General features: G+C 44.3%; 2 protein-coding genes across 2 annotated transcripts; both read right to left on the bottom strand.

The window, feature by feature from the left end:
- Positions 1–18,116: 18,116 nt before the first annotated feature.
- On the bottom strand, positions 18,117–36,321 carry LOC307244742 (uncharacterized protein; the record flags this gene model as incomplete). The annotated part of the gene is made up of 11 exons (XM_080020044.1): positions 18,117–19,145; positions 22,833–23,023; positions 23,344–23,528; positions 23,659–23,802; positions 24,505–24,594; positions 25,068–25,199; positions 25,309–25,414; positions 25,495–25,576; positions 26,166–26,268; positions 27,412–30,543; positions 36,043–36,321. 10 exons carry the CDS (start codon positions 36,319–36,321, stop codon positions 22,855–22,857), a joined length of 4,422 nt encoding a protein of 1,473 aa, XP_079876170.1. The 3' UTR covers positions 18,117–19,145; positions 22,833–22,854.
- A 3,165-nt stretch (positions 36,322–39,486) lies between these two features.
- Positions 39,487–65,407, bottom strand: vps41 (VPS41 subunit of HOPS complex). Its single transcript, XM_080020502.1, has 28 exons — positions 65,231–65,407; positions 62,855–62,893; positions 58,610–58,717; positions 56,230–56,307; positions 55,438–55,512; positions 54,367–54,429; positions 53,853–53,918; positions 52,081–52,200; positions 50,959–51,105; positions 50,262–50,328; positions 50,022–50,119; positions 49,071–49,200; positions 48,449–48,564; positions 47,589–47,707; positions 47,145–47,226; positions 46,916–47,008; positions 46,643–46,770; positions 45,999–46,143; positions 45,718–45,759; positions 44,323–44,373; positions 44,091–44,228; positions 43,940–43,994; positions 43,720–43,860; positions 43,342–43,478; positions 41,310–41,409; positions 40,834–40,878; positions 40,656–40,735; positions 39,487–39,794 (listed from the first exon to the last, which is right to left on the bottom strand). Exons 1-28 carry the CDS (start codon positions 65,249–65,251, stop codon positions 39,714–39,716), a joined length of 2,565 nt encoding a protein of 854 aa, XP_079876628.1. The 5' UTR covers positions 65,252–65,407; the 3' UTR covers positions 39,487–39,713.
- Positions 65,408–72,089: the final 6,682 nt, after the last annotated feature.

The raw sequence follows: 72,089 nt of genomic DNA, 5'->3' as shown, positions 1-72,089 counted from the left end.
GATAAATATAGCAGCCGTCTGGCCGGAGAAGCGGGACTTTTATTTTGAAAGGAGCAGAAATGAAAACAGCCTAAATGTATTAACGGTCATCGGGTGAATGGAGCTGCGGCTAATTGAGTAACGCCGCCGGTGAGTGAGTAAGTGGGAGTGAGGAGTGATTTACGGCGGGAGCAGGAAACGCTGGGATGTCACCGGGCAGATTAAAGGCTCGGCAAGGCCCCGCACGGCGCTCAAAATGGACGGGGTGCGGACCCCCGAGTGCAGGGCAGGGGAGCCGTACGGGGGTGGTGTTCGGACGAGTCCAAGGGCCTGTGACTGACAGGGGCCCTAAAAAAATTATTAGAACATTCGGGTGGGGCCCAACATGGTATCTTTTCATAGGGCCCAAAATCCCTGGCGGCGCCCCTGGCTCTGGGTGTGTGTGTGTGAGTGACTGTGTGAGTGAGTGAGTGTGTGTATGTGAGTGGGAGTGTGTGTGTGTGTGTGTGTGTATGTGAGTGGGAGTGTGTGTGTGTGTGTGTGTGTGTGTGTGTGTGTGTGTGTGTGTGTGTGAGAGTGTGTGTGTGTCTATGTGTGTGTATGTGAGCGTGTGTATGTGAGTGGGAGTGTGTGTGTGTGTGTGTCTGTCTGTGAGTGTGTGTGTGTGTGTGTGAGAGTGTGTATGTGTGTGTGTGTGTGTGTGTCTGTCTGTGAGTGTGTGTGTGTATGTATGTGAGTGAGCGTGTGTGTGTGTGTGTCTGTGTGTGTGAGTTTGAGCGTGTGTGTGTGTGTGTGTGTGTGTCTGTATGTGTGTGTGTCTATGTGTGTGTGTGTGTGTGTGAGCGAGTGTGTGTGTGTCTATGTGTGTGTATGTGAGCGTGTGTGTGTGTGTGTGGGTGTGTGTGTCTGCGTGTGTGTGGGTGTGTGGGTGTTGGCAGTGAGGGATCGTCCGGTGACCTCAGAGTCGCTGATTCAAAAAGTGGGAATTCCAGTGGAAGTGCGGGCGGTGCAGGCGGTGCAGCTTGGAAAGAGGGCGTCGACGTCACCAGGATGGAATCCGGAACAGAAAGTCACATTTTAGTCGAACGCGGCACATTCAGGCGTCCCCACAGGACGAGCTGGAATCTGTGATGGTCGTCCACATATTTAGAACGACTGACGAGGGCAGGAAAAGGTGGTGTGAAAGCCAGAGGTGGTGGAAAGTGACGGAGTACAAGTTGTTTTAATTACAAGTATCTTACTAAAGAGAGGCTTTGACTCCACGACATTTCAAGGCAAACATCCACCCTTCTTACTCCACCACATGCTGTTAGAACCAACGCCTCAGCTCCCAGTCTTGATACGGTTGGTGTGCTTCACCCTGGGTCAAATGAGGTGAATGACTGATCAGCTCCGTCAACTCCTGTGACTCCACCCATGATGTTCTTATTATTGTAAATTAGAATCAACATCCGCACGAGCATCATTCGGGCGGAGGAGTCGTACTTGATGACGTGTCACGGACTTGGACCCTGGATAGGACGAGTACTTCTACCTCCGATACTTTCGGGACATTCAAGCACCGGTACTTATAAACTCTGACGGAGGTAGAAATACGGATGCGGTGCTTGAGCGCCGTGGGGGAGGTTGGTACGGCTCCACCGCTGTGCTCCCTCCGAGCCGCAGCAGCTGCTTTGGCTTTTAATTGGAGTGAATGTTAAAACGTGCGCCGGGCGGCGGTGCAGCTGTATCGTTTCAAATTGAAATTCCTGGCAGCTGCCGCGCGTGGAATCCCCGCCGCCGCCGCCGTGCGGGCGCGCAGCGCCGCGGCGGTGGGGCCGTCCCCGCGCGTCCCTCCGTCCGTCCGTCCGTCCCCTCCGTCCCTGCGTCACCGACCTTCCCCCGGTGCAGGAACAACCTTGAGTCGGTGGAGCCGCCGCGCGCTGCCGGAATTGAGGGAATATATGGCGACCGGAGAGAGGTGTTTGATGGGAGCGCGAGCCGACAGATCGCTGGGAGCAGCTGCGTCGAGGACACGGGGCCAGATTTAGCAGCGGAGTCAGGGGCCAAAACACATCTCACATTTTTTCCCATTAACAGCATGCGTTCGAATCTAACTCGGCGCCAATTAGATGCAGTATGGGCGCTGCGGGGGTTTAAAATAGCGCGCGGCGGGCGGCAGCGCTCCGGGCGGAACCGTGCGAGCGGGAGAGCGGGAGCGGCGGCCGGGGCCCCGGGGTCTGGCCGCCACCAGCGGCGTGGCGGGGGTTATGGGATGGATGGAAACTCGGAGGCGGTGCCGCTCTGAGCTGCTTCCCCTGAACGTGGTCGGTGTTTGGTCAAGACACAGATGTCAAAGACAACGTGCGAAGAACAGGTAATACCACCACGCAATACCCAGTCACGTCATGATAGATAGAGGTGGAGCTAGAGGTGGAGTTAGAGGTGGAGTACAGGAGAGTTACAATAGAGCTAGAGGAGGGGTAGAGGGGGAATAGAGGTGGAGGTGGAATAGAGTAGAGGTGGAGACCCCCATGTCCCTCTCTTCTTCCTCTTGACAGTAAATGTTTTTTTCCAGTTGCTGGATGTGACGTCGGTCTGTGATGTCATCGCTGATTCCCTCGCCTCCTTAAAAAACGTCGCCACCACCACCACACCACCGGGGAGGAAAAACACGCGCGTTGCCTCTTCCCCTGGGTGGTGCAGGGACCCCACCCAGCTGCCCCCCCCACCCGCCGTGGGTGTGGAAGGAGGGGGGCCGTGCGGGGCCCCGGTTCTACCTGTTTACTCTGAGCGCTTCCTCCGCCTCCCCTCCGCCCGGCTTCCTTTTAAGGATTTTTCACATTTTTGTTGGTGGTTGTTTTGGGAACAGGCAAACGGGAGCCACCACGGCATTCCTCCACCCGACTGCTGCTGCCTGGTCCCACTCAGCAGGAATTCCCTCTCCCTCTCTCCCTCTCTCTCTCTCTCATCTGTTTCCTGTAGATTTACCCTCTGGGTCCACATGCCAGTGGGGGGTTGAAGTGGCTTCTAGGTTCTTACGACCTCCAGGCGACTTGGGCCCCGGGCCCCTGGCCCCTGGCATGGGGGGGGGATTCAGATCTGGATGGGATTCAGATCTGGACCCCTGGGTTTTGGACCCCTCCTGGGTTTGGGTTTTGGAGCCCTCCTGGGTGGTGCTTGAAGTGCGTTCTGGGCTCCTCGTCCCGATGAAAGGCCAATGACATTCCACGGAGACAGGAGGGTGGAGCATCTTGCAGAACGCCTCAGATTCAAGGCATCCAGGCCGCAAAGCCACCCCCAAACATGGTGTATACTTCATTAATCCCTCTGAGGGAACTTTGTATGTATGTATGTGACAAATAATCTCTTGAACTTGTCAAGATAAAACTTTATTGTCTTAGTGTCCGTTCACACAACAATCGTCAACAACATAAAAACAACGTCAGTATGAGCAGCAGCATCAAAACAACATGATGCTCAATGAGCAACATCTGAGAAAACACTGTCACCTGTTCCTTGTCATGGACACATATACACACATATACACACATATATACATATATATATATATATACACATATATATATATATATATATACACATATATATATATATATATATATATATATATATACACACACATATATATATATATATATATATACACACATATATATATATATATATATATATATATATACACACATATATATATATATATACACACACACACATATATATATATATATATATACACACACACACATATATATATATATATATATATATATATATACACACACACACGACACACACACATAAATATATATATACACGACACACACACACACACACACACATATATATATATATATACACACACACACACACACACACACACATATATATACAGAATATATATATATTTTCACACACACATATATACACACATACTACATCCACAATGTCATTACATTACATTGATCAGACGCTTTTATCCAAAGCGACTTACAATTGTTCAAACACCGACGGACGCAGCCATCAGGAGCAATTAGGGGTTAAGTGTCTTGCTCAAGGACACTACAGCATGCTAGCAGGAGGAGCCTGGGATCAAACCAGCAACCTTTAGATGACTAGACCACCAGCTCTACCTCCTGAGCTACCATCCCCACACGGACAAGTTCTCTGTATTCCAGCCCTCCCAGTATCTAGGAGCTGTGGGCTGCAACAAAAACCTCCAAACCTGCCCGATGCCTTGCTCGGGGGCACGGGCAGGGGAGTCCAACCCTCGTGTGCGTCTCTTTTGGGTCGGGGGTAGGGGCGTGGGGGTGGAGGAGGGACCCCCAGGTGAACGTGGGGAGACCACACCAACCCAAAACCTTCTGGCTGCGTGGTGCCAGCGCTGAGCAGGGAGCCACCGTGCCACTCACACCGGCCCTCCTCCACGCCGACCCGGGGGGAGGGCGGGGCTCCGCGGACCTGACGCCATCAACCAATCGGCTCCAAAGCTGTCTCACCCGCACGCTCAGGACGTCCTCCCAGAAGGTCGCCGGCTCGGGCTTCCTCCTGTCTGTCTGTCTGTCTGTCTCTCTCTCGCCAGGTTCCCCCTAAACCTCCTCTCATGCGGGCGGCAACATGAGTTCTCGTCTGTTCTGCGCTTGTTCAATGTTCTTTCCCTTTCATCCAAACCGTCTGCAACCGTTGATCCACTTCTCCCTTCTTGCCGCCGTCCAGGCTGCCGGGCCCCGGCGCCGCGGCCCTGAGCGTCCCGGGTGGACTTGAAGCCGCGCAACGCTCGACCACTGTTTCCTGTCACCGGTTGTCCTCATTCAAACTGGTTGGATGAGTTGCTTCGTCGCAGGCGCCGGGGACCGACCGCGCGCGAGTGACAACGCCGATTAAAGAGGCTGCACCTGCTCCCACCTCCTAAAAGACCATGTTATCCAGGTTATTTTAGGATTCATATGTGGAATATGCAAAGATCAAGTGCTCTTTTAGGTTTTCTTTTGTTCATCTGCAAGCCCAAGAAATATATGGATGTCAAAGGACGTCTTAATTTTAACAATTTTCAGCAAGAAATGGCGCATTATTGAAAGAAATGCAAGGTTGCCAATGTTCTCCACCAACAAAAAGTAACTAAGACAAGTTGAGGTGGTCGGCAACTTACAGTATATACCATAATACTAAATATCTACAATCACATCAGCTTCCCTGTTAAATCTGTTGCAGTAAATTCGGGGCGTTTCTGTTTTTGAAAAGGAGATTTAACTCAATGATTATTGTTTCAGTGGTTGAGTCTCTGCAGTAAAGCATTGGAAACGTGGAATAAATGATGGAAAGCCACATTTAAATTTGTATTTGAAAATGAAAAACATATCCTTTTAAAGTTAAATCTTCGTTCAAGGTGAACGTGTTGTTTTTATAAAATAAATAAATAAGCTTTCAGTAAGAATGAAGAGCACTAATAAATAATTGCGGTATAAGTAAGATATTTGCTTTGAAAATTAGAGAATTTGAAGTGGAAAGTTGCCCGAAATGAAACGACTCAACTACAAATACCTTAATTTTGTACTTTAGTAAAAGCGCTTTCAGAGTATTGCCTGCGGATGGAAATCCTCTTCATCCTTATTATCTAAAGAAGCGCTCCATGGGATTAGAGTCCAGTTCCCCACATCCCATCTGCTGGGACACGCCCAACTGCAGCCACAGGGCTCACCGTCCCATCAAATCAAACAAAACAACTCATCTGCAGAAACAGCTGGAGGAGTCAAACTACATCGCCAATCAACTTTGAATCAGTCCCGATTCCTCTGCTCGTACCCCGGAAAAGAGGGAATTAGCTCACCTGAAAGAATGACCCAGGATGCCTGGTGTCTGCAAACCTCCGAATCAATTACTATGAAAATGTTAAAACTATGAACCATGAAATTATCAGAATTTAGTTCGAAAACAATATAATTGAAACACACGTTTGGATCATTTTATTGTTTTATATATATATATATATATATATATAAATAAAAACAAAACAATTTCAAATACATCACGAGAGATGTTTCATTTCAGATTATGGTTAAAATAGATCAAGAACAGATTCATTTCCTGCATGACGTTGATTTTTGCGCAGTAAAAATAAGACGCAGCCCCTCCAAGGCCCGGACACCCATTCACCGCGCTGCACGTCGGGAACACCTTCCTCAAGAGGCCGCACACGCACACGCCGGGTTGTGGGGAGGATTAGTGTCGAGCAAAGATTAACCAAATTAAGCACGAAGGAGCCTCCTGAAATAACCTGTTGCCGTGCGGTCAGCGGCGGCCACCACATAGAGCACCGTAACACTTCCTATGGACGCTTTGGAAACGCGCGGATGCCCAAAGGTTTCAGCAAGGTGAGTCCATTTGGAAAGCATCTTAGATCTATTCGCTGTTGAGTTTACTTTTCGTTTTTCTGCCCGTTCGGTGCAGCCCGGTTAACCGCGAGAGCCGAGTGACCTCAGAACCGTATAACGGTCAGCCGGTCATCATGACTTTGGCCGAGGTACGAGAAAAATGTATTTGTTTTCAGAAGCTGGGACAAGTGAAAAAAAAACAAAAAAAAAAAAACAGCTAACTCCCCAAAGGCCTCAAGATAAATTCTATTTGAAGAAGTAATGTTGAATGAAGACTAAACACCACGTTTGGAAATTGAAAAACGGAAAATTTAAACGGAAAAGACGATTTTATACCAGGTTCAATGGTTTGCAGGGCGTGGTCTTGGTTTTTCTAGTTGAGATTTGGAAGAAGAGTGGCACCCAACAGAGAAAGGATTCACCATTGCAGTGAATCTCCAGCAGTTTGCTGCTTCCAGAACAACAATCTACAGAGAAACGATCTGGGATATTTTTAAACTCATGCACAGTAATATAATCGATCGGGATTTTTCATTTTGAATTTCAAAATACCAATGATATGCAATATATATATTATACTACTATACTATAAACTATACTAAAATATAGTAAACTATACTATAAAATACTGTATATATATATTCTATTTTTTAATCCAAGTAGAATTTACATTCATTAAACATTGATTTCACATCTTCCGTCGCTAAAGGAAGACATGAGATGGCGTCAGGGGTATTTATCCGAGCTGCTGGTGCTGGTAATATTGTGTTCGGTTGCTAAACCCCGAGCAATTAGGTAATAGACTGTGAGAGTCACGCAGGGGCCGTCCTGGAGGCGCTTTGACCTGATTGTAGTGTGGGATTCCAAAGTAAACAGCATATGTTCACAAGACGTCGCTAACTACCAGTCGTCAACATCTAACCCAACGATCCAAAACATGTTTCATCTATGAAGCAGCGGCAGGAAGATGTGACGTGTAAAGTTTAAGAATAAAGCTTTAATGTCGCAAGTGAAATGATCCGTTTTGTGGACTCTGGATTGGTGCATTAAAGGGTTAAATAATAATAATTCTATCAATAAAAAAGGATGTCAAGTTCAGAATCTATGTTTGATCAAAACATATGTCCTGACTTCATGTTGGAATGATAACGGTGGGAATTAACCTTCATATCCATTTCAGCATTTCCCCCCTAACAATATGTTGAAACTGCATAATCAATATGTGGAGCTGAGATATGGATGAACAAGGTGCTGGAAAGCACAGGACCGTCAGCGTTCTTGCTGTAGCCATCTCCTCGATTTAAATCAAAAATCGTCATGAATGTGCTTTTTCAGCTGATCGGCTATGATGTCTGACTGGGGCCCTCGGAGGGCCCTCCCCGGCCAGTCCTCGGGAAGTGGCCACACGTTGGCCACCTCCCGCCAACTCCACGTCATCGACCTCTCCCCGTCCAAGAGGGTCTGCTTCTACAAGAGCGGGGACCCCCAGTTCAATGGGCTGCGCATGGTCGTCAACAGCCGCACCTTCAAGACCTTCGACGCCCTCCTGGACAGCCTGTCCAAGAAGGTTCCTCTGCCGTTCGGGGTGAGGAACATCACCACCCCCCGGGGCGTCCACACTGTCCACACCCTGGATCAACTGGAGGACGGTAAATCCTACATCTGCTCCGACAGCCGCAAGGTAAAGCCCATCAATCTGGCGCTGGCCAGGAAGAAGCCGCCGCCGTGGTACCACGCCAGGCCGGGCACCGCCCGCCGCCGGACCGTGCAGCGGGCCAGGACGTACCCGGGCGTGGCCAAGCGGCTCATCGTGTTCCGCAACGGGGACCCGAACCTGAGGCACACACTGAAGCTCCAGAAGAGGAACGTGCCCACGTTCAAATCTCTGCTGGACTTCATCTCAGAGGTGATGCGGTTCCGCGTGATGAAGCTGCACACTCCGGGCGGAGGACGGGTGAGTGCTCCGCCGTCTCTCGTCAAGCTCGTTGTTTCAGTGAAGTGATGAACCGTGTGTCAGAGGCTCTACTCCCAGGTCCTTAACCATATCAGGCCCACAGCTGTTTCTAACCTTAGACCCAAACTTAAGCCACTCTAACTGAATACTGAAATAAGCTTTTCAAACCTTATAGGTAAGCATCCATCTCTCACCTTGAACCTGAACTTCACCATACCTAAACTGATATCTCAATATTTATATTTCTAACCTCGTACAATAACTCAACCATATCTAAACTAGTACCTAAACAATTTCTGAGGAAGGGCCGATGTTGGCTGCATAACAGACCTTCAGATTATGAAACACCCATTTCTTGCTTTTTGTTTCCTTAATCAAAACAGGCCACACCCTTAACAAAGCCTCACATGCCACCCCATCCCCCCCAACCTATTCAAGCCGACACATAAAGGCTCAATCCGTTTTCCAAGGGAGGGTCCCCGCGCCAAACAAGAACAAAGCCCTCGTAGAAACACATTTTCCTCATTTCAAAGGGAAAATGTGACAATTTGGTCCAAAATGTCCCTATTTCCTATAATTAACCTGGGTTTGTTTGGCTTGTGCTTTGGGAATATTAAAAAAAAAAAATCACATCTTTAAAAAGACGGTTTGAGACAGGCAAGAAAGGCTCTTTAGAAATTATCAGAATCATGAACAAATTTTGATTACGTGTGTCATTTATTCAAATTTAATCTTAAAAAATGTGAGCATGTCTAAATTTGTGGCCGTCGCATTTTCCGGCACCAGTATCGACCTATAATAGATTTAGAACCTGGACCGTAAATAACTAACGAGAGAATGAGGGAGCGATAAGCTTCTTTGACAACGTGTCCTAATACCTAGAAGGGCATTCTGGGATGCCACGCAGCTGCAAGAGAGGGATCAACTGTAAACTGAGAGCACTTTGTTACTGATGCACAATTTGATAAGTAATTCTTACAAATGGTATTTATGTTTGCTCTCCAGTTTCCAGCTGCCTCAACCATCTTCTCAAAAGCATTTCGTTTTCCCAAGGCTGCAATCCGGCTTTGGTTCATGAGTGATAGATGCCCGTCTACTTAGATGGCCACGAGACCCATCATTTCAATGTATTCTCCACAACAATATTTCACCCTTTAAGTCATTTACATAAAACGCCTCATCTAGTGCTCACCGGGTTTGTTAGGTAACTCTTAGCTTTAACGTGTCCAGGGAATTTTTCTCAAATATCTTCTAAATGTCAAATATCTCTCGGTGTTGCCTGCAGGTGGACAGCCTGCCGGCCCTGATACTCTGCTCGGGGACTGTTGTGGCAGCAGGAAAGGAGCCGTTCAAGCCTCTCAACTACAATGCACAGTCCCCTGCTCCAACATGGCTGCCCACCCACCGAAGGGGGCCAAGACGACCAAAGCCAGTGCTCGGTAAGTCCATTGCAAATTACTTGCAAGGTGCTCAGTTAGGGAAATTACTTAAGAGTTGAGGTGACAGAATGACAGAATCTATAACTACCAGGATATGTAGTACTATGTACATTGTATAAAAATGCACAACTTGAGGGTGAACGACAATACACTTTAATGTGCACTGTATGTTGTATGCAGCGCTACTGTCTGCTCAGTAATCCACCTTGCTCTGTTAACTCATAGGATGAGAAGTAGAATAGTGCTGAGGTGATAATATGGCCATAATACCATAGCTGACCTACATATCCTCTGGCAGTCAGCTAACTGCCTTATGGACTGGGGATTCAGATCTGTTTCAGAGTATGGTGTTGTTTCCTATTCCTGTTCTGTTGTTTATTCATATTTTCTTTCTTTCTCTTTTCTTTTTTCATTTCATGCTTCTTGGATATTGTCTGCAACCTGCGTACCCCTTTTGGACACACACATTACCCTCATCTAAATTGACTATTTGGCACTGTCTGACTGACTCCGAAGGTCAAAGGAAGTCCACGTCCAGCAATTCTAAGTCAAGGAATTTCTCCCAGTCCTCAGAGAGATACTTTATGAACCAGATACAAAACTCAATCATGGAAAGTTTGTGTGACTTTCCCAGTAACTCAACAGAATCTGTGGAGCTGGAGCCAGGTCACATGCTAGAGTCGGTAGCGGAGACAGAAGCCGATACCTTCCTTGAGAATGGGACCGAGAGGCGGGGCAGCTGCCTGCCAGAAGATGACGATATTGAGAAGTCCTTTAGGGTGAACCAGGATGGCAGCATGACAGTGGAGATGAAGGTGCGGTTGACCATTAAGGAAGAGGAAACCATCCATTGGACAACCACGCTGACTAGGTCCAGCGTGGCCAATCAGCTCAACCTGACCTGTTTGCCAGAGTCCGAGTGTCAGCTCGAGCAGGAGAGCGACTCCCCGCAAACTGACCCACTAGAACATCAGAGAACCGCCGTTTCCTTTGACACCGTCAGTGGGAACAAGCCAAAGGATGACGATGATGATTATGAACCGCCTTCGCTGGACAACAGAGTGACTAGTGAGGATGGGTACGCAGAGGAAGATGTGAAAGGAATTATTGATGCTGTTTCCCCAAGGAGGGCTCCAACTCCAGGCCCAAAGGGGTGTAGTAAGAAGCAGGCGTCCACGGAGCGCATAATATCTATGACAGCAGAGGAAATTCAGGAAGGCCAGTTCAGCTCCTACTCCTGTACAGAGCAGGCAGAAAACGGAGCCATGACAGAGCAGTACTGCATGTTTAAGAAGAGCAGCACAAGGCCAGTTCCCAAACCCAGGAGATTGGGCTCTGTGGAGATCAACTACAGAAACAGAGAACTGCCCACGTTCAAATCGGCAGGGATGTCAGATATCCTACAGATTGAAAACAGCACGGATGAGGTCACAGAGACTGTCTTGAACATCTACGAACAGCAAACCTGCCAGGAACGTTTCCATGGCAACAGTCACTTTTGCACGCAAGGAGTTTCCATGTACGGTGTTCATTTTGCTCGACCGGCTACCTCAGAGCTGGCACAAAACATCACCTTGGGCAAAATTTTTGAAAGTGTTGAAAGACCTTGCACAGCTGCAGAGTCCATCAGCATCTGGAGGGCTGATAGCATGTCACTGCCCGCCGATGGCACCCTGCCATCACTTAGGACTGGTGCAGACTATACACCTCCACCCATGAACAAAGTGACAAATGCCCAGAAGCTTTTCACTAAACCCACAACAGGAAAAGATTCTTCTCAGGTATTGTCAGATTCAGGTAAAGAAAAATACCAGCAAGGTATTATAAGCAAAGTTGATAAGATGTCATCAATTCCCAAAGCAAGTAAGAAACGTGTCCGGCGGATTAAGTCACCCGGGAAGGGACGGAAACAAAGTGCTGCAAAATCGGAAGAACGGAGAAGAGTCAAAACATTTTCCAGCGCTGGCTTCTTAAAGAAGATTTATGGTGGAAAACCAAGATCTGTAAAAGGTATGAAGAAACAACAAACAGAGAAGCAACTGGGGGGGTCAACAACAGAGAGCTCAGAAACTCCAGACGTCATCACGGCATGTCCCATCAAAGACACAAACATATTGTCACCGGTGAAGGATAATAACAGCGATATACCTTTTGAAAACAACATGTCGGCTGTTTCGCCTCCTAAAGGCCAACCAAGGGGGGTACTAAGGCATCAGAAATCAATGCACAAGAGTCAGACCATGAAGGAATCTTGTGATATTAGTGAGAGCATGCCACTCCCTGCATTCAACTCTTCCAGCTCTGTGATTAATGAGTATGTTGAGCTCTGGTTGGAGAACACTCATTCTCTCCCCGCAATCTACCCGGATGAAGAAACTCAAAAAGCAGAAGTTATGAATCAGGTGGGATCAGACAGTTGTAAATACACAGATAGAGATGTAAATTCTGATCGAATCGGTGTAAAAGTGGAGACAGATCATATAGAAAAGACAGAGAAACAAGAAATCTCAGAGCCCAAGAGTTTACCTCAGCACAAATCATTACAAACAGCCCCCCCCCCGGAAAAAAATATAATTGCTCAGCAAATTGTTCCAAATGACACTGACAACCCTGTGGATGAGAAAGAGATATCAGACACTCAACACTATATACAGGATGCGCCCTCTAGACACCCACCTGAAGATAGGCTATCATCCAATAGTCCTATCTCTGACCAGGGCCCACCCGCCACTGATAAGCCTTTGGAAAAGAGTGTATCAGTTCAGACCAGCGTCCCTTCTACTTTAAGCGAAGTACCATTATCAAGAAATCCATCTGTAAAAAGGGCAAAGTTGGTCAGCAATATCTCCTTCGAAAGGAAAATGTCCCTGAGGAAGGCCTCTCTGGAGAAATCTGCCTTAACTAGAGATGCGTCTTCAGAGACAACCACAGCACCCACTCCACACAAAACTGCCCCCAGAGATGAACTGGAATCCAGCAGTACCTCGTATTGTATTTCTGCATCCCCTCCAAGTTTATCATCTAAGGAGAGAACTTTGCCTTCTAGCCCCTCGTCGAGTGACACTCAAGTGTTGGCTAATTTCTCAATTAAAGGAACGGACACAAATAAAAGACAGTCCCCTATTCCCACCCCAACAGGGGGATTATCCCCTGAACCACAAATAAAAAAAGAAAAATTTATCAGTTATTCCTCTCTGGAGAAAAAACTTTCAACAAGGAAAACGTCTTGTGAGAAGTCGGTGCTTCCAAACGATTCTCCAGCAAAGGGAAAAAAGCTATCCAGCAGTCCCTCTCTACGAAGGAGACCACTAGAAGGAAACCACTCAGTGTCATCACATGACCCCTCTACTAAAGCCACTAAAATACTAAATACAAGTCCCTCTGCTGAAAGACAGTCATTGCAGCATAAATCAGGTTTACAAAAAAGTCATTCTCAGTCATCAGAGGATCTGTCACCACCTACTAGACCCAAGTCCAAACAAACGTTCCACCAGCTCTCCTTAGAAGACGGATCCAAGCCTGAAAGCCAGACATTAAGAAGTACAGAGAGATCCCAAAGTAAAAGTCAGCTAAACGCTCTGTCAAAGAAATCAACATCTGGACTTGCAAAACCTGAGGAATCCCATGTAGGTAGTGTTCCAATGACTGCAAAGATATCAAATACAGAGCAAGAGAATTTATCCGACGATCAGAAAGCAGTTTATAGTGACCACTCAAACAACAGCGAGTGTAAAGATGAGCAGGGTAGCTTAGAAGAGACATCTGAGGCTGAATGTGCAACAAGTCAATACAAAGGAAAGCAGTTATTAGAAACCCAGCGTCACAGTGCAGTACCGCAGGGCTGTGCTACACAAAGCAAAGACAATCAAGTGAAGGAAGAGGAGCAGGATCGCCGTGATGAAGACCAACTGAACACAGAACAACCACACATCACATATATGGATGTAAAACTAAAAAGGGAGAGTGCTCTTGAGGGGAACAGGTGTAGCTCAGGCGAACAACAACCAGACGTTGAGTGCAAGGAACCTCCGGTAAACAGTGAAGATAGTATGTTTAGCCCTGGTGATGAGTCCAGCTCAGATGAAGATGGAAAGATCAAACTCAGCACAGATAAATATGTAGATGAAAATGTGAGCCGTGACAGAAACATATCCAAGTCGGCAGTTGATAAGCAGCCTGAGGTAGAGGGAGAACAATCAGAGGTACAAAGTAAGCAGTTGAAACAGATGTGGAACAAAAACTTGTCTGACTACAAAAGTCTTTCAAGCTCAGAGGAGGCAGAGTGGCCAAGCACCAACGACACTGTTCGGTTAAACGCCAGCGGCAACAAAAGTATATCTCGTCCGGAAAGAGAAGAGCAGTGCAGTTCAGAGGAAGACCGACGAGAAACACTGCATAAGGTCCAACCGTCAAGCAGCACAGAGACCCTGTCTGACCCTGTTTGCCACACTGTGGAGGGGGACGACCGGCAATGGATCCCTAGCTGTGGGAGCTTAAATTCCAGCAGGGAAGAAAGTGTATCCAGCCCAGATGCAGAGGTGCAGAGCAGTGCAGAGGAAGACCAGCCAGCAGAGGATATTACGAAGCTGCGGGAAGAGAGCCACAAAGGTCCCTCTTCTCGCCCTGAAAGTCCAACTCATTCAGAGAAGCAACAGAGGAGGCAACCGAGCATCAGCGACTGCCGAGGACTAAAGGTGAGCAGTGAGGAAAGCACATCCAGCCCGGATGTGGAAGAGCAGTCCAGCTCAGAGGAAGAAGTGCCAGAGGTTGAATGTAAGGAGCTGCAGGTTATCATTGAGGAAAGTTTCTCAGGCCCTCAGGAAGCCCGGTATAGAGTGGAGGAGGAGAACAACGGTGAAACTGAGCAACAGGCGACTAGGGAGCGGAGAGAAAATACACCCAAGGAACATGAGGTTAGCTCACAGAATGATGAACCCAGTACAGATGACTTAGGCTGCATAGATCGACTGATTTGTGGTAATACTGCACAAATGAACAGTCAGAATATTCTGTGGAGTACACCAAGTCATTTGACGTACAACAAAGACTTCAGCGCGTTAAAAAAGCACGACAGTGTCCTGAAACAGTCTGATGTGGACAGGCACAGAAGCTGTGAGGAACACACTGAGGAGGAATTAAGCTCTGGGGAAAAGGATTCCAGCTCAGAGGGAGCACGCCAACCTGGCAATACGGATGGCTACGCAGAGGAATTCTATCAAGAGGATCAGGAGGGGAACAGGCAGGAGAAACTCCCCAATGAAGATACTAATACTAAAGAGGCCACTGAAGAACTATGCTGCCAACTTGAAGAAATGAAAGCACAGTCTGTGTCAGAGAGAATACGTCTTTTGGAAAAGCAGGTTACTGATGTTCAACAGAAAAGCGACAGGCCGGAAAGAACCAGTGTCCAAGTACATATAAAAAACAACACACCGCCTGAGACAGAGGTTGAGGTGGTAACGCCTGAACCAAAAGCATCCGGGAGCAGATCAGCTCCTCAGTCCTCGCTGTCCTTTAGCTACGATTCCAGCAGTGTTATATCCAGACAGCCTGAGGGCAACATAGTGAGGTCAATAAAGGAAATGTTTCTGGCCAAAAGTGTCCCAGATGTTCAGGAACAAAGAGGAAACAGCTCAACGATGTCCGACAGCAGAGCGGAGATTTGGGACAGCGGTGGACGTCAATCCCAGGAGTCGAACAAGTTGCTGGGTAGCGAGACCGATTCATCCAGGACGTCCATCGCCAAAGGCTTTGTGAGAAGGACGATTGAGAGGCTCTACGGGAAGAAAGATGAAAGTGAAAAACCCACATCTGCTCCAAAACAAAAAAAGAAAGAAGGCTCTGGCGTCCTCTCTCCCGTTGACCTAGCTCGGTCCAAGATCGCGTCGGATTTGCCTTACTTCAACTCCAGCAATACACTGGACACACTGAGCGAAGCCACACGCTGCATTGCTTTCAATGCACAGGTCAGACCAGACGACAGCGCGCCCATCGACACTGGGGGGTGGCTCCTCGGGGGGAACGCCGCCACCATCCGCAAGTCCATCTCAGACCCAGTCGGGATTAGCAAATCATTCGAAAGATCCCCACCAAATACGGAAACACGCAAGGATACAGAAGAGAATGCCCCATACTCCTTTTTCAGCACCAAATCTGAACAGGGAGACAAATTGGTTGCAACAAAGTGCACCTACTTTTCCCTGCCCCACGCCAGTGACTCGGAACAATGTCCAGACGACCCGTGCGCGGTAAGCATGGGCAGCGCAAGCGGTGAAAGCGGCGCAGAAACGAAGGAAGCTGAGGCGCCCAAAGTGAAAGCACAGATGAACGGCATACTGCCCAGTTTCAGTGGCAGGGAATTAAAGATGTCAGATAACAAAGTGCACCCACTGATGGAGGGTCCCCCGGGTGGTAAGGCGGTGGTGGTGCAGCCTAGTAAAGGTCAAGGTGTGGTTCAGCGACAAACCGAAGATTTCGATGTGCTGGATGTATTGTACACATTTTGTGGTGAGCACTGTCCCATCCTGTGATAAACTACTGTACACCAACTACTGTATTCCAACAAAGAAATTCTGTTTCTATTACTATTCCCCCTTTTCTTTCTTAAAGATAAGTCTACATTGTTGGGCGACAGTATGATGTTCTCATTCTTATTGGTGCCTACATTTCATTGTTGCCATAGTTTTGACCTCAGACACAACAATATTTGAATAAATATGAATTCACTGATGGATTTGATACCATTTTGCAACCCGTTTAATCTTTACACTTTACAATATATGCTCAAAGAATTTGATGCCAGTCATTAGTGCATATGCTCACAACTTATTGTAAAAGTTTAATTTTTTTATACAAGTGCATGTGTACAGAAAAAACATTGGCTGTATTGTGTGACACCCCCTCCCAGAGCAGCTGTATCTCTCTTCTGTAGGTGGTGTGTGTTCAAAGAGCAACCAACCACAACATTACTGTAATCTTGTTTTAAACTCTTAAAACAGATCCAATCCTCACATAGGAAACAAGGCCAACCCCCCTCAGTCAGCAGATCTCCTCACGAACCGTTTGACCCGGGGTGGAGGTGAAAATACGGTCATGTTTCCTTCCTTAAGGCGCAGAGCAACTCAACTGATTTTCAAGCATTATAACTTAACATTATGTGCAGCTTATAGTGGTTATTAAGAACAATTAAAACAATTATTTTCTAATTTGGTTGTGTGCTGTGTTAATACATCATAATTAATGAGCCATAGATAGTAGAAATTGTGGTTGATTATTAGTGATTTTCCTTAACGTTTGGCAGCTGTGACAACTTTGTCGATTTCGTGTTTTGACAATAAAGGTGTGTATTTCAATATATTGTCTTACTGTTTCCTTTCTAAATGCAACTGATTTTATTGCTGTAAACGAAGGAAATCATCCAGGGAATTTTTCTAGATGGAATGTTAAGTTGAAACTTTGAAAATAAATGAGTAATTTGAAGCAAATGAGATGACGCTGATTCTAATCTTGACAATCCTTGGTGCAAGGGGCCCAAATTAACCTCGGTGATGGAAAAAAATACCTGTTGAAACACTGTTGCTTTTCTTTTTGCCAATTAGTTTCGCAGCTTTCGAGAAGGAAAGGGGAGCTGTTGTTTCAAACTCTGTGTGAGGAAATCCCGATGTTGTTCTAAGGTTGTTATGTTTGTTTTTTCTCAAGTTGCCATCAGGTTGCACAGTGTTGTGACAGGAGACCCCTGGAATGTACCCAGAGCACGGAACAGAGAACACGGCTGCTGCTTTGTCCTTCAACTGGCCACTAGGTGGAGGGGTCACCGTGGGAAAGTACCACGAAGCTTGAGCGAAGAGTTCATGACATGGTGTTACATTGTCAAGCAAGGGTCTTCAACCGGTGGCCTGCAACCCCCTAGTGGTCTGTAGAGCTACTGCAATGGGTGTTCAATTGCTAAAAAATACAACTTTTTTGAAAATATAACACTTCATTTTCAAATTAAACAGCAATCTTCTTTGGGAAGATATTAGTTCAAACAGAACCACAGGGTATATTATACAATAAGGACAATTTACTAGTTTCACATGCAACACTTTATAACAATGCAATAATTTATGAAAGCTTCCAAGTAAATGCAAAAGGACAAAGCATTTGTGTATTGATTAGGCCAATTATTACTTCATAAGCTTGCAGATTTCCCATTATTTGTATGCTGGCTTTAGTCAAGACGACTAACTTAAGAATGAAACTAAAATAACTCGCAATGTGATTTTTCCTTATTGTTGAAACTATTCAGGGGACCCACAGCCTTGACCAAAAACTGTTTAGGGGTTCATGGGCTAGAATGCTAGCCACTCCAATACTCCTGCTATGGAGAATTTAAGTGGTGGACAGGCTTATGCAGTTATCAAAGAAAGTATACTTTATCACTTTGTGTCTCCTTAAAACCCGCACCCCGTATATTTGATGTTCAACAGTTAGTACCAGCTACAGAACTCAAAGAGAACCAAACTTTTGTCATTAGAGATCAGGCATAAGGGTTTGTTTAAAAGGGGAAGAAATTGAGCAAGAGCCTTTTTTTTTTTTTTTTTTTTTAACTGTTTATTACTTAAATAAATATTTACATAACAGCTTTGTATAAATCAAATGTTTTCTTACGCAACACATCTTTCTAAAAGCCGGTGCTTTAACAGGAAGAGAGAAGCCAAGCCGTAACAGATGAAATGGGCGTACAGGGAGGGTCAGTAATAGAAAAGGTTGATCTGAGCCCCGCGTGGCGATGTTCCCGTTCCCGTCATGAGTGTTATGGAGTGGACAACATTAAACTGCTCAAACGTCATTTAACACCTGAGCTTGAGGACCTCGCCCATCTCTTCCGTCATTAAAAACGTGTGATAGAAGCATGTAGAATTTTACTTAATAAAAGGCATATACTGTACATTTATATTTACGCAGTTACTCAGGAACAAGATGATAACGCTACACTAAGTTTAACATAACTCAATACAAAGTATTGAAGAAATAATCAGTCAAGGAAACAATAAGCGTGAAAATGATTAAAAAAATAATTATTCCTCGTCTCACGAGTCATTCAGGCACAAAACGAAGGCAGGGCAGGGCAGACGGCAGCCTTTCAGTAAATACGCTACAGCTTCCCGCCAGGACACTGCAGAATATGGCTCGGTTCGAGGCGTGTATTCAGAGAACACGGATAATGCCCAAAATCTGCCGTCATCCCCCCCCAGCACTGCTTCGCTCACACTGGGAACTCTCCGGACAGTTAGGCCCAGCCATGTCGTCATCTGGCTGGAAACACCATGGAACCCAGTTTATCCGAACCTCACTGATCCAAACTTATTTTTTTCCCCCATTTTCCATCAGCGACGTCGGTCGGTAACCAGGCAACGGCTGCTGAAAAGTGCATAAGATTGTTTGTTGTCGACACTGTAGAAGAAAAATAAAAATAACACTTCATGGCTCCCTACAGATGCAGCTTAGAGAACTGTGACACATGAGGGCTTAAGTTAAAAGTAAGAAGTAGGATTCGATCTGGATGTTCCATCACCTTGCACGGTCCTTTTTCACCAAGCCGAGGAATATTTGCCCCAACTGCAATGGCAAATACGCAGCTGTGGTGTGGGCGTGGTTTGATTTAAGCAGCCATACCTGTTTTGGGTCTAGTTAATCAGCGATGATTAATGATGATTAATGATGGCTGTACACCTGTCGCTCATCAGATCAATCAACGAACACAGGCTAAATCACATTGCTTAACCAATATCTGAACTGGCTCACGGGTGTCGTCCCTACCGGCAAAGATGTGGACAATGAACGGCAGCGGTGCGCAAAAGTCCGGCCGAACCCACGCACGTCACGGATGCGGTGAAATGAATGAGTGGCTTGGCACCCACGTCGGTCAAAGAAAAGGTAGCCGACCTGAAACACTTTCTAAAGTGGGGGTAACGGATTTGCTCAGTGGGAGTCCGGCTATTCAAAATCAGAATTGTCCATCTCCTGGACATGCTTAAAGACTGCAACCGTGACCTGGCACAGAATGTGGTCAGCCATCTCCAAAACCTCCAGAGGAGAAAGTGAGGACATCTCATTCCGAAAGCAAACCTCAGCAGGTTGGGCGAGAATGGCAAGCGCCTGCTCCCACGAGCATTCTACAAAATAAAACAGTGACTCAGGAGGCACTGCACAGGGCTTCTCAGTGTTGTCCTCCTTGGATGGTTTGGCCACGGGACTGGAGTTGTCCTCAACATGCTGCACACAGACATTGAAGGGGGAAGACTTCCCCGAGATTATGGAGGTGGAGCCATTGGATGTCTGGAAGAGGGCCAGAGGAGTATTCCCCACTACCCGGCCGCGCTCCACACAAAGGGGTGAAAGTCACACCATGGACTAAATGGGCCCTAGGACCATTACCTATAGTGCTGATTACACCGGGGAAGGTGGTGGCCCTCAGGAAGTGGCACCTTGCGCCAGCTTCCAAAAGAAGGTTGGACACCGGAGAGGGGGCAGATGATCCAGGACAGAAAAGACCCGAGCGCTGCGGTTTTCCTCATCAGAGGAAGACAATTTCCAGCCTACGGAAGAGTCAAGGGGCTCCTCCTGCGGCGCCACAATCTCTAGGGGCCAGAGGTTCCCCATGCGCCGCCGCCATCACGCCTGCATAGCCGGAGGTCCCGGAGAATCGCCCCAGAGAGACATGCACCGCCTGAGGCACCCTGACCCCTGATCCGTATATACTTGAGCTGGATGTGATTATTGTTGATTATAGTTGTTGCAGTGTTTTGTAGTAGTTTTATAAAAAAAAAAAAATTAAATGTATGTGCCTTTAAATTGTTAACTGTTTATTAAATTGTAAATAACAAAAATATTTTTAATTCAAAAAAAGTTAAAAGCAGCAATCAGCTTATTGGATGTTTCAGTCTTTGTTTCTAACGAAATTCCTTCTGGGGATTAACTCAAGTTTTATTTCATCTTATTTAACAATTATAGATCACACTGTGAGTAATTAACAGGGTTAAAAGGGATACTCCAGTTTTCTGTGATTCAGATCCCTATGTTTCCAAAACAGAGAAAGTGATGGGCTGCTTGCTAACTGTGTTAGCGCAATGCAAGGCTGCAGAGGGGATCAGCTAGCCTAGCTCCTGTGAAATTTCCCCCAAAATGGAGTATACCTTTAAATAAACAGCTTGGATTAATTTAGCGACAGGAATTTAGAAAAAGTTTTGTGAACAGCAGTTGTTCCGGCGACGTCCGGATAAACAAGGTTCTCGTGTCCTTTAAAAAAAAAAAAAATAGTCGAAAATAGTCGAAATAGTCCAACAGAGGACATGTAGACAGCAGTCCACCACTCCAAAACGAGGGCTCTTCTGAGAGAACGGAGATGAAGCAGAAAAAAAAAAAATCCTCACAGTAAAGGTGACGTGCGCCATAAACGACATCTTCATTTAAAACCATAACTATAACAGAAATATGACATAACTCCCTCGCTTTATTAAATGTTCTCTTGCTCCGAAATTGAAATAAGCTAAGACAAACCAAACAGAGAACACACACTGTATTCTATTGCTGTCCAGTCATGCATGTAAACTCCTGCACTTCCATTAAAGTGTTCCCTTAGAAAATGTGTGAAGAAAATAGTCTTGTTTTTGTTTATTGTTTTTTTTGTTTGTTTTTTTTAAACGGTGGAGGGATTAAAGGGTGAATTCAGAACCATTTCCAACTTGTAAATTTTACGACCTGAGATTAAAAACTTGGGAATGCACCGATACAGCTTCTACTGCCGAGTACAGGGCCAATACTTGATGGCTAGGTAAAACATACAATGGACTGTCCGATATGACTCAAGTGAAATGATTAAAATTTCTGAGTTTATTTAAAAATGTTAATACTGATACTTCGTTTGGAAGTTATGTAACCGTTTACAAATTAATTTAACCTGGTTAAATTCATTTGAACTTGTTCCGTGAAATACTGTAATACACTGGAAAGATGGCAGCAATTGTCATCATGTATAAAATGTCAATATATCGATAGAGAGTTGCACTGTGAGCCGAATCCAATCGTGACCCTTTGTATTGGAATAGAATTGAGATCCTGTCCAATGCTAATTTAAAATTGATTTGATGGCCGACCGTCGTTAAACTGATCATTAACCGTTATCCGACAATATCAAAATATGAGGGCACTGTCCCGAGGAGAGAAAAAAAAAAAAAAAAAAAAAAAAAAGACAAGTCTTTTTATTGTTTACAAATGATAATTATAAATAAGAAGAATCATAAATAGATTTTTATAATCTATCACATGTTTAATTAAATATTTAATAATGGAACACGTGCAAGAGCAATCCCTCAAATGTTTAACAGACTTTCCCTCCCAGTGACGAGTGGAGCAACTGAAAAGTTTAGTTTCTCCAGAAGAACATAGGACGGAGGACAGCCAATGATGATAACTAAACAATAATTATTGTATTTATATTTCACTATAAACACATTCATATTATTATCGTATTATTATTATAATTTGCGTTGATGACGGTATTCAACCCCGCGGTGACGTCACATGACTGCTGTAATGCGGTCATCGTCACAGCTTTAACTGTTTAACTGACAGCACATTTTAGTATTTTTACAGCTTTTTGTGCGTTATCTCCGGGAGCGTTGCAATGACATTTCACTGCACATATGTATGAACGTATGTATATTTATGAGACAAACCTCTTGAATCTTGACAGTATTAATCGCTCACAATTGTTATTGTGGATCAACGGTTAAACGGTTGATTATTAACATCCCTACTTTCGACCTTAAGTTTAGGGGTGATAAGGACGTAGTGACTGGTATAATACATCTTTCTGCATTAAAAACATTTAACACACATGTCAAAAAGACAGAAAATCCCGTTTGATGATGCTCTCTAAGACGGCCGGGCATCAGACACAACGTCAGACACCAGTATCGGTGCATCCCCATTGAAGAAACAACACTTTCACCGTTGGTGGAGTAATGCACGGTAGTATACACCTGTGCGAGGGCAGAAGTATTTGTGTTCTAACTGGGGAGGGCGGGTCCGCTCCGGCACGGTTACCTTCTCGGCTCCGGAGGACTCGTCACACTCCGGCGGTATCGGTTTGGGGGGCTTGCGTTGCGCTAACAAAGTTATAAACCAAGAACTGCGAGGTGCCAAAGTAGTGCGTGGCGAAGAGCTTCCCGTCGGGGGTGGGGTCCGAGAAGGCGATCTCGTCCTTGCTCAGGTAGGAACCGTAGATGAAGTTGTTCCTGAGGGGGGAGCACAGGAGGAACTCGCATTAGAAATTAATTTCACAAGATTAAATCATTTTCTGTTCCCACTGTTCACTCAAACCAAAAAAATAAACTCAAAAATTAGACCTATATCGACCACATCTGTTTTTTTAAGGTGTTTTTGATCAAGTGAACTCTTTGTTTTTCAATTATTTGAGTTAAATGTTAATTAAATAATATGTACAAACTTATAAATACAAACAAATAAAATTTTAAGCCGGGTCATTGTTGACACAGCATATGCAATCGAGGGTTAAAAAGGTTCTATTTGGTTCGTGATGACACATTCGACGCACCTGAGGCACTCAATCATGCGGGAAGCGATGCCCTGCCGCCGCATCATGCTGAACACCCAGATGCGACTGATACCGCAGAGGGCGGGTTCGGGCGTGGTGGAGCAGCACCACGCCCTCTGACGCTCAAACATCACCTTCTCCCCCTCAGAGCCCTCTGGGACGGGCTCCTCGATCACCCGGTAGCCCTGCCGACACAGAATCCAGGTTAACACGTTGACGTGTGACTGATGAGGACCAGTGGTCAGGACTGCAGGGAGGACGCCAAATGTTAAAAACACAGCAGACACATGATTCCCATTGTGTGTTAAGTCCCACCTCTTGAATGTGCTCCGCTATGAGACATCCAGCCACCTTCTTGTCGTTGGAGATGAAGAGGAAGGTCTTGGTCTGAGAGGGACACTTGGTTTCCACCTGCTGGAATCCCAGATCGTTGTCCACCATCTCTCGAATCTCCTCAACCTGCCAGGAAGAGCGTCAGCGCAGGGTCAGCGGGGAGGATTGCTCCCCAGCGCTAACTATTTAACACTTAAGCCCCTTTCCCACATGGAATCTGTAACATTGCTGGATAAACAATATCCAGAAAAGTCAATAGGTAGTCATTCCCACACGGGCCCCCTTTATGGATAAGTTTTCTAAGTCTTTTCCCACTTAGATGACTGTTCTGGATACAGTGCTACAATGCTAACGCAAGAGGTGTCTCACATCACGTGAGACTAGACAACACAATTGCTCTTTGGACCAGCACATCGCTCCCGTCTCCACACCCCGCGGTTAGCCAAAGTTATTAAATCAGTGTGATTATTTTCAACCAGTCCTACACTCCCTGCCTCTGGAGAATGAACATTCTCCACCCGTTCTCCACCTGTTCTCCCTCCCCCTCCCCAGCTTTTACCAAACATCGCCACCGGCTCCCATTCCAACACGATGCAGATACTGAACATTGCTGGTAGAGTTATGGCTTTCAGTGCAGGTGGGGAAGGGGCTTTAATCACCAAATTAAAGCTAAGGCCTGGATAAACCGACTGACACCTTGTTTATTTATATTCCTTACGTTATATTTATTTTGTGTTGTATCAGTACATACGATGTGAGGCACAGAAGCCAAAGAACAAGCAGCCTGGCATGCCAGTGGCTTGTCCACCCGTGAACAACCGGACGTACCTTCTTGAGCGCGTACTTTGGATCGTCTGGCAGCACAAGAATGATTTTCCCGTCAGGATACTCTCCCAGAATCCTCTCCTTCTTCCACCCCTTGTGAAAATGAAACAAAAGGTGTTTAAATGCAGGCTTTTACATGAGAATGCATCGATACTGATACAGGCATTGACTATAGAGTCCAATACTGTGTATGTCTGGACAATGGCTTCCTGTTTGTATGTCTTTTAGGAATCAGTGACCAACTCTTAATGAGGAGCATCATAACCTTTTTTTTTTTTTATATATTTGTTTTAATAAATCTTGATCATGTATTATATACATTATAAATTACTTATTATTATATTATATATTCTAACATATATTAGTTATTATATCATATATGCAATTTAATCACTCCTCTGAAATAAGGAACTAAAGCAATTACAGGTATTTTCTGTCATTCTGTTTTAACTTTCCTGTTTTTATTTCACTGAATGTAAAGCACTTGAGCTGCAAAAGCTGTAAAAGGTACAACACAAATACAGTTGATAATTATTATCATTATGACAATAACAGAGGATTCTCACCACATATTTGACAGCGCTGATGAACTGGTTGTGGAAGAGCAGGTGCTGGGACTCGTCCTCTGGGTTTGCTGCAGAGTAGAGCATCCCGCAGATGCTGCAGGCCACAGCTCCAAAGTGCTTCTGCCCCGCGTCCTACAGGAAGGAGGAGGGTGGAGGAGGAACACCACCAGAATGTCACGTCAACCACGATTCAAAACGCTCAAGCTCAATAACCTGAGAGGAATCAAGTCCAAAAACTCACAATGATAGTTTGGCTGCCATCTTTGTCGGCCTCCTTTAGTTTCTTAACTTCTCTTTGCAGACAAACATCTGAGAGAGGGTTGCCATTTCCTTTAGGCTTGGACTGTCTGCCAAGACAGAAAAAAAGACATGATCAGCCATTACCTGAAGAAATAGTGAACGGAATGATTGAAGTGGCGGGTCTTACTCTTCGGATGGTTTTGCCAAAGTTCTCTCAGTAGGCTCAGCTGAGTCCGTCACATGTTGAGCTGAAGACTTCACATCAGTGACTGAAAATAAGACAGATTAATTTTAAACCTGTAGCTTCTGTAGAAGGTAACTGTCAGGGAAGTGACTTAAGTTATTAATCAACCTTTGAGGCAAAACGTAAACCAAACTCAGAGAATTCAAGTGGAGTTTCCTGCCCTCCACTTATTTTCATGTGTTTCCTACTTGTATGAAACAATTTTTTTTATTTTATTTTTTTAAAACCAACTGAGTTAAGGGACTGTCCTGTTCTGTTCCATCCCGCTACAAACAAAAACCCTGTGTCCCCACTGCCCCGTGCCGCGCCACACCGTCGCCCGTTGCTTTCCGTTGCTTTCCGTTGCTATCGGACTAAATTCAGTAAAAAAAGTTTTTGTGTAAATACTTTACTCGTAAATAATAAATCCTGCACTTCTGGAAGGGGGGGGGGGGACCATTTCCCGACAAGACTTTGATATGACGCTGTTTATTTATTTATGTTATCGTTTATAATAATTTATTTTTCATTAATACATTTTATTTGACATATCGGTCGACCACTAACTGTGATTTCAATTTGATATCAATTTTAAGGAGTAGGAGAAAAGTACGCAAAGTAAAGCATGCAGGTACCTGGAGGCTTTTCTTCAGAGTGCTGGGCTCCCACTGGACCACTCAGCTTCTCCGCTGAGGGGAGCGAGGATTCTGCAGGTGCAGAGACCACTTCAGTAGAGTCCTGGACAAGTAGTGAGAGAGGGACAGGGAGAGAGAGAGCGAGAGAGAGAAATCAAATTGAAGTAGGTCACAGCATTTCTTGCATTATCAAAACCAAAAACTAACAAGCACTTTGTTACTTTACGTGAGCACTTTTTTTTTTTTTTTTTTAATGGTACATTCAGTTACATTACATTTCAAGGCAAATATCTCTACTTTTACTGTACTACAAACTTTATAACACATATGTTGCTTTCGTTTTTTTTGTTTAATTCAAATCAGGATAAAAAAAAAAAACATTGACAATTGATAATATACACCTAATATACACCTGATTGGTGTATATTATCAAAAACAATCTGTGACTGTATCATCTATCAAACCGCTGGTTTAGAATTGCTCATCACTGATTCATTAGGTCCATATCCTTGTAAATGACACCACCTTTATTATTTTGTAGATCGTAATCAGGATATGCATAAGCATCTCACCTGCAGAAAAAAAGGTAGTGTTTTATGTTTTCATAGTATTTTAGCCTCTGTTATATCAGGGCACAGGGTATGACAAAAAATGTACTTTTAATACTTTTAAGTATTACAAGTTTTTAAAGTATTTAATAGCAAGTACGTTAAGTGTATTTTATTTTTTTTTTTTACTTTGTTTTTACTACATTTGTACTTTTAAATATAAATGTCAATGTTGGTGTTACTTTCCCCTTCAAAGCGGAATTTAGTGTCAGGGAATGTATTCTTCTATTACTTTTAAGTTAAAGTTCTTTGTTCTTCTTGCACCACACACCAGTGATAAAATGTTAAATAAAGATAAAATAGATAAAGATACAATTTCCCTTAATGTTGAATTATTACATGGAATGCATATACAGGTACTTCTCACATAACAACCTACGACCAGCTCTCTGACCAGTCTGTATTGTACGCTGCGTACAATAGCACGGCGTCTCAGCATCAAGCATCTCATCTCCGTTCTCAGTCTGTTCCCGCAGTCTGTCTGTATTCACTACACTAGCGTTCCCAATTGCCACGCCCCCTTACCATGAAATAACACGGGTCCTCGCTTATCGACCAATTCGCTTAACGACCTGGTGCTAGAAATGGAACTCGGTTGTTAAGTGAGGAGTACATGTCCAAGTAAAGTTGACTCTAACCTGGTGGTGAGTTACCTCAATTTTGAGAGTTTCAGATGAAGCAGAGTGTTGGTTTTCCTGAGGTGCTGAAGGGACTTTTGGTCGCGGAGCAGCAGATTTCTTCTCGGCTGTGGTCTGCACTGAAACCTGTGGCTGATCTACAGTTGGACAGCCAGGATTCGGCTGAGGTATAGGTACAGCAGCAGGCTTTGATTGAGGCGTTGTGGAACTACTCGGCCTCGCCTCAGTTGTAGAAGTTCCAGTCGCCTTTGGGAGACCCGGCGTAGGAGCGACAGTGTCCGGATGAGGTGTGGTTGAAACCTGACTCATCAACGCTGCTTTGGCTGAAACGACAGCCTTCGGTGGAGCTGCGTTACTGACCGTGGCCTTTGGCTTTGTAGCGTTTGCAACAGCGGGCTTTGAGTGCGATGTGCTCGTAACGAGAGACTTCGACTGTGAGGTGGCTGAAACAGGCTTTGAATGATCTGTAGCTACTGAAGTGGGCTTTGATTGACCTGAGATTTGTCCAGGAGGCATCGTCTGAGCTTTATGTTTAATCTGGCTGGTGAGCTGTGAAGTAACAGTGGGTTTCGACTGAGGCAAAGGTTTAGTTTGGGTTGCAGGATTCAATTGGGGTGCAATTTTAGCTTGAGTTTTAGGTATAGACTGAGGAGTAGGCTTAGCTTGAGTTGAGGGTTTGGACTGAATTCTGGGTCCTGTCTGCTGTGTGGGCCTTGGCTGAGGCATTGGCTTTGTTGTAACTACCGGTAATGGGTCATCATCCAGTTCAAAGTCATCAAACGAATACTTAGGCCGAGGCCTGTACGGTTTGTACTCCACCTCAGGCTTTGGCTTCTTGGTTTTCAGTCCGTTGGGCATGGGAGGAGGTACGGCTGGCAGGGTCTTTTTGGCTGACGATCGGGTCACTTTCGGAGCAGGCCCCTGAGTGGGGGTTACTTTAGCAGCTGCAGCCTTGCGGGTTTCTACCTTAGGAGTTTTATCTTCATTAATCTTAGCCTTAGGAGTCTCAGCGTTTGATGTTACAGGCTGAGAGAGCTCCGTCTGAGGGGTCTCAGTCTTGGACAGCTCTGGTTTGGGAGTCACAGACTTTGACAGCTCTGGTTTGGGAGTCACAGACGTGGAGAGATCTGGTTTGGGAGTCACAGCTGTGGCCGCTGCAGTTTTGCTGTATGAGGCAAAGATGGACTGACTGGCTACAGGGGGAGGCTGTGTAGGCATGGGGGCAGGTAAAAATGGATTGGACATTGAAAGGGGAGAGCTAAAATCTATGTCTGAGAACATCATCTGATTCGCTTGATCAGACTTGAGCTTCTTCACACGGGTCCAAGACATTTTCTCCCTCTGGAGTTCTACCTGCCTCAGTCTCTGATAACGCGTCAGCTTCTTTTTTTCGTGCACCTTGAGTGGCACTGTGATCTGGCTGACGAAGAAACGTCTCTTTGGGGGCTCTGGTGCTGGCTTGACTTCAGCTGAACCCGCCGCAGCTAGCTTAGCTGCGGAGGCCTCATCGGCGGGATTTGCTGATGGGGAAGACGCTTCGGGTCCTGCAGGTGTTGGAATGGTCACAGCGCCGTGCGTGTTGCACGGCAGGTTCGGATTCTCCTTCTTACGGGCTTCCATCTTGGCCGCAGCTGCCAGTTTCTCTTCCTCAATCCTCTTTAACAGCATGCTGTCGGTGGCGATATCCTCAGCGATTTCCTCACATAGTGCCAGGAGATTCAGCTGCTGCCGGTTAGCTGCCCTCTTCGATGCTGCAGCTTTCTGCTCAGCCAGCGCTGCCAGGCGGGCCTTGGTTCTGGCCTGTGTATTCATTTCTTGTTTTTTTGGTTTTTCAACAGCAACTGGATCCTTTTTATCATCTGCAGCCTGGACGATGGGTGTGCTGTTGTGCGTTGTGCTTGCAGTGTTTTTCATGGTTTTCTCATGACTTGTCTCCGCGGTCTGTTCGGCAAGAGCAGTGTCTGTTGCTGGCTGGGACTTCTCTATTATTTCAATATCACTGCATGCCTCCTCTTCATTTTCACCCATCTCTTCAACCACAATCTCATGACCAACATCCATGTCAACAACAATCTGCACCTCTCCAGCATCCAAGCAGCCCATAGCATTCTCATCAACATAACTTGCATCTCCAGCAGCTTGTGAAGGTTCGCAAGCTGGAGGTTTCCCAGTCTCGTTCTCTGCGGCACCATTGTCCTTTGTGTCGGATAAAGGCTCCTCACAATGATCCGAGTTGGGATTTACTTGAATGGTTTCTTCCGGTGCTGTAGGTGTTGCATCCACCGCAAGGGTGGCCGCCTGACCGCCACTCCCTTCCTCAGTTGAAGAGGTCAATGTAACCTCTTCCTTCTCCTCGCCTTGCTGTACATCTACCTCGGAATAGAAGCCCCGTGTGTTGCCATTGAAGTTTAAAATGTGCTCAGCCTCCTCACCACCAACGACCAACGACTCTTCTGAATTCTGCCCTGACAGTGAAGTTGGCAGGCCAGACTGTGCCGCTGCTTGGGTCACAATGTCAATGTGGTTATTGCCCTCTGAGACGTTGATTGACTCCAAAATAACATATTCAGAAGAGCTGTCAGGCATGTCTTCTGTTGTGGTTGTCATAGTGATGTGTACAACTTGATTAAGTCCTTCATCCTCCTGCATTTGCACAGAACATTTTGGGGCATCGTCAGACTGTGCAAAGTGGATTTCTTTAGTTCCTTCTCCGACATCTTGTGACTTCTGGTCATCAGTTTTTAAGATGTCGTCGCTGGAGCCAATCACTGTAACTTGTTCTGAGTCCACAGCCTCCTGTTCCATCGGTGAAGAGACAGAGCTATCGGCCACAGTGGTCTTAAGCGTTTCCATATCCATGCCTGCTCGGCTATCTGGGATGCAGCTCAGCTTCCTTTCATCCATAATCTCTTCTGACTGTTGAGTCCGACTAAAACGCATATTTAGCTCAGCAGTAGAGATGAGTGGTGGATCTTGTTTTGCACCTTGCGTCTCTTTGCTCTGAATGCCTGGTAACTTATTGTCCGGCTGCTCCGATTCTGTGTGGACCCCTTCGTCTATGGTGCTCTCTGGGCTACTAATGGCCTCGTAAACTACCTGGCTTTCGTTCACAATGACTTCAGAATGATCAACCTGCTTCATAATTAAGTCAGGTGGGTTTAGGGACGAGGACTCAACGACTCCTTCTTGGCCACAAACAAACCCAATTACTTCATTACTGCTATTTCCTTCTGATGGAGCTGAAGGGTCACCTGCTGAATTGTTAACATCATTGCCAGAGGTAAACATGATGCAGTCTTGGATTTCATGAAGCACTTGAGACACTACCACCTGTTTAGGGAAAGGCTCAGTTTTCTCCTCGTTGAGTACAGTTGCAGCCAATTTCCTTACGACACCCACAGAGATATTAGGCTCTGGCACAACCAAATTTTCATTTCCCTTAAGTTCAGAATTATAAATCAAAATGTGTGCCTTAACATCCTGCACTGTGGCCATAGACTGTTCACTCGGTTCCTTGTCAGCTTGGCTTTCCATTACCTTGGCAGGTACGGGGGTAGACAAACTTTCAGGGGAGGCTGTTGTCTGCATTTCTACATCCCTATCATAAACCTCGCTTTCATTTTCCATGGTTTCAGCTTTTGCAACCAGATTGTTTTTAACCTCTACAGCAACGTCCATGGTGTGTGTGCTGATGTCGTGGTTTCTTCGTTCCCTTGGATGCTCTTTGTTTACTGGGTCATACGTGTGCTCTGTTGTTCTTGTGCTCTGCATGTCCTTGTCAAGCTCACCTTCGGGTACAGTGGCACATTCAGAGATAACTTTGTCTTCATTTTCACTACTTACTGACCTCTTAATCAGTTGATGTTTTGGCACTTCCACAGATTTTTCAGTATTGCTGTTGGCCTGAAGCGCCTTCTGTTTATGCACACACATCACCTGTGTTGTTGTCTGAGTCTCCATAACCGTGTCTATTTGACCCTCCTGGACATTGCCACATTCAGAGATGACCTTAAGTTGACCTTCGACCCTTTGAGAATTTGGAATCAATGAATATTGCAGCACTGGATCAGACATCTGCTGAAATGCTGTTGTGGTCTGCATTTCTGTGTCTAGCTTGGTGTTCTGGACAACACAACACTCAGACATATCCTTGTCTTTAATTTCATTCCCTTCAGAATTTGTAGCCCGTATTTGAAACTCTGCAGGTTCAACATGCGTGTCCAAACTGCTATCAACATGGTTCTCTTGGTTCCATGCATCCTCTGTTTGGAATGGGTCAGACGTCACATGATGTGCTGTGCAATCCATCTTAACATTTGGTCCAGTCTCCGGTTCAGCGACGCATTCAGTGATTACTTCATCTTCTTTTCCCTTACTGTCAGAATTAATAACCATTAAGTGTTGTGAGACTTTAGAGACATACATCCTGTCATCCTTCATTTTCTTAGCTCCCCGGTGTTCAACGTCCTTTTCGTGTACAGCATCAATTCTCTGCTCAGACATTACAGAATTCAGGTTTGTGCCAAGCTCATTCTGATGCTCTGTGACACATTTCTCCAAGATAGACTCGTCTCCTTGTTCTTTATTGTCAGAATGTTTTGGAACTTCATTAGGTACAGATCTGTGTGTATGGTCATGAATTTCCAGAGCTGTACAGCATTCAGTATCTCCTTTAGGTTCAGACACTGACGTCTGACGTGACATCGCTGCTGAATCCAGGACTGTGTCTTGTTTAGTATGTTGTTTGGGGATAACCTTGTCTTCTTTTTGATCACTGTCACAGTTAGTAACTGTTGGAATGAGTGGAATATCAGCAGATCTATCTGCACATTTATTATCAACTTTCTGGGGATATTTGTCTTGTATGCCACCTGTGGGTGCTGGGTCACACATCTCACCCACTGAAAAATCCATTTTTACATCAAGCTGAGTCTCCCCTGTCGTGACAGTTTCAGCGATAACCGCGACAGTTTCCTCATTAGCTCCAGAATTGGCAACCATCACTTGTTCTGGAACTTCCGTAGACGTAGCTCTTCTCTGTGCATCTTGGTGTTCCATGTCCTCTATAGCTACTGTGTCGGGCATCGCCTCTGTTCTGGAATGCATATTCATCTGTGGTTGAGTCTCTTGAACAGTGACATGTTCAGAGTTAACCCTCTCTTCCTTATCTCCAGGATTTGTGGTGGATATGTGTTCTGAAATGTCAATGGGTCTAACTGTTCTGTTGTTACTGGCCACCTGGTTCTCCTGGTGCTGTGTGTTTACTGTGGTTACAGAGTCACATATCTCCTCCGACGCTGTGGGATTAGAGTGTGGTTGAACCTCTTGTTCAGAGCTAACCTCACCTTCCATGTTCACACTGTCCGAATTTGTAAACAACACACATTGTTGAACTTTATCAGATATATCCATACTGGTTTCATTAATTCCCTGGTTCTCCTTGTGTTTGGCTTCAGAGACTGAGGTCTGACGTGACATCGCCGCAGAATCCAGGACTGTGTCTTGTTTAGTATGTTGTTTGGGGATAACCTTGTCTTCTTTTTGATCACTGTCCCGGTTAGTTACTGTTAGAATAAGTGGAATATCAGCAGATCTATCTGCACATTCATCATCAACTTTCTGGGGATATTTGTCTTGTATGCCACCTGTGGGTGCTGGGTCACACATCTCCTCACCCACTGAAAAATCCATTTTTACATCAAGCTGAGTCTCCCCTGTCGTCATAGTTTCAGCGATAACCGCGACAGTTTCTTCATTAATATCAGACTTGGTAACCATCACTTGTTCTTGAACTTCAGTAGATGTAGCTCTGCCAGAGTCCTCAATTCTCTGTGCATCTTGGTGTTCCATGTCCTCTAGTGCTACTGTGTCGGGCATCGCCTCTGTTCTGGAATGCATATTCATCTGTGGTTGAGTCTCTTGAACAGTGACATGTTCTGAGTTAACCCTCTCTTCCTTATCTCCAGGATTTGTGGTGGATATGTGTTCTGAAATGTCAATGGGTCTAACTGTGCTGTCGTTACTGGCCACCTGGTTCTCCTGGTGCTGTGTGTTTACTGTGGTTACAGAGTCACATATCTCCTCCGACGCTGTGGGATTAGAGTGTGGTTGAACCTCTTGTTCAGAGCTAACCTCACCTTCCATGTTCACACTGTCCGAATTTGTAAACAACACACATTGTGGAACTTTATGAGATATTTCTGTACTGGTTTCATTAATTCCCTGGTTCTCCGTGTGTTTAGGTTCAGACACTGACGTCTGACGTGACATCGCTGCAGAATCCAGGACTGTGTCTTGTTTAGTATGTTGTTTGGGGATAACCTTGTCTTCTTTTTGATCACTGTCACAGTAAGTAACTGTTGGAATGAGTGGACTATCAGCAGATCTATCTGCGCATTCATTAGCAACTTTCTGGAGATATTTGTCTTGTATGCCACCTGTGGGTGCTGGGTCACACATCTCACCCACTGAAAAATCAATTTTTACATCAAGCTGAGTCTCCCCTGTCGTGACGGTTTCAGCGATAACCGCGACAGTTTCTTCATTAGTATCAGACTTGGTAACCATCACTTGTTCTTGAACTTCAGTAGACGTAGCTCTGCCAGAGTCCTCAACTCTCTGTGCGTCTTGGTGTTCCATGTCCTCTATAGCTACTGTGTCAGGCATCGCCTCTGTTCTGGAATGCATATTCATCTGTGGTGGATTCTCTTGAACAGTGACATGCTCAGATTTGACCCTCTCTTCCTTATCTCCAGGATTTGTAGTGGATATGTGTTCTGAAATGTCAATGGGTCTAACCTTGCTGTCGTTACTGGCCACCTGGTTCTCCTGGTGTTGTGTGTTTACTGTGGTTACAGAGTCACATATCTCCTCTGACGCTGTGGAGGAGGAGTCTGGTTGAACCTCTTGTTCAGAGCCAACCTCACCTTCCATGTCCAAATTCTTATATGACAGGCGTTGTTTAACTTCATCAGATACATCCATACTGGTTTCATTAATTCCCTGGTTTTCCTTGTGTTCCGTGTCTGGCTTAGACATTGCTAATGTTGCCGTGGATTCCATTTCCATTTCAGTCATAACTTTTTCCTTACTGTCAGAACCTGCAACCGTTAGATGCGTTGGAATGCCCACAGATAAGTCTATCACTGTAGTGTTAACAACTCTCTGGGTCTCCTTTGGTTGCATATCCTCTGTAGTTAGTTGTCGATCACGCTCCCATATTCCTGCAGAATTCACATCTAGTTGCCTCTTTACACATTCAGAGGTAACATTGTCCACTTTTACCTGACAGTCGAAATTTGCAACCATCACAGGTTCTGAAACTTTATTCGACAAATATGTACCACCATCGCTGGTCTTCTGAGTCTCCGGCTGTGGAACGTCCACTGTTTTAGAATCGTATGTAACGTTTACATTTTCTGAAACTTTAACATATAAATCCGTACTGTCATTAACAACTTTCTGGTTCCGATGCTCTGGCTGTATGTGTTGAATTTCCTGGTGCCCTGCGTCCTCTAGATGCAGCTCTGGACGCACTGGGTCTGGCATCTCCTCTGGAATTAATGTCGATTCCAGGTTTGTATTAAGCTGAGTCTCTTGTGCACAGACTGAGATAATTTTTCCTTTTTTCCAATCACTTTCCATGTAGTCTCTTCTTTTTGTTACATCTGAGTGGCAGCTGGACGCGTTGTCATTCGCCTCTCGAATGTCTGGGCCCTGTTTTGCCATGGCAGAGCATTGTGGTGCAGAGGGCTCACCAGAGACAGGATGGACTTCATCCCTTCCACATGCTCCAGACTCACTGCTCAGGCTCACCACTTTCGTGTCTCGTTCACCAGAAGTGATTGATGAATCTCCCACCCCTGGGGCCAAGGGGTTTTTCAAAATTTGTTTGGTTGTTGTCGTCGCCTTCTGTGTATGATGCTCCATCCCTGTGTCTCTTTGCAGATCTGTAACTTGTGTTGTGTCTGCGGCTCCCCGCCTTTCAAGGCGTACTAACTCGGTTCCAGACTGTAAAGCTGGCTCCAACTCTCCCAGGAAAGGGTCCTGCGTTTCCACGACTCGTCTTTCCTCAGCTTCAACTCTGCCTTCACAACAAGGATTCACTTCCCCAGTGAGTCTATGTGTCATTTCTGCTGATGAAGGTGATGATTTATCATCATCCTCTGGCTTGTGGTTGTGCAGCTCAACGACATATCCTAGATGATCGCTGCCTTCACGTGCCTCGGGCTGATCCTCACACGTAACCATGGGTTTCTCGCCCCCCTCAACTGAGTCTAATCTTTGCTTCGATGACGCCAGATTTTCACTCTCCACATGTTCTGGGCACCCTGGCTCTGCCAGCGACTTTGTAAATTCCTTATTGCCATTTTCTTCAGCTGTACGCTCCATTTGTTGCCCCACGTTCACATTTTGTGTTACAGAGTCCGGTGTTGCAGTTAGTGACGGTAGTGGTGGATTATCTGCGTGTTCACTCCTTTCTGGTGCAGCGGCAGACACTTCAAATGCCTTATTCTCACCATCCACACCTTCACACGCATTCTGAATACCTGGAGATGCTGTGACTCTACCATAGTTGTGATCTATCTGTATAGGTAATGGGGGGGAGGCAGACTCCCCCTGGCTAGTCACCTGCTGGTCAGGCAGTAACTCTGTAGCACTGCGCTTGGCTCGGTTTGAGTATTTTCTGATGCAGCGAGACTTGTCTGCGTCGTCCCTCATTTTAAAGAGGTCCACCTTGCTACCATCACTACTAGACTCGTCATCCGATTCTGTGGAAGTTGTTCTAGAGAGGCTGGCTGGTCTCTTCAAGGAAGCTTTGGAGTTGGTGTCCTGCGTGGACACCGTTCCAGAGGAGGCACTTGCGGCTTTTAAGAGCTTGGCTTTTTTAGCAGGCGGATCGGACGGCATGTCGGCCGACTCTTTCTGAGAAGAGGTCTGCTTGGATTCATTGCAAAAAGACTTAGCTGGTTTTTCATCTTCTGGAGCTACAGTTGACTCTTTTTTCTTGGTTCGTGGAGATACCGCCCTCTCCGGTAGATCCTGTGTGTTGTGGCAGCTATTCTCGGCAGCTGGTGCGGGTTCAGATGACGCAGCCACCTCATCGTCATCCAACTTCATCATCTTGGCTTGGGGACTGTGAGAAGACGAGCTTCTCTTTGGGGCTGGCATCCTGCCAAACATAAAAACAATTTGGCATGAAAATATAAACGTGGACTTGACCGGGTACCACCGGTACATATTATCTGTTTAGCGTTATGGAATTGTTCTGACTAGGGATGGGCATTCTTAGTCGACTAATCAATAAGTCAACTCGGGCACTGACATTGACTAGCTGATATCAATAATTACAGACTTGTTTTTTTAATAACGTGGCCGAGAAACTATTCATGATTGTTTCTGCCCGGACCCTAATAGGTGTAGAACACACATCACATTACAACGGCAGTGGACAGCTAGGTGGGTGGAGCGGGGAGATAGAAACTACCTGCAGGTTTACAAAGAAGAAAGTGTTTGGAAATGAGAGAATGACGGCAGTCGTATGGAGTGAGGTGTGGCATTATTTTACCCAAACTGAGAACAAAAGAGTGCACGTTGTGTGGGATGAAGCTGTCTGACCACGGTTCTTCTAGTGTGATACAGAGTCATTTGCAACTTCGGCACCAAAGTATTAAACTGAAAGACAAAGTAGACGATCAACAGAAAGACTGATTATGACTGATTTAAACGCAAATGTGATAACAGCCGAAAATAATCAATCAAGTTTTGTTTGGTCACTGGAGCACTTGGCCTATTTGGAAAAATAAAAGAATAATTATAAATAGCACCTGTTGTCATTATATTTATGTACTGGTCACTTTGTTTCATGGAAGTTATGTGCGATTAATAGTCTATGTTGGGGGGCCGGGGGTGATGATGTCGCAACAAGTCGACTGAAATTCTTGTTACAAAACAAGACCACAAAACAAATGAAAATGCCCATCCTTATTTCTGACATTCAGCAAGTTTTCAGGCTATCTTTTTTCGCCATTGACACGTGGGATCACACTCTAAGCTGTTTAATGCAAAATACATTTTTAGTTATTAATAAATGATGGCTTGGTTTATGTTTTAAGCTGGAATTAGGGTATCGGATTTATGTCTGACATTAACACAAATAAATCTTAGTTAACCCTAGAGAACATGAGAACGTGCACAATTTCCTACTTTGGACAGCGCATGAATTGTTGATACAGAGGTTTATTAATATTATTGATTATTATCGCCAATTGGTCATGACGAGTGCTGCTGTAACCCCACACATTTCCACCGGGAATTAATAAAGTATTTATCTATCTATCCATCTGAACACATATCTATCCATCGATATTGTCTGGAAGCATATGAGTAGATTTCGCAGGGGATACCCTCAATATTTAGAACACGTGCATTTGTCCCCCCATAAAAAAAAAACATTGGTGCCTGAATTTTGTGTTTTCTTTTACAAAAATAAATACATTTCCACCGTAAATTGATGCAGAAAGGGCACACATTGGTGCATAAACAAACCGCCAGAGTGCAGGAAACCAAGTGGTGGATGCCCTAATTTTCCTGGGGTGGGGGGGGGGGGGACCCCGGAACCCCTGCTTAAGGTGCCCCCCCCGGGGCCCCCGATGTCCAAACGAAACCCACGCCCCTGTGCAGGAGCCCTAGTAGCGGTAAACGAGGACGGGCTCCTCGGTAAATCAGCGGCAACACTGTGACGCCGCTGAGTGGCTGGTCAGTTAGCTAGCTTGGCGCGGCTAACGGGCTAGCTGGAAGTCAACAGATCGCCGCTAGCGCCAGCTTCGCCATTACGTCAACCGAGCGGCGGCGGGCCACGGCGCCGTGCGTGGCGGCGGATCCCCGCCGGTTAAAATGTTCGCGGAACGGAAGATTAGAGACGCGCGTCGGTGGAACTCACTTGGATGTTTTCTTCACCGACAGCTCTGCCTGTGTCTGTGTGTGTGTGTGTGTGTGTGTGTGTGTGTTTTCTCTTTTCCCGTGAATAAAAAAATGAACTGTACTTCCGGGGGCAGGCGGCGGAAGTGGCGTCACGACCGTGTCGACGGCAACATTGTTTTTTATTAAATTTGATGTTATTTTATTTAACCTCATTTTAGGGGAACGCGCACTGAGGGTTCAGGAAAAAAAACTGGCAGCAATAAAATTCCAAATCAAATAAGAATAAATAATAAATGATATCCGAAGCCAAGTTGTATCAGGATAAATACTTGACATCAGTGTGTTTACGTCACTAAACTATCATTCTGTCCATTCAAATGAGGTAAACACTAAAAAAGAATAATACACGAATATCTATTGTAATAATATGCTAATCTATTAGATTTACATTTTATTAAGACTGTTCCATCACGGTTTACTATAAGAAATATGTTTTTATATTAAATATTCCATCCATACTTATTTTAATTGGCATTCATGTTTGCATATACGTTCACTTTACAATAATAAACATGAAATAAAACAGACATTTTTAAGTTAAACAAACTGTCATGGGTACGATCATGTGTAAATGTCTATACTATGGCAGTATTGCACAGTATGATACGAGGCCTCACAGGCCAGGTTCTGGACACCAGCAGCATTTGGTTGGACCATAGTGCCAAAGCGGCACTTCACAGATAACCGGTTGCACGGTTATTGATCGATGTGAGCACCCGGGAAAGACCCTGGACTTGCTCCTTGTTTTGGCCCCGATGGCTCCGTGGAGCTTTCGGGGCAGGAGGGCTCAGCAGAGGGGCCGGTTATCTAATGGGCGCTGCCCACACCCTGGCCCTGGAGGTGAAGAGGCCTGCTGGCAGTGATGGAAGAGGAGAATCTGAATGCGACTGGACCATCACTCCCTGAGGCAGTATGTTTTTTTTTTTTTTTTTACATGTATGTTTGATATGTAACACAAAAAAGAGCGTTGAGGCACAAAGTATAGTAATGTTTAGGTAATAAGAAATGATAACGTGTCACAATTTGTCACTCCACATTTTAGTTGCCTGACAGGGCAGCGTTCTTATTGGCAATGACTAACGACCAGATCCATTTCATTTGGCAGCATTTTAATATTCAACTTGAAGACCTTTCATCACTAAGTTAAGTTAACAGAGTAAAGCACAAGCAGAAAGAACATATATTACACTATGCAGCCTTTAGACATAGTACACAGTTCAGCGAGGGAGGGAATGTGATATCCATTGATCCAGGTTCCACACGGTGAAGGCCCAAGTTAAAGCAACAGTAATGACATCAGAAAGCGTGTACGTGGGCGGTCATTTCTTCATCTCCAGGATTCCACTTCCAGGCCCTCGTCTCTTCGCACTGCAAATGTTACAGAACTGGACTCCGGGAATCTGCAGGAGCACAAGAGGAGAAGGTCACATTCCCAGAAAACAACCTTGGTCGGAGTTCAGTCGAGGTTTAGGTCAGAGTGAGAGATGAGGCAACACAGAACATGGGCTACAAGCGCATGAGGCATTTATTTTTTACTTTGTAGAAAACTACAGAGCCTTGTGACTTTCATATCCTATATTTTCTTCTAATAACCACAGGTGCAAATAGATACTCATCTTAAAGATAGTTTTTAAACAGCAGCTCTGCTTTGTTTTCAGTTCAGTACATTGTTGGTTTGCTCTCTCAAAAGTCAAGATGACATTTAAAAAACTATGCTATCTTATTAACAATAATAACTTTATTTTTATAGCACCTTTCATACACAAAATGCAACTCAAAGTACTTTTCATTAATAGAAGGCCATCAAATGGTAATAGTCATAATTAAATAAAAAAAAGCCAGAAAAAAAGTCTGTTTTAGCATCTATTCGTTTTTAATAACTAATAGTTTGAAATCGTAAACAGTACCAGTGCACAGGAGTCAGTACCAGTACACAGCAGAGTCAGTTCTAGTACACAGCAGAGTCAGTACCAGTGCACAGCAGAGTCTATTCCAGTACACAGCAGAGTCAGTACCAGTACATGGCAGAGTCAGTACCAGTGCACAGCAGTCAGTACCAGTACACAGCAGTCAATTCCAGTACCCAGCAGAGTATGTACCACTACACAGCAGAGTCAGTACCAGTGCACAGCAGAGTCAGTTCCAGTACACAACAGAGTCAGTTCCAGTACACAACAGAGTCAGTACCAGTACACAGCAGAGTCAGTACCAGTGCACAGCATGGTACTTCTAGGAAAGGAAAGCCTGGGGTCAGTACGTACTATTCCCGGAGATGGTAAACACTCTTTGTGGAACATGTGTCTGCAGTGGAACACCACCACGCTGAAGGACTTGGCCATGTCTGGAACACAACAACAACAACAACAACAAAATTGTATCAACAATGGTGTAAGGAGTCCGTCATCCTGTGTAACGGTGCAGGTTTCACACAGAACCCACCTGATGGTAAAATGGTTGTATGACAGGATTCACAGATGTTCTCCTCTGCAACAAAACCAACAGGAACAAATTCATTTCACAAGGTGCTGACATCACACTTTTAAGGTCATTGTTCTGGTATTGGAGATGGGAACTTCTACTCTGAAATGCTGAAAACTGCTGCTGCACGCTCTGTTTAACATTTTTTTATTTTACATTTCACAATTTACTTTCAGGATATTGTCTGTTGAATACAGACAGTGCTTGTCATTCAGAAAACATGGACCATGGGAAAAAAGCTGAAATGATGGTGTGCAGACGCCTGTATCCATTTAAAAGTTAGAATCTTCTACATTTTGCCATATTTGCAATCAGTTTTCAAACGTAATGAAGTTGAATATGTTTGAATATCTCCTCCTTGGGTGACTGAGCACCGTACTGACACTAAAAAAATCCCCGTTGGTCATCTCCAGTGTCTGCATCCAAACTACACCCACCGTCCATGCGCACGCCCCTCATCTGCGTCCTGTGCATCTTCTGCAGCAGCGACAGGGAATCGGCCACCAGGATCTTCTTGCAGCCTTCTCTCAGCAAAATCTGACAGAAAACAGCACAGATACAGATACAGATACCAGCAAAGTACTGTTAAGGCAAGGGATCCAGAGTCAACCTGAGATGTGAAAGGTATCTGGTGCTTCACGACCAAATTGTTTGGCTCATCCAAATGGTCCGCAGGGGTCGAAACGGGAGTCAGAATGACGACGTGGGGACGTGGGCTGCTTTCACACATGCACTCTAGACACTGTCCAGATAATGTCCTGACCTGATTATCCGAACAATCCCGAGATCAGACGCGTTTACACCACCTGGAAATAATCTGTTTGGTTTGGACGAGGCGGCTGAGGCTGGGTGGAGCCTGCAGGAGGCAGGACGTGACTCAATGACGCTGCAGAGTTTTACAGCACACCCAAATGGGAGACCATGCTACAGACTTTTTTTGCGTTGATACTCCATGTTTTTGGACGCAATATAAACGAGAGTAGAAAGGAATAATGAAGAAAGCAGAAAGGAGTAGGCAGCAGCTATGCTCCATGCACAAAGATCCACACGATGATAAACAACTGACGCATGATGGAGACGTCATCAACAAGTTCAAGTTCAAGAGATTATTTGTCACATACATATACATACGTTCATACATATATGCAGTGAAATGTCATGACACCCGGTGATTACTCACAATAAGCTCTATAAATACTAAAAAATACCAAAATGTGCGTAATCGACACAAGGTGCTCGCGCAGGCAGCCGCAAGGGGAGGCGCCACAATCGCGATTCTGGGTCCTATAATTATATAATAGAATTAATTGACTGTGTTGTATTAAATATACATTTAAATCCTCCTAAAAGTAATTTTAAATAGCATTACATTATTTAATCTTACAACCAGACAGAGAATGCAGTGCAAGGAAAACATACTTGAAGAAAACACAATCAGCTACAATACTCAGGTATGCTGTGGCCTTTAAACCATGCTCAGTTGGTACTAAGGGACCCAAAGTGTGCCAAGAAAATATCCTCCACACCATTACATCACCAGTGTGAACCCTAACCCTAACCCTCAAGGCAGGATTGATCCATGCTTTCAGTTCTTTACGCTAAATTCTGACCCTACCATCTAAATGTTGCAGCAACGTTTTTCCAATCTTCAATTGTCCATTTTTGGTGAGCCTGTGCAAATTGTAGCCTCAGTTTCCTGTTATTAGCTGACAGGAGTGGCACGCCCACTCGCTCACCTGTGAATGCTCCGGACAATCACCTGCTCTGTTCACACATACCGCTCAATCGGACATTACACAGACTTTGTACACAGGTGCTGGCTGGGTAAAGTCCGGGTCAAATGATTCAGATATTTGTGCGTTCACACACACAGCTCATCCTGGTAATGTCCGGATCATTTCAGGGTTGCAGTGCATGTGTGGAAGCAGCTTTAGAATTCAGTTTAGACCGATCTAGATACATTCCTGCACAGATTGGACCACTGTTATATAGTTATTGATCGCAATTAAAATGTCTTTGCTGATCGAGAAGGAATGATACAATGTTTAGGAAACCAAGATACTGTAAGTGCAGAACATTTGTTTATCTCCATGATCAGTGAATGCCTGGATGTTCACTGGCTCTACCTTAAATAATCAAATTTTACAATGGACTTGTTCAGAGTGGTTCCCAAACCCTTCTCCTGCCAACGACCCAAAAACCCGTTCCCCTCACCTTGCCAAAACACCCATTTTACAGACCAAAAGAAAATATTTGTGTAAAAAAATATATATATAACATAAAAAATAAAAAATAACAGCAAAAGATCAGCTTATTACTACTTATTTCTCAGCCTCAAGTTGGTTTTCCTGGGAGATTTTCTTTGTCTGGGTGGGGGTTTAAGGCCTCCCACACCCCCTCCCACCCTGAACAGCCCTGGCCTAGACCTCCAGTTGGGATCAGACAGTGATGCGGAAATGCAGCTCGGACCTGCAGGTTGTAGTCCTGCAGGATCTTCACCAGAGAGTCTCTCAGGTTCGGGATCTCCATTCCCTCTTTGATGCGATGGATCAGCAGGATGGGATCCACGTGGGTCCCAATGTTGTTCAGGAGGCCTGTGATGAAGGCTAGAGACAGAGGAAGAGAGGGAGAGAGAGAGAGAGAGAGAGAGAGAGAGAGAGAGAGAGAGAGAGAGAGAGAGAGAGAGTTTAAAGGTCCCATGAAATGAAAGATATATTTACTATAGATATACAGTATATATTTAAGATATATTTATACCAAAACGTTTATATTTTTGTGTAAAATAATACTTTTCCCACAGGAACTACTGATTGTGGGAAGGTGTTTGAGGATGAGAGCGGGACGCACGGGGCTTGTCGATTGAGTAGGAGATGAGGTCCTCCCACAGCTCGGCGTCGTCCTGCTCCTTGGCGAACTCGATGGCCTTGTCCACGTCTCCCAGCTCCTCCATGATCATCTGCAGCGCCCGCCGGCAGTTCCCCATGCGGCCTGGGTGGGGGACGCCATGTTGGATCAGTGTCCATTTGTTAGCAGGGATGAAGCGAAGCACCGGCGGTTCAGCACTTACTGAGCAGGAAGACAGTCTCCTCCACAAAGTTCCTCTGCTGGCAGATCTCGAGAGCCTGGAAAGGATGACATCAAGTAGATAAAACAATGAGAAAGTATATAAAAGTACTTAAAAGTACTATGCGCTGTTGTCACGTGCTATGCTGTCGTACCTTTTCCAGCGGGCAGTGCGTGCTGTCTCTGAGGAACGGCAGCAGATTGGGTCGGTCGTACTCGGCGTACAGGCCGATCTGTCTCTCGTGGTACTTCTGGCCCTTGTGGTGGTCTCGCTTGAACAGTTTGTGGAGGTACTGAGGGGAAAGGAGTCAGGACGGGTGAGGAAGCTGGGAGTGTGTTGAGTTTCAGTGAAGAAGCTTTCTGCCCCGTCCCAGCGACTCAACCCACCACGTGCAGCAGCTCCGGTCGGTCTGCGAGTTCTTCCACCACTCTGTCCGTCTGCAGCACAGACAGTGTTGTTACAGTTTTTAATGGGAAACGCTGAACACTGAAGACGGCACCATCCGCTAAATTGGCCGATTATTGACCGTTATCCGATGGTGGATTTACTTTTTTTTTTTTTTTTTTTTTTTAACCTGTGCTGTCAGCATGCTGGGCATACAACACAGAGCATTTTTTTTATGGCTTAAAAAGTTACAGTTAATTAGGTCCAGGAAAACTGGAACTACGTATGGCAGCAAATGAGGGAGGAAAGGAGAGGAACGCAACCAGGAGTGTGCTGGGGTGCATTTGAAGCAGGTGTGGTGGTGTGTGCATGTGTGATGGGACCGCCTGTGTGTGTGTGTGTGTGTGTGTGTGTGTGTGTGTGTGTGTGTGTGTGTGTGTGTGTGTATGTGTGTATAAGATGTCTACCGATGTTGTGTACATGTCTTATCCCCATTGGCATCGCTGTAGAAGGTTGGTATTATGTGACGGCGCCTCCAAGCAGCGGAAGGGGCCCCGAAGCCCCCCTGAACTCCGAAGCCCTGTGGACACCCTACGGCTGCAGGAAACCCCCTAGTACCCTGCCCTGCGGCCACAGAAGCCCCCCGGGCCCCGAGAGAAGCCAGAGGGCCATGGAGAAACCCCCAAGCCCGGCCCCGAGGAGCATGACCCAGTCCCAGGGAGCATGAGGAGACCCCCCACCCCAGGGGCGCACATGTACAACTAACCCCCAGGTGCAGGCACAAGACGCAGCCACTGGCACACAACCCGGACCACAGGCGCAAGGCCCGCGGTCCCAGATCCCGGCCCCACAGCGACAGACCGACACAGCGTCTGAGCCGCCTGCCCTGCGGGCGAGCTGGCAGAACCCCCGTGCCCACCCACGCCCCGCACAAGGGGGGGGCCCGCCCCACCGCAGCTGACCAGACGCCCGGCCCGGCGTGAGTGCCAAGTGCCCATACAAGTAGCAGCGTGTGCCCAGCGCGGGGCACCTCGATGTTGACTGCCCCCCAGCCAACCACGCCCCCACACTGACCCGGCAGCGACCGGCCACCCCGGAAAAACCTCAGTGCTCAATGTGTGCTGTTGGTAATTGCAATTAAAATTGCGCGGTTGTGGGGGGGTGCGAGTCCTTCAGGCAAGTTGAACCCGAATCACTCGCACCCCTCCTGTCCCGCAGACCCTGGCCCAATGGAGTGTTGTTCGGAGTAGGATTGGTGTGCGAGTGTATGTGTTCTAAGCTAATGTGAGTGGGATTAAAATTTCCGACAGTGGATTTTCATGTGGTGTTTAATAAAAGATTCAAAAATCTCTATAAAAAAGAAAACAATCCAGGCACACCAGGAAGACTGTACATACCGATATTTTGTCTTCGTTATCCAGAAGCATGTCGACAGCTTTCTGAAAACACAAATGAATCAAAACAATTATTCAGCCTGAATTTTCATTTTTTTTGCCAATTTATGACATTTTTCTCATAGCGAATGGTTTAACGTGCGAGTTTGATGAAAGTAAAAACTCTGAGAACCAGAACTCTCATGATCTTTGGTAAAATGGCAACAAGTAATCACATCACATCAATGATTTAACGTTTTAATACAAATCAATCAACACTTTAAGAACTTGTAAGTCTGGTTTACATCTTTATCAAAATCCATGAGCAGCACAATCTTGTCCTCGATGGAGGAGAACAGGTTGTGTTTGTGGATCAGCTGGTAGACGTCTCTGTGCCGAAGTCTCAGGTAGATCTCCAACGCTCGGTCGTAGCGCTGGTCGTACGTGTACCTGCCAGAGCATGGACGCAAAATGGATCCATCAACCAATCTGATCACATCCGGTGTGACTTCACTACACCTCAGGTCTCCTCATTTGAATAAAAAAAACATATATTTAGAATCTTCTAAGATGGTATTTCAAAATACAAACAGATATCTGCTCATATGCCAAATACAACAGTATTTAGCTGAAGTGTTTTGGAGGTTATGTTAAACATTACATAGAAACGACCTTGAAACGTAAAAGGGATAAAACACTGGCAACCCCCCCCCCCCCAAGGTACATATATATTTTTATACTGCCCATTAATAACCGCAAAATGAGTGACAAAAAAAGTTGCAGCGACCTTCATTTCACGTTTCCGTTCAGTTTTATGTCGCTTGTTCTTTTGAACAACAAAAAAACGTGAGTTAAACTCTTCTTAAAGGTAAACTTTTCTATTGCCGCGCTCCCCTTGAGGCCCTCTCCACGTCGCTCGCCATCTCCACTGATCTGCGTTTCCACTCACAGCTCTGCCAGCGTGGTGAGCAGCGTGCTGTTGGTCGGGTCCTTCTTCAGGTGGTCGCTGACGGCCTGAACGATGGCCATGTTGTTGTAAAGCTCCCCAGGCCATTCTCGGATCAACGTGGCAAAACCCTTTTTGGCCAAGCGGGGGGGGGGAGGGGGCAGAGGTCAGAGGTCAGCATCATGTGACACCGGTCAGTTCCTGCACTGATTTATATAAAAAGCCAATACGCATCGTTTGGAATTTTCACACAGAAGATTGCGACGGTCGACGCACCTCGTAGTCAGTTTTGAGAAAGTCGTGCAGGATCATTTCGTAGATGCCAGGGCGAAGACGCAGGTCTCCTCGGGGGAGGTACTGACTGATCGCCTGGTGTGGAGACAGCAACAGAAAGGGGAGGAGTCACAAAACTGATATGAGTTTCAAGAAATGGAAAATATAACTGCAGTCTCATATTTAAACTTATCTCAGTTGTGGTGAATATTCTTAAAGTGAACCATCTCACCTTTAACCGGCCAATGGTCTTGAAGCGGTACACTTCGTTCTCCCATAATTCCATGTTTTTGCCGAGGACTTTTTGACACTTTCTGAAGTGGAAGAATTTTGAATTGGACTGTTATGAATTTCCCAGCAGTTTAAACAATTAAAAAATGCAGAGTTTGAAGAGGCAATAAATAATATTTGTTTGTTAAAAAATGTCGCACTTAATGATAAACAGCCATCAATGTATCTGCGTTATCCATGTACTCCTTTGCTATGCTCTTTCCCTTGTTGGTAGCGGGGTCCGCCTTTCCCGACAAGAATACAAAAATTGGGCGCAAGAAGTGAAAGGCAGCTACACACAACTAATTGTGGTCAGGAAAAAAACCCCAATGTGACATAAATGACAAAACAATCCGGCTGTAATGCCGTATTCTTCCCATAAAGCTCGTCTTGCGTGGCTGCGTACCTGGCGGCGGTGTCGTAGTCTCCCTTCTCCACCAGGTGGTTGATGTACGCCATTCCAATTTTCTGAACTTCGTGGCGCTTGATGTTCTTGAAGCTGATCTCTGCAGCCATCAGCGCCTCCTGTGAAGAGTTAGACAAGGTTGACAGAACATTAAGACTTAACCTTTCGGAGGCACCGGTATACCAGAACCTTTCAAGACGTTCTGAGAGCAAAAAGCAAAATCAAAGACACAATATTGAGCCTGAGTTTACAATTTTGTAAGTTCAATGAGAGTTTGTAGAGTCTTAGCCCAAATTCAGATCAGATCAGATGAACCATGACAAAAGCAGTTAACATATCAAAACTATTTTCTTGTTTTTTTTTTTAAGCCTTAACAGGTTCCTCTAATCTTTAAAATATATAAGTATAACTGATTCATGCTTATATGCCCATCTGGCAATTTATAATTATTTTTGGGGGGCAAAAGCCAAAAGAAAACAAACAAAAAATATTGTTATTCAATGAAAGAATACAGCAGATTTATATCAGAAGAGTTTGCAATAACGTCTGCTTTTAATATGGTAAAAGGTTTATATCTGCATGACATGGCAAATACAGCCTGTGCAAATAACCCATAAATTTCCATTTTATCCGCATATATTCCCATTAATTCCACTTAATTCCCATGTTTCCACTTCCTTTGCATATTCCTGAAAGTTTGCGACCCTCAAGCCAACATGCTCAAACTGTCCACGCCGCATCTAACTTCTCTACACAAACTGCACATCATTTTAAATTCCTGAGACTCTCTCTCCTATTTCCTGTGTACTCCTACGGACTGGAGGGTCAGGAAAGGCTTCAGAGGTCACAACAACACTGACCTCGTACTTCTTCTTCTCCAGCAGCCAGTCGATGTGGTCGTCCTGGTCCCGCTCCTTCGCCACAACGATGTCTTTGGGACTGATGATGTAGAAGAGTGACTCTCCCTCTGAATGCTCTGTGCAGGACACACACACACACACACACACCCACACCCACACCCACACACACTTATTTTTAGTTCACACTGCAGTAACTCCTGCTGTAATTTCTTGCATGAAATATTGATCCTTATTGAAGACAGTGATTCATTGGCTGAAGTGGATCCTGTTTATTGATCTGGGCTCATGTGTAATGAAATCAGTGACGAGTGCAGCGTTTGTCACATTTTGCGGGGGGGTTGGGGGTCTATTCAACTTGGAAAACATTTTATTCAATAGAAAAAAATAAATCTAATATGAACGAAAATAAAATAAAGCGCAACTTCCTGTTTCTAGTCACGTTTCTTATGTTGGTGTGGATGGAGCAAAAAAGGCTGACTTGTGGAAGTGAAAAAGAGTCAAACCCCTGAAAAACCTGATCAACAACCCTTTCAGATCAGTCTGACTATATTGTGAGTTCATAGTAGTACAATGGAAACGTAACGGAAATGGTGTTTTTTTTAATCCCCTTCTATCATCTCACCCAGTCTATAATCCCGACACTCGTTGTCCTGGAAGTTGCGGACGGTCAGCGCGTCGGAGGAGATTTCCTCGCAGCTCTCTGGCAGCGGCTGGATGATGTCGAGGCGAGGCCGCGCACGGAACTCCTCCTCCTGGTCACACGTACACGCAGAACTATTACAGCCCCAGAATCAGCATCCGAGTCCGTTCCATACCTTTTAACATGCAGGGAACTGGACTCGGTGCATTAAATGACGGAGGACTTTCTAATCCTCCCCTCGTTCATTATTAATTAAAACCAAAAGTCAATGACTCAGCACAATCCCTCACTGTGACTCAGGAGAGTCTCAGCTTTGCTGACGATGACTCTTGACATACAGAGACGTATAAACAGTCAGTTTGAATATTACAGACAAATGTACTGAGTCGCTTTGAAAAAGAGCATATGCTAAATGACTTGATATATATTAGAAGAACACAACATTAGAATCTACCTTCAAATGAGCTGTGGACATAAAGGTCAAGTTGGGGTCAGTTACTGTGATGGTTAAAAACAAGACGTTTCACCAGTGTTTTCTAAACTGTTTAAGAATGCAACGATATGAAGGAAAACAAATATGTAAAAAAATGAACAATGAAAATTAAAACGTATGGTCACAACCATGTCACACATTAGTCACATTAAAATGAATACTATTCTACTACTATTCCCTTTATATTTTCTCCTCTTTCAGTCCTCTTCTCATGGTCTCTTTCCTACTGATTAAAATGACCATACATCCCATAAATCAGAATAAAGAAATGAACAGTCGCGCCAGGGTGACACTTGGACAGTTATAATTCCAAATCCATGAAATGAGTTACATGTTGCTTGGCTGTGAAATCACCCTTTAATGATCAAACAGGAAGAATTTCAATAAAAACATGAACACATAACAATAAAAAAAAAAAAGTATAAAACACATATTCTTACCATCTGTTCAGAATTCTCCTTCACAAAGTAGAGCGTGACCAGCTGATCAGCGAGTGGCGCCAGGCCGCTGATAAAGAACTCCGTCTCAAACGCAGACACTGATAACATAATATAATATAATATGACAAAATAATATAATACAATATAATATAATATATAACATAATATAATAAAATAAAATATATTAAATAAAATAACATAATATAGAATTATACAATGACTGATGCATTGAAAACCCACCTATTTCCACGTAGCGGCTGGGCAGGTCTCGCATCTCAGTGGGATTTCTCTCTTTAACGGCACAAATCTGGGAAAGAGTCACATGTTGTGTGATAGATGTGAGTGAATAACTGAAATAAAAACATTCACAATAAGATTCACCTTGGAGTTCATGACTGTTATTTGTAAGTTAAGGTAAGTGTTTGCAAGAGACATACAGACAAATGACACAAATTTACAATATAAAATTTGTGTACATAGAGTATTCCCTCATTCTACCTATTTAACTCTTTCTCGTACAGTACATATAAAATAAAGGTATTTAGCTTTCTCCAGTGCAGGGGCTTCCACTCTTTTCCCTCAGAGATGCCCTAAATCAGACCTGATTCAATCTGAGTTCCTATTTAAAAGTTGCAATTCCTTTAATCTCATTAATTTATTCATGGTTTATTCCCAGTTGCTTTTGTCTGAATTGGTTCCATGGTAGACAGATACATTACTAAACAATTAATATCTCAACTCACAGGAAATTTGAACCAATATTTGACAATTAGGAAAATCATCCAAGGCCTCGTGACCCCACTGCAACCTCTGGTGAGCCCATGAGGTGCTCTGGCACCCCAGGTTGGGAACCCCTGTCGTACGTTATAAAGACACACCCAGATTTCATGGTGCATTGTAAGAACAAGCTGAAGCATTTTAAGAAAAGACTTCAAACCTTGATGGAAGTTCCCCAGCCGACGATGAGGGTGGCGTCGTCCTTCCAGCACAGGCTGCAGGGGTACATGTCGGGCCGGAGGCTCACGTTGTCCCGCAGCACGTTGGTGATCCTCTGCTTGCTGCTGATGTCATAGATTTTCACCCCCTTACAGGAAGAACAGACAAACAGGAGGAATACACCATAGAGCGAAAGAATGCGAAAGAATAACCGTTTTTTTAAATACAGGAACTTCACTTTTGGAGGCCAGGGTGGACATCACAGAAATGTTCTCAGTCGAAAATCCTATCTTATCCCAACTTGATTTAGGACAAAACCCCATCCTATCTTAAGATACGAATTTGACTATTACAGAAGCTTCCTAATTTAAGAATATCCTAAGTTAGGAATCCTATATGATAGCACTGAACGAACTAAAGTCAGAATAACTACCTAAGATGACTATCAAAAATGGCAGCCAGACCACTTCTTCTGGGTCTACATGAAGAAAGGAAACGCACTCATTAAATGAAAGAAAGTTAAATGAAACCTCAGGATGATGTTCTTCATTTCCAAAGAGAATACACTTTCTCTTTTTGTTACTACGGACACCGGTTTAAACAATAGATTGTGAATTTGAATTGACAACAGTAGCTAGGATTTCCTAAATTACAATAAGATAAGATGGGACATGTACTTACACTGAATGTTATACATTATTGATGTGTAGGTTGACTCGTGACTCACAGGTCCCACCCGCGGTTTGGGCAGGTGAGGGTCATCAATAAACGTCTCGAATAATTGCGGGTGGGTTGCGGGCAGAAGATTTTGATTGATTTATTTTTTTTCCACGGGCAAAGATTTACTGTCTTTAATTCAACCAAAGATCAGGTCTACAATAAATATTTGTTAGTTGGAAATCACATGGTCTGGCGGAAAAATAGAAAAAAAAAAAAAAAAAAAGAAAGGAGGATTATACGTATTCAGATCTAGGATCTTTATAATCGTACAGGTGTTGGGCAGTTGCGGGTGGTTGAATGGCAAATGCCGGCAGGTTTTGGTGACATCAGAGCTGACCAGCGAGTCACTATTATGCATCCATACTATCTGTGTTGTTAGAAAACACATTCTGTGTGCTCTTACCACATTGTTGGCCCAGGCAATGAGATTGGCTCTCCACTGAATGTTGGTGATGGTTCCTTCTCCCTCGTGCAGGACCGACATCTTCCAGCGACTCAACCAGCTCCTCTCATACAAAAGCAACTTGAAAAGAAAACCAAGAAAATCATTAAATCCATCGGTGTCCCCACAGTGCAGTGGTTGCAGCTGTGCAGTCTGACGTCTAGGGGGCAGTATATGAACAGTGCATGGCAGCACATGCCCAGTCCTGTGTTCTCCGCAGGGTGAAGCTTGTATAGATTATTATCAGTAAACATTATGGTGCATTATAGATCCAGGTCGTGGTCAAGTTCCTCAGTCACTCTGCCTATAAAGAGGCTACAATCTGATCATGGAGCTAACATGAGAGCGTTCAGAGCAGGAAACGACAAAGACTATTAGATTTCAGTGCATTACAATGAGGGAAGATTAGTTTTAAATGCACAGTGGAGTAAAGGTTGTTCTTTAATATATGTCAAACTAGTGCATGTACAACGTTATTAGAAACCATAAAAAGGGGCATCAAGCATCATGTCATGATAATCGCTTTCAAAGGAACAACAGTATTTTAACTCCATGTCAGTAGCGGTGCAGTAAAAAGCACATATACAAGTCCATGTTTCTTTTTGAAATGATCAACTACCGTCTCAACTGTAAAACCCCCTAACCCCTGTCACTGTGGTCAGGATGGACCTTTAATCTGAGCAGAGGGGATGGAAACGTGCTTTAAGTTACGACGATAAGACACACACAGATTCACTAGAATAAGTTGGTTGCATTCTCTAATGCAGTGGTTCTCATGGTGTGTTCCAGGGACCCTGAGAGGCCCTTCAAGAGGGTTCACAGGCTCCACTGAAAAATGATTTAAGAGTTTAACTTCACTGTTATTTAATTTCCAAGATGTTAGAACTGTCAGAGAATGAACAATAAGGACTGTCTAGATCCTAGTGTCACTGTTGTCCCCCTGACTAGAGTAGAGAGACGGAATCAGAGAACAAATCTGATCAAATGGCGCCTGTGGCCTAATGCGCATCAAACTGAGGGTCCCTGGTGTGAAAAAGGTGGAGAATCACGGTTCTAATGTACGTCAGATGTCAATGGCCTTCCTGTTTCTGAGTTGTTGAACTCAGAAACCCTGAAGCTCCTCCTCCATGAGGGGTGGACATGACAGTGGAACTGTGGACAGGAGTGGATTGCCTTTGACAGGACGGGCTCCCATTGAGGCGTATTGATTTTCGCTGCAGGCCCCTGGTGGAGGCCCTCATCGCTTGGGGAAAAAAGGAGGAAAATCAGGAGCAATTGAAAGAAAATGGTAAAGCAACACGAACAACGGGGGTTTCACAGTAAGAAAAAGTTGCCGCTCCTCACCAAATCTGTGATATAGGACTGGCAATGGCAGTAAACGTCTCAAACTTTTCACCTTCCTTGCGGTCACCGCCTTCTTGAAAAGAGATCGGCACCGCGTGTGCCTGGAAATCCTAAACATTAAGTAGCCTTCTCCTGGTAATGACATCTATTTGTCACGCTTGTGCAGCATCGCCTTTCAAACACTGTTGAGCGTACAACACTTTTCCAAAATGGCCCGTGCTCTCCCCCAAGAGCACTCCAGCAGAGAGAGCCAGAAGTAAGAGCCTTTCACATCAGACAAAGGCCCGCCGCACCCTTGAGCCCAGACAATGTGTGAGGCTTTACAGAACTTTGTTTCAAGCAGACGCCATCACAATGCGACAGGAAGAAACAATATGACGAAAACCCACCTTGTTTCCTCCAGTGACAAACTGTTTGTTGTTTGTTCTGCTGAACTGAGGGTGCAACGCCACAATCTGCAGAGCACAGCAGAAATATCATGTCAGAAAGGTGTTATAGCGTGCAGGTCTACCACCATACCACACACCGGGGCTGGGCGATAGTGACAAAAATCAAACATCAGAATATTTTTAAGCGGATACCTCGATATCGATATTTGGTGCTCTCAGAAGATATTTACACACAATAAATATCTGAAAGCCAATCACTAGCAATGCGATTGTTATGATTAGAACAGGTCACAAAGTTCAGAAGACTGCTCCTTAATTATACCATGTTTAACTATATCGCAATATTGCAATAACCAAACTCGGAGAGGATATCTAGTCTTGTATCATGATATCAATATGATATCGCCCAGCCCTATGATATACTAATGTGAACTGTTTTACTGTGGTATTCTAATGTATAAAAGTATGATGGTTCAACTGCACTTTATTTCCTTGTGAAGCAGCAGAAACTCACCTTAATGGGACAGTCAAAGTTCTCGTGGAAGCCCTCCCTCGTATAGAGACCGAACACCTGAACCTGGGATGGAGCGGAGGCAGGGAGAGGGGGGCAATCAGGTAAATACTCTGCAATCCTTCTTTAATTGATGCTTCCGACACTGTATGCAGCCTGCAGGGAGGCCGGCGGTCGGGGAAGGCCTTTGATTGGGCCCTCTGTTCTCCACCGGGTCACCAATTAGTGCACGGCTTGATTCGGTGGAACCTTCAGGGTTTAGAAACAAGACTCCTAATCTTTGACTCGGCTTCTGCCTGCGTTGGCAACATCAAACTTGGAAAGATAAGTTTCTCTCTTTAGGTCATCCCCCCACACCTCAATCCTTCTAACCCGCTCAAAAAAACAGAAATAAAAGCTTTCTTTTTTTGGGAAAGGAAGAATAATATCATGCTCCGCTACCAGCTCCCTGTTTGGACCGCATCGCCGATGAAGGATTATAGATTTCAAAGGATTAACAGCCAACTGAATTGGTTGAGGACAAACAATTGCCGTAGCATCGATTTTAATTGTCTGCTCCACTTTTCCTGCGACAAGATCTTGTTTTGCCCTCCGAGGGTGCCAGAGAGGGTGGCGATATCAGAGAGCATATCTCCACCGGCGAATCCATGAAGGATGGTGGTAATGATGTACAGAGACAAGATAACAGCAAGGTGGAGAGTCGCGAGAGGGGGGCTCCACAGACAGCTGACGGCTAGATGACAGTTGAACGGTGTGAGAGCGATCCGTTCCCCACTTTTTAAAGAGGCAAAAAGCTTTTTATGAATCCCCACATCATAAAATAAACGTGTACTTATGCGTATAGATACTGGTGTGAGATAAAACCTGGTCCATCATCTCAGAGGTGACAGAGGATGCACAAATTCCTCTTTTGGAGATCTGTGCCGGAATACCCAGACCTCCCAAGTTCCAAATCATTAGCCTTAGAAGGTAGATAATGAATGAGCTTCATGTGAATAATAACCTGGAGATGAACTATTCCAGAGATCAGAGACGCTGATTGGTGTTTCCTTGCGTCAGTAACCCTCATCTCACCTTTCCGTCCTCGGAGCAGACGCCTACATGCTCTCCACTCTCATCCAGACTGATCTGGTTGATCTTCACCGAACTCTGCAGAGAGGGAGAGAATATCATCAAATCTGTTCCACAGGCGGGCGGAGACCCCGGCAGATGGCAAAATGAAAGGCTTCAAAAGCAAAAGGCCGAGTTCACCCAATCTAATAAGAACGTGGTGTTGTAGAGCAGGTCATGAGGGATCCATACCCACCAGCCCTGAGCTGGACAATGAGCGTAACTAAGGCTGTGAAAGATGCTTCAAATTATTGCATATGCTTAAATATATGATTTATCATTATACAATATGATGTACAATTTATCAGGTTAAAGAGACTTTTTTATGTTATTTGTCTTCTGACATTAAAAAGGGCTATTTATGATTGGCAATATCGAGATTTTGGCCTTGAAATCTTAGTGTAATGTTCAACGTTTAAAAAATGTACTTGTTGTAAGTTGCTTAGGACAAGAGCCTCTGCACCATGATGTAATTTAAAACTTGACCAAAGAAAAATAATCATGCAAAAATAATCACAGCTAACTAGAATAAGAATCAGAATCAGAAACAACTAATTATATGAATTACATATTTTTCAATGGAAATTTATCTAAAATATCTCATAATACCTAATTTGATAGTAAAGTAAAGAAGAAATTACATTTCATAACCAAAAGCTATATTTTCCTCACATAGTCTTAAGATCACTAACCTAACCTCTTTGTCGAGAGGGATTTAAATTGAGTCATAATTTTAAGAGGCGTGAAATTACTCACAATCTCAAACTTCTGAGTGACGTTCCCCTGGATGTCCAGGAGAAAGACCTTCCCAAAGTGAGTTCCCAGGGCGAGAAACTGCAAACACAGATGCATTTAATGAAAATAATGTTAAGACTCGCTGGAAAACAAGTCTAAAAATCCTTTGCTGAGGAAGGCAACGGCAAGGGATCAAAAAAGAAAAACGTGGTTTAGAGTTGGAGGGAGGCGGCGGCGGGGGGATTCAGGGGCTTGAAGGCAAAAAGTGTGAAATTACAGGGAGGGAAAAACCCTATTTATTAGAGCAGACAGTGTGAAATGGTATTTTTTTCACAAATTAAAATGCTTAAACATAATAAATGCACTGTACATCTGGCTTCTTCCCATGTTAACAGCAAGCCGACCACAGAGCCTGCCCCAATCATTATTTCTACTCAGCAGCAACTGGTTTCAATGCTTTGTGCTCCAGCGGATGGGTGTGTGCGTGTGCGTGTGTGTGTGTGTGTGAGAGAGAGAGAGAGAGAGAGAGAAGGAGAGCAAGTGAGCGAGAGAGAGAACGAGGGCGAGCGAGAAAGAGAGAGAGAGAAGGAGAGCGAGAGAGAGAGGAGAGCAAGAGAGAGATAGAGAGAGAGAGGAGAGCAAGAGAGAGAGAGAGGAAGACAGGGGGACAAGAGAGAGAGAATGTGCATGTGTGGTTTGAGTATTCTTGTCTGTGTTTGTGACTAAAAGAGAAAGAGACTGCATGTTTAGTGTGGATCTATGTGTGAAAGAGAGAGAGAGAGAGAGAGAGAGAGAGAGAAACAGACAGACAGACAGACAGACAGACAGACAGACAGAAAGACAGAGAGAGAGCAGAGTGGTATGGGTATACCTATGTTTGAGTCTGTATGTATGTGTGTATGTGTGTGTGTGTGTGTGTGTTCGTTCCACCGGGACAGAGAAATTATAAAAACCGGGGCTTTTGGCATTAGATTAAGTGTGTTCTTGCACCCCCCCTAATCCCCCTCCCCCGGCGGGCCGGGGTGTGTGCGTGCACTCGGCCCACCATGCTTCAGTGCAGTCTATAATGAAATGCTTATATTTACAGGCACAGCTGAGCATGTCAGACAGAGCCCCCCTGCAATCTCCCCCAAATAAAATAACCCCAAAAATAAATAAATAAAGAGGTCAACCTTGCGAGGCAGAGCGATTTTTAAAGGGATTTATCGGAATGGAATTGTTCAAATGAAATTCCGATTCAGGCACTTATAATATGAGGCAACCAGAGGCAGCGTGGTTCCGCCGGGGGGCTGCGGGCTCGGGAAGGAGGGACTAGGGAAGGAGGGACTAGGGAAGGGAAGGAGGAATGGGGGGAAGGAGGGAAGAGGGGAGGCAGGAAGGAGGGAAAGGGAAGGAGGGATGGAGGGAGGGAAGGGAGGAAGAAGGGAAGGATGAAGGGATGAGGGAAGGGGGGTTTGAGGGACGGAGAGACTAGAACAGAGGGTTAGAGGAAAGGAGGGACAGAGGGAGGGAGGGAAGAGGGAAGGAGGGAAGGATCTAGGGAACGAGGAAGGATGGAAGGATGGAGGAGGGAGAGGGGAGGGATGGAGGGACGAGGGAAAGGGGGAAAGGGGGGAAGAGGGATGGAGGAAAGGGGGGAAAGGAGGAGTTGTAATTTACAAGGATATGGAGCTGATAAATTAATGACTCACTGATTAACAGTTTGATAGATCCAGTCCCTGATTTTGAAATTTAAATAAACATATGTAAATGTTACTATTTAAATATGAATCGAGATAATTTTTTTACAGCTAAAGACGGAGCTGTGTTATAAAGTATAGATCTGCATGTAAATGTACAAGATGGCAACAAAAGTAAAGTAATGAAGTTCTTTGTGGCAGCGGATGTACTTTTCTTTCTTATTTAAAGATCAGAAGAGGGAAAGTCAGAAACAAACAAACAACCAAAAAAAAACCAAAAGCGTTCCTACTCTGAATCCTCAAGGTGAAAATGAATAAATGAAAATCAATAGCGTCTTAATAAAACATAAAGCAGCGGCTCTGATGTGACCGGGGCTGACTCGTCCTCCGCACGGGCCGCCGTGCGTCTCCGGTGCCACGGCCATTAGCCATCCGCATGAAAACACCAACTTTCAACAACAGACAGAAAGTGGGAGAAAAGCAAGAGAAGGAGGGAAGGAAAGAATGGAAAGGGAAGACAATGGGGCGCCCTGCGATGCAGCTCCCAGGGAGAGAGGGAGGGAGGGAGGGAGGGGAGAGGTGAGAAAATAATGGCCTGCCTCTGCACATTAAACAAAGGGTACGAACGAGACGTCTCAAACATGTACATAAAGGATGGGACTGGAGGCTGTGGGTGGCTGGGTGGGGTTTGGGTGGAGGTGGTGTTGGTGGTGGGGTTCTACCTTGTCGTGCACGGTCATGCAGCTGGCGGCGTCCTTCTGCAGGACCTCCGTCACGCCGTTTGACAGACGCTCGTACTTGAGCTTGGGCTCCTCCTCGCTGTCCTCATCCTGGGGAGACACATAAGCATTACCCTGCTGGGGCTTCACAATAAAAGCTCAACCCCCCTATACTTACACTAAATATAGAAGCAATTATTAGTTCTGACATAAGTCTTACATTTAATTTTTATTTTGCTTGTTTGAGTTTGGTGTCTGGTCTCTATTGCTCTTCACTCACAGTGAACTGTACAGAAAACACAGGCATGCTTCATGATAATTAAGGATTGATGAGCTTGAATTCCCCCATTGGATAGAAGAGTAGAGCCTGAGAGGTGGATGCAGGGGAGGTGGAGGGTGCACAGCAACACAGTAAGCAGGCAGCAAAGCAGGTAGGGAAGGAGGGACCGGCTGCTTAAATAGGCTAGCGCATAAGGACATGGAAGCGTGTGGCGGCCATGCCTCATTGTTGTGGATATTATGACCATCGATTTGAACAGCACGAACAGTCTGAGGTTGAGAAAACTGCATCACTTTACTGTAATGCTCCTTAAATAGGACATTTAACAGTATTACCATAAATCATATCATATCACAATCAATATAGAGTCTCATATCAAGACATTGATATGGGACTCGATATTGTGATATGAGACTAGATATGATCCAGCCCTACCAATCCATCTGTTCACAACAACTGTTATCTGAGCCACAACAAGTGGTTGAAAAGATACTGGTGTCGTATATAAACAGGGAATATTTATTTAGAAATAAATTGACTTTAACCTGAAATTGGTTAGTGGATTTAGTTTAGATTTCAGTATCTTCAAAAGAAATGTTGGATCTCTAACATTGGATGTTTGAGGACGGACAAACATAACCAAGGACTAACTTTAAAGCCTCGTTGCTTGCGCCAGCACAAAACAACAAACATCTGATGCTATTATTTTTGCCAATTCATGGACTGATCTTGAAAATAAAATGGCTTTTATACAAATTCTCCTCCATGTTAAAAATAATACAACAAAATACACACCAGGAAAGTATTTCACATCAACCTGATCAAATTTGAACAGGCTTCAAATATATCCCAAAATCTGCATCAAACATTGTACAAAGGTCAAATTAAATACCTTGGTAACAGCACAATAACAATGCTTCACAACCCTGCCCAAGTGTCCTGGTGCCACACCATGAATCCGTACATTTCCCTGCGTGAAGTCACTCGCACTGTGGAATTACCTTTGCAGAGGATGCATATGTGTTGGATTTGCACACATCTAAAGGGAACAGTTGACAATCATCTTGTGTAAAATCGGCAAATAAAGCATTGCGACTCTCTCATATAACCATTTAACCTCAGCGAAGAACCATGAATTCTGTCTTCGAAGGCTCATGGCTTATCACAAGATGCGACACTTTCTGGCACCAGCCAACATTTGCGGCCAGCCACAGCCTGAATATTCCTCATAATTCAGTTTATAACCAATGCTGCACAGTCTGCGAGCGCCCGGAGGGTGCATCACCTCAAAAGATCGCCTGCCATTATGTGTCACTGGGCTGGAGGTGCAGGGCAATAGCGTGGAAAAAATGTTATTTCCAAAAACAATCTTTCTTCACTCAACAATGCCATATCTAGGCTATTTCCTGTGTATTCTGATGCGAGGGTATTTGTCATGGTTTTCAAAGGCGTATCAAACACCAAAGGCAAAGTTTATCCCGAGAGAGAAACTCCCCATTTTAAACTTGGGTTGTAAGTCGGCCTTTGTGTTGTCAAGCAACAAGTTACCTTTCAAGCTGATAAATACTCAAATTTCGAGGATCACAATGGAAATAAGCCTGTGGGCTTTACTTTGTTATTTAATCCTTGACTATTTGTAAGTACATGTGTTAACTGTCTTCGGGTGAAGAAGTATCATGTGTATTATATGATTGTCAGATGGATCTATCTATCTCGCCAGCAGAATGATTCAGCTTATTTCTTTCATCCAGCAGTACGGCTCAAACTCTAACCACATCACTAAGGCAGTGGCTTTAGGTAAATAATCAGCCACTCAGAAGAAGCATTGAGTCCCAGAGTCCCTGATGCTTTGCTGCGAGCGCTGCTGAGGACACCAACAGAACATGGAACCGTTCAAATTTCAGATTTTTCCTTCCACAGAGTCTACTTAATATTTAAAGTTTATTTTACCCCAAAAGGAAAATACATTATTATTTTTACGCATTTAATTTTCAATTATCATGTATCAGGTTTCTGTGTTTTTATTTATTTTTTCCTCACATGTTCCTACTTGTGAGATGAAGTTTGTCTGCCTGGTTATTCACTGAGCAAGACCCACTCAAGCACAGCGAGTCTCCAGGTTGGTTCATGCAAATGAGGCATCGAGACTGACTGCCTGGAATACAGCTTCTGTCAAGACCTGCAGCCAGAGCTCATTCGCTTGTTCATACACTAGAGGAACTCTAGTGAAATTACTTGTTTGATAGATTTGACATTAATATGCACACGCTGCAGACATTATTTACAGCCAACACTATTAGTGAAGCATTTGTGGAAACTTGAATGAAACAATTTGGGACCTTCACCTATTTCTGGCTGATTCTATTGGCAGTACAGCCTTTTATTCAAAACTAGAACTTAATACCCATAAATTATTATACATTATACTGACAGATTCAGAGAGGCATCTGTAATTTATGATTGGTTGAAAGCTGTACTTCCATCCATCTTTACCTGCTTATTGCTTGTTCTATTGCACAGAAATAACTGAAAGCGACTTCTAGGTTTATGTAAATATTAAAGTTGACGCTAATGTCCAATAACGTAGATTATGTACTTGCTTAGCCTCTTATTTGTACAGTATAAACTCTTACTCAGCTCAAAGTCAGACATTATGGAAAACACTCCTGACACGGGCGATATTTTACAGTCTATGTTAATGTTGATGTTGATGCTAATGCAGTTACTTGACACTTTGAGGAAGTATGTAGTGAATGACACGTCTATATCTAGTTTATTTTAAAAGTTTGGACTTGCTGGTTAGTGGTCTGAATAACAAATCTGCTTTTTGGTTAATTCAGATTGAATTATTTTAAATTACTGAAAAAATAGCTACTGACTAAATATTAATGTTAAAAACAAGAATAAACTGCACATTTGAAAAGAGATTTTATTTTTGATTCAACATCAATTTTGCAAAAAAAACTTTTGCAGCTCGTAATGAACTAACAATAGGGCTGAAACAACAAGCAAGTAGACCTTATGAATTAAAGAGAATTTTTTTTTTAGTAATAGTAAACAAAAACTAAAGCTCATTGACTATGTAGCACCATAAACGTATCTCAATTGAACCCACACACTTTGTTCCGATCAGCGTTTCTGTTATCCGGTAATTGCCGTTTTTTGTCTGGGAAAATCTGTCGAAGTCGAACATATTTAAATCCCTCCGGTCCAAATGTACAATGAAAATAATTCCCCCTGAGCACAATTTGAATTAGTGCTGGCCGAAAAAAACCAAACAATAATTATTGCCACATTTTTGCCCTCAATGTCGAAATAAAATAGTCTCGATCATTTCCATAAAAAATCCGCTGATCAGTTAACTTCCGCGCTCGTAAAGGAAACCCAATCTGTTTGGACGATCTCAAGCTGACCTTTCACCTCTCACCAATCACGTTTGTCGATATACAAATAAGCCCTGCACGCAGGTTGTGCTTGTAACTTAATTTGACTTCTTGCCGTATTTATTTTGTTTTTGATTTGATCAAAATGTTATTTTAGTGAAATGTTAATTAAAGCAGCTGCGCTTGTTACATATTGTTCATATACAGAAATTATTTGATTTCAAGTAGAAATATTCATAATATTTACTTATTTATTTTGAAAACAGCATTAACTGATGGGACTTATTTTATTTTGAATATTCAATAACAAATATTATAAATCGACATGCCTTCATGATGTCATTCTTTATACAGCCTGCCTATCAATTGTTTTTAAGCTCGATAAATACAGATAATATTTGACCGGAATCTCTCCTATTTGTCCGGGACGTTGAAATCTTCTAAGACACGTGAATCGGCACTAGTTTATTCTAACAGAAACTGTGGTTTGAATATTGCTTCAATGGACATTGTATGATCAAATCAAAATATGATGTGTTACAGTGAGAAACATGTTTATTCAGGAGAATCAAGAGGGACTCTTACCTCGGAGTCATCTGTGAAGTCGTCGCTTGATTTCCTTCCCTGAATAAAACAGGTGGTTAATGGAAATAACAAACATTAAAGAAAAATAGAAAAAGGAAGTACAACTTTTCCATTTATATGCAAGCAGTCTGATGACTATTGTGTTACTGTTCAAACTCACTTAGATTTTGGAGGCATGAGACAATACAGAATATAATAATAATAATAATAATAATAATAATAATAATAAGAAGAAGAAGAAGAAGAAGAAGAAGAAGAAGAAGAAGAAGAAGAAGAAGAAGAAGAAGAAGAAGAAGAAGAAGAAGAAGAAGAAGATAACCACAATACCTTTTTACTTGTATTTCACACACAACATGCATGTCAAAGTGCTTCAATTTAACAGAGAGCAATCAAATAGTAATAAGAATTACAATAATAGGCAGCAATACACCGGGTCCAGGTTAGTCATGTTAGATGCGAATTCGTTTTCGAGTTCCCGTAAAACACACCATCACTTTGTATCGACACCAATTACAAATTTTCAAGCTTCCGTGGAATGTAGCATCGGCTTGTGCTGTCACTTGTCTTTACATCAGCATTACTACTAAAACGAGTTACATTGTTTCCAGTTTCCATTGAACACAGCTCCAGCTGACATAACGACGTGGTGAGTCCTGGTGATATGCAGAATTAATACTACAAGCTGATACACTTGTTGTGTGTTCATACTTTTTTGTAAAAGGTTAGAACGTTTGTGTTCACTACCTGTAGTCCACAAAGTCGTGCCTCACGGTTTCTCTGTGGAAGGAAATCACTCTGTGTGGAAGTTCCCAACAACAGGGTTCCATTCAAACGGATTCAACACAGCATGTCCCTCAGAGACATTTCATCAACTTTTTAAAACTTTTGGGACTAAAATAAATTGATTCGGGCCAGTTGCTCTGGAGCGGCAAGGAAACTCCATGTGTGAGGACACAATCATGGAATATATTTTGGACTGTCTTGGACTCCTACAGATTGTATGTTACGACTGGCTAGAATGCAACAAAATAAGGAGGGACACAACACCGCATATTTACAACACGCATGCACGCAGGCACACACATACACCCAGTTTGCAACCACTACAGAGGGATGGAGTCTACACCATGCAAATGCGTGCCCAGAGCCACAACCTTTTCAGTGTTTTTTCTCTAATGTAATAATAAAATAACAGAAAAAAATAAAAAATAAAATAAAATTGTACATAGATATGGATCAAACTTGAACCATGAGATGTCAGAGACATCCTGGTTCTAAAGAGACCTCGACCATGTCCATGTCTCTGGGTTCAGCGATTGTCGTGTTCCAGACACTATTAGCACAAAAAATGCCGGAGGCAGCACTGGCACTCCTGCTACATCATTGGCTGTTTGTGTCACATGGTTGTTTCTCTGCTCAGTACAGTTGGCTTTTCATGTCACATGTTTGAAGTCACGTACGTCACATTTACGGCAGTACGAAGGTAGAACTTACGTAATTTTAGAGGGGACTTCTTTCCTTGAATTATATTTTCAAAAAGTTTACTTTCCATGAAATACGAAAAAACTTGGTATTTCTGTGAGTAATTACCCATCAAGGCTTCTATTTTTTCGATGCCTCTCTGATCTGGAACTGGAAGTGGATTCGACTCGACGTGGTCACAAGTTTTTGTGGACGACTGTTTTTCGTATTTTTCATTAATCCGGCAAAGTAACGGTGACCACAGAGATAAAAAAAAAAAAATCAATCGAACAGATCCACAGACATCTACCAGGTAAGAAAGTACATAAACACACGTAAACGCATAGTTTGTAATGGCTAACCACTCCAAGCGACAGAGTCTATACCGCACGCTGGACACCAATGTACATTCTGAACCAGAACCTACACATTTATAGTACATACTACATAGTATGATGACGTCTTAAAGGGTCTTTTTTCACAAATTTCACAGGATTTCTCACAAATTTCTGCTCCGTATGTGGATCGATTGGGATGAAACTCAAACCACCAGATGTTTGTGACATACTGGTTCAAACGAGACGTGACCGTGTTCGCAGCTTCTGCCGTTCGTCTGTTTCAAATAGTTTTACATTAAATATTCTTCGATTGTTTTTCCCGAACAATAACAACGGGCTGGAATATTAACAAATAAAAAAGCAAAGGAGTGAAATTTATTACATATTTGTAAATATTATACCCTGTTACAGTACGATGTAATAGCCAAGAAATACCAAGTAATATTATCAGCTCAAAAATCATTGTTTTCCGGAGAGAATCATTGTTCAAAAGAGTAAAGGACGCAGCGCAGACGCTGCCAGAAACTGTCATGTTGTACTGTTGTTACTAGCATGCTAACGCTAGCAGGACGCTCACCTGGCCCTCCACCTCCGCCATTTCCTTACGGTCTGACGATCCAAAATATCCGTCAAATACGCAATGAGTTGATAAAGCGGCCGCTAATAACACCCACACGGGGGTTCAACGGGGCTTCAACGGGGCTTCAACCTGGAAGCAGCTGAGCGCCGTGTTGTTGACAGACGCTGCCGACTGTGTTCGAGCCAAGTCATGTGACTGAACCCGGACCGCGGTGCATGACGGGTAGTGTAGTCCCCCCCCCCGGCGCAGCTCCGGTGCCCGCAGCGCCTCCGTCGGGTTCCGTGCGATCCCCGTTTGATTGTTGCCTTTTGCGTTCGGACGGTAAAACAAATGAAAACAAACATGTTCAGTGTTGTGTACGGTTCGTGGACGCGGAGCTTGAGGTGACAGCGGCACTGCTGCAGAACAAGACGGTGAACGTTGATTTTGTCTTCGGGAGGTTAGCTAAAATAAGTTGCAATGTCGTCCTTCATACTAATATACTGGAAAAAAGTTGTTGAGAAATTCCATATTTTATATTTATATTATTTAATGTCATATTCCCTTACATACATTCCCATACAACCCTAACCCTAACCCTATCACTTGATAATTTAGTGCCAAGGTGTCAGCGGGTGCTCAAAAAGTCCCAAAATGTTTTGTTTTACAAATTTGAGGCTTCGAAAGCCATTTAATAGTTCTACATCTGAAGTGAACAGCTCTTAATTTCAACGCACACATTTATTTCCAGTTTTCATTCATCCATTATGTCTTCAAATGGCATCATATTTGAGACGTCATGAAACCCCAAGGCCCGGGGTCCTCATGGATCATCTCTTCTGCGAGCCTCAAATCAAAGTCGAGGTCATGACCTTTTCATATATACATTTTTTTATTTATGATAATCATCATTATTATTTGAAGTCAGGCATCATTATCACTATGATTAATTGTATACGAGTCTTAGCTCTATGGCTGAGTGGCTGAGGTGGAATGTCTTTGTTGCAGGCCGATGGAAGGACGCTTCCAGACCGGACTGGACGGCGTTGGAGGCCGAGCACCAGGTGACACCAGTCCAAAGAAGCCAGACGGAACCGAAAAGTAGGTTTTTTATTTTTTTCCTTTTAGCCCAGTCTCCCGAGCCCCCCCCCCCCAAATGGGACAACTATGCGACATTTTGACGAGCGGACTACTTTTACGTTGACATAATGGCAGTTATCGAGGGAGACGATGAGCGTTGAATCCACGATGACGTCAGACGAACATGAAGTTTCCTGAACTGGAACATGACAGATTCAGTCTTAACTCTTGTTCCTCCTGAGGACAGGGACAAGGGAGACTACTCCCCCCCCCCCCCACACTCTACCTCCACTCTATTGGGACGGGATTTTCATGACACATTTCCATCAATATCTTCACGACATTCCATGATATGAATTGATTCATTATTTATTTGGTGTAAGGACATTATACAATATTAAATTGCCGCCATCATTTCACGTTCATCTATTTTTTATAGATAAACAATATAGATATATCATCATAAGATTTTCATTTGTAGGCGTCAATATGTGAGGTTGATCATGAGGCTGTGTGAGGTTTTTCTTCCTCGCTGTGTGTCGTAGCACAGCTCCAGCCTTCATCCATCCTCAGGAGGATCTTAATGCACCAACACCAACAGGAATCATTTTTTTCTCTGCAATCTGCTTAGCAGTGATTTATTGATTGCGGCTTCAACCTTCATCACAGATCCTTTTTGGGAAATCAGATTTTCACACCTTTCATGAGTGTGTATGTGGTGTAGGTCTCCAGAGAGAGGGGGTGGGTGGGTGTGTGTGTGTGTGTGTGTGTGTGTGTGTGTGTGTGTGTGTGTGTGTGTGTGTGTGTGTGTGTGTGTGTGTGTGCGTGCGTGCGTGCGTGCGTGCGTGCGTGCGTGCGTGCGTGCGTGCGTGCGCGCGCGCGCGCGCGCGCGTGCGTGTGCGTGCGTGTGCGTGTGCATGCGTGTGCGTGCGTGTGTGCATGTGGAGGGGGTTCTGACTTTGACAACAGCTACAGGATGCTGTGGCTGAGCCCAGTGTGCCATCGTCTACTCTCTCACTCTCCACTTCTTTTTCGCTCTCTCTCACTTTACATTATTTATTCATAGGTAAATAAATACAGCATCAATGCTCCACGTCAATATGCTTTTACTTTGTTTTCAAGCCTTTAAAGCAGGTGATTAGTTTGGTCTCATACCACACTTTGCTAGACGTGTCCCTCAGACGAAAAAACATTTCAAGAACAAGCTGAAACCCTCCCCGCCCCAAATAATTATTAAAAAAACAAAAACAAAAAGAAACACCCTTTACCCTCCAAGGAGGCGGCAGATTAACGCACTGAAAGCTTTGATGCTCCAGAATGTCAGCTCCGTCAATCGAACTAGAAACCCCTCCACACGCACACACTCACTTGACCAATGGGCGGCCGCCTCGCCGCGGTCCTGCTGGGCACCCTGGTTTACAAGCTTCAAAGAGCCGCTTTTAATACGCTGCTTTGATAGACCTCAGCCCGCTGACCAACCGGCCTGCCGCTGGGGAGCATTAGTGGAGAGGCAGAACGGTTGATCATATTAATGAGTAATGTGCTTGAAAAAGGTTGAAAATAAAAATAAAAAAACAGACCGGTTGGTTCTTTTGTTCAACTGGCCTGGTAGGATCTGTATTATAAAGTGATGAACCCACTTGTGTCAAGGAAACAAGCTCAATTCTGTTGACGTCTTTGGTTTTCATTACATTACTCTGGTTAAATGACAAAAACTAAACAGCATACATTACTGCTTTAACATTATCTGGGATATTCCATACAGCAAGGGAGAGAAACAGTATGTTAACTAACCCTCAGGGGGAGACAAATCATCATCTTCCAGACCGCCATCCAGTGAAGGATTTCGGATCTGAGGCCCTAACAGTAGTAGGCTCATCCAGCAAGATGGATGGAGGAGTGACATACATGTTGACCTACAAGACATCAAAACGTGAAACTGAACATGACTTGCACCGTGGAAAGAAGAATAATAATAATATAAAAATACATAAATTTATTATTTTATGATGCTAATGATGTGTATAAAATTACAATAGTATGATTATTGATGAATAGAGATGATGATTGATGGTTATTTTTTCTTTTAAATATTTCACTATATCTGCATTAAATAACAGCATGGCATCACCCTATCAGATTTAGAAATGTCACCTTGTTAGAGTAAACTGGGAAAACAAATAAATAATTGAATGTGTTTACCATTTAAACATACTTTTCCTAAAATAATGAATCATGTTATTATGTCCCCGATAGGATGAATGCAGTCAAGTTAGTCTGTAGTTATACTTTACTTTTAGACCTTTATAATAAGATACAGCACTTTATCAAGTGAGATAATCCATTTATTATGAAATGTTGCTTTGAAATACCACACAATTCAAATTTTAAATCAAACGTTCAGACAGAAATACAATACAAATACAAACAACAAAGAAAATGTTCATTTAAATTCCATAAACCTGGAGGAGAAATCTGAACCTAATAAAACGTGGTACATGTGAAAGCGATTCTGAATCCAATAGATTCTAATTTTTTGTTTTTTTTTGTTTAAGCTCATGCAAACTGAAAGGCCATTGGACGTTTGCTCTTTCTTAAATTTCTTATGGTGACTAGTGGGTTCAATATACATTTTTGATTGTTATTAGTATTGAATTTGTCTTTTCCGTCGTTCAACACCGTTAGCAAAACAGGAGACAACAGGACTCTAACTGATTTTGAGTGTTGGTGTACTGGATAGTAAACTGGCAGGAACCAGTTACTTTGAGAGCAGACACTGCAGGCTCGGCTGCTACAGCTGCTAAATTAAAAGGTCTGATGAAAGTCAAAGATGAACACCACAAGTGGATTTCAAAACACACATTGTTTGTTATTGGTGTTATTACTTACTGTACTGCTGTCGCATTTGACTGATGGAAGGAGCTGAAAGATCCTTATAGACACCAACACAAGCTGACCTCATTGAGGTGATTTATATCTGGGAATTCAGTTAAATAAACAGAGAGCTGCCGCTTCTCACGACCTGAGACACCGCCAGTCAAGATATCCCGTTTAAGGTCCTGGGTTTAATGTGGCAATTCCTAAAATCATCTGTGTTGGGTGGATTACACTACAAGTACCATTACTTCCTAAATATATATATTTTTTGAACATCAAGGTTTACCCCTGTCTTCGCTCTAAGACGGTCACCTTCCTTCCTCCAACGTTTGCCTTCTTCTGATTGAATGATTTTTATTTTTTCTTGGTGACTTTCTTCATTTTTCATCTAAAAGGGTGCGGTCCTTTTTTGGGAATGTGCATCCATGTACACTAGCTACACTGCTTTAAAATTCACCGGCAAAGAGCACGTGCAATTAAATTGAATAGATACTTCTTAAAATGTGGAAAAAAAAATATTTTTTTTTTTAAATCAAAATAATCGTACGACTTACCACTTTATATCTACAACTATTAAAGAACTTGTCATCATGAAAGAATTTACAGTCCTTCTAAATTTGGTTGAGGAACATCAAGAAAATGGTTGTGATTATCGACACCCTCATACTGTGCCCACACGCATTCACTCACAAGCTTCCTTTGCCGTGGCCCCCTTCAGGTCCTCTGGTCGGGCTGCAGCTTGTATCTCAGGTGATGTTGTTTAGGGCGGCGGTGGTAAGAGCATCATTCTAATGAACACTTGAGACTCTCCTAAGCAGTGTTTCCATACCCATTTGTGGGGCAGGGGGAGCGAGCGAGGGTGGAATCGAGTGCTTTTCCTTGTTCTCGCGGCCCGTCCCGGCGCCGTGACCGGGCTGAGTGACCAGAAGAGGGACTGCACCCCCCCACCTTGCACCATCACGCCATTTACCCATCTGCCCCCAGCTCCAAGAGTGGTAATTCCCACCTACACAGACAGACATGGATACACACACACACACACACACACATGCATCTACTCACCCACAGTGTAACTTACAAAATAGGGGAAGATAAGCACGTATTACTTAAATTATTACTTAAATTTACATCAGCATGTGCTTCCTCTTAGATTATAAAAAAAAACATATTTAAAGGACTTAATTAGATTAATCTTATCGGGTGTTGGGTAATTACAGACTCCCTGCGATTACATGAATAATCAGCACCAATCTGGCTGTGAAGTGTGGCCAGAAAGCTGAATCTATCTGCTCTTAAATCAGGTAATTAACGTTGGGTGAGATGGTGAGGGATGTTCAACCCCAATCCTGGAGGTTGGGAGTCCAGGGGAAGATTAGAGCTGTGATCTCATTCCCAGCACTTGTTTGGAGTCTGTCATGAAGAGGAATGCCGGCATTAGAGAGGTGCCTCCGCACCCCAGATATGATGAAAGGAGAGGAAAAGAGGGGAAAGGAGGTAGACAGAGAGATGGACAGGAGAGCGCCAGCCTTTCTCTGAGGTGTCACTGCCTTCTTTATTCTATTTTTCATCGTAGCTGCTGGGGCAAACACTCTTTTTTTTTCCTCTTATTCCCCCACCCTCCACCCCCTAACAAAAGCCACTGCTCTCATTTTTGTAGGTCTTGCAAACACCCGTGCCCCCCCTACACACACACACACACACACACACACACACACACACACACACACACATTCCCTTGATGGAAATTACATTGTGAAACGCTAAAAATTTCAGAGCTGGCCGAGCTCTTGGCCACCCCTCCAAGCTTTCAAACAGCCAACAGACTGTGAAGAATAAATAATAAAAAAAATATTGATTATTTTGATGACTGCAAGATTCAATTAGGTATTAATTTTGCCCTCCAGTGGACCTATCAAGGGGCTCAAAGGAGAGGAGACTGGAGGTGGGGGCGTGCCCTAATGCATGCGGAGTGCAGCCGTCCTCAGACGGGGGGTGGGTGGGGGGGGAGGTGCATCGATGTGCTAGTATGTCCCATATTTAAGTGCACCGCAAATGAAGCCCTGATGACCAGCGACTTTGTTACCGCTGGGAATATGGCTATCGACCTGCCAGCTCGGCTTTTTCAATGACAGCTTAAACTATTTCTATTGATTACCATTTTCATAGATTATCATGTGTCATATCAGAGAGGCCCAATTTCCCCTGACGTGCACATTAAAAACCCCCCTCAGGGTGAGAACAGATTGACCAACCTGATAAGGGTGTGTATGTGGTGGGGGGTGTTGATGCGTGAGGCTAATGGTGGCCGAGCCCCTCCTGCCCCTGGTTGTCCTCACGGTTGCCGGTCACCTGTCCCTCATGTAGACCTTTTCTTTCGTTCTGCACCTGGTTCATAAATAAGGAATCACGAGGGCTTCGTCGTTCCACCTTCCTACGACGTCGCGGCGCCTGAGGAGGGGTCAGCGCTGTCTGAGGAGCTCCCTGGTCAGGAGACACAAGGGGGAAGAGACAGAGAGAGAGGGAGGGAGGGAGAGGGGGCGGAGGGAGAGAGGAGGTGACATCTCTGGTAGCTTCCTGGGGGTGTAACCTGCTGTGGTTGTTGTAGAGACGCGTGAGGGTTGGAGGAGCTCGCTGCAGGTTCCACAACAAGCATGCACTAAGACGGGTTCCACTCTGTGACGGATCACGTTCTGGACGTTTCTGAGAACCCTGGTTTACCCTGCACCCACTTCCATCCCATTCTCTGGAGCTCTGTCTGGGTAAGAACACTTTAGCAACTTTCTATCATGGACTTCGAGTTGTTTCATACGCAGGTGCATCTTCAGTCTGAAGTGAAGTTATTGGGGCGTGAAAGTTGTTTGCTTAAAAAGATAAAAAATAAAATAGAATAGTATTTTCCACGACATAGATGTGTCAGTAC

The sequence above is a fragment of the Zeus faber genome (assembly GCF_960531495.2).
Source record: "Zeus faber genome assembly, chromosome: 19".
Classification (NCBI taxonomy): domain Eukaryota; kingdom Metazoa; phylum Chordata; class Actinopteri; order Zeiformes; family Zeidae; genus Zeus; species Zeus faber.
Note: the sequence above shows the minus strand (reverse complement) of the source record. Positions and strands in the feature narration are given on the sequence as shown.

Coding starts and splice junctions, on each gene's coding strand:
- vps41 (XM_080020502.1), bottom strand. CDS start 65,251: ATGGCGGAGGTGGAGGGCCAG. Junction 53,919..54,366: donor ACTTTGACTGTCCCATTAAG/GTGAGTTTCTGC, acceptor TGTGCTCTGCAG/ATTGTGGCGTTGCACCCTCA. Junction 44,374..45,717: donor ATAACGAAGACAAAATATCG/GTATGTACAGTC, acceptor TCTGTGCTGCAG/ACGGACAGAGTGGTGGAAGA.